The sequence below is a fragment of the Bos indicus x Bos taurus genome, chromosome X, assembly GCF_003369695.1.
Source record: "Bos indicus x Bos taurus breed Angus x Brahman F1 hybrid chromosome X, Bos_hybrid_MaternalHap_v2.0, whole genome shotgun sequence".
Lineage (NCBI taxonomy): Eukaryota > Metazoa > Chordata > Mammalia > Artiodactyla > Bovidae > Bos > Bos indicus x Bos taurus.
In genome coordinates, this window is record NC_040105.1 from 57,520,470 (window position 1) to 57,591,565 (window position 71,096).

The 71,096-nt window shown below is 45.7% G+C and overlaps 2 protein-coding genes and 1 pseudogene across 11 annotated transcripts; 2 read left to right on the forward strand and 1 right to left on the reverse strand.

Annotated features, from left to right (window-relative positions):
- Nucleotides 1-29,996: 29,996 nt before the first annotated feature.
- Nucleotides 29,997-39,957, reverse strand: FTSJ1 (FtsJ RNA methyltransferase homolog 1). 6 transcript variants are annotated; one of them, XM_027534204.1, is made up of 13 exons: nt 39,691-39,956; nt 37,741-37,885; nt 37,410-37,479; nt 37,220-37,310; nt 36,805-36,883; nt 35,360-35,412; nt 35,221-35,274; nt 35,032-35,134; nt 34,846-34,929; nt 34,065-34,168; nt 33,767-33,898; nt 33,522-33,563; nt 29,997-31,898 (listed from the first exon to the last, which is right to left on the reverse strand). In XM_027534204.1, the coding sequence occupies exons 2-12, from the start codon at nt 37,859-37,861 to the stop codon at nt 33,531-33,533; spliced, it is 924 nt and encodes a 307-aa protein (XP_027390005.1). In that variant the 5' UTR covers nt 37,862-37,885; nt 39,691-39,956; the 3' UTR covers nt 29,997-31,898; nt 33,522-33,530. The 6 variants fall into 6 exon arrangements, with proteins under 6 accessions (XP_027390005.1, XP_027390003.1, XP_027390004.1 ...); XM_027534202.1 differs by having other exon boundaries at nt 31,178-31,898; nt 33,767-33,964; nt 34,065-34,162; nt 39,691-39,957; XM_027534203.1 differs by having other exon boundaries at nt 31,178-31,898; nt 33,767-33,964; nt 37,728-37,885; nt 39,691-39,957.
- A 6,687-nt stretch (nt 39,958-46,644) lies between these two features.
- On the forward strand, nt 46,645-55,860 carry SLC38A5 (solute carrier family 38 member 5). Of its 5 annotated transcripts, none has more exons than XM_027534560.1 (16): nt 46,645-46,749; nt 48,180-48,233; nt 48,321-48,390; nt 48,744-48,862; nt 48,955-49,028; nt 49,652-49,744; nt 49,871-49,949; nt 51,748-51,830; nt 52,126-52,184; nt 52,286-52,423; nt 52,634-52,713; nt 53,369-53,469; nt 53,720-53,835; nt 54,634-54,778; nt 54,872-54,975; nt 55,448-55,860. In XM_027534560.1, the coding sequence occupies exons 2-16, from the start codon at nt 48,181-48,183 to the stop codon at nt 55,547-55,549; spliced, it is 1,416 nt and encodes a 471-aa protein (XP_027390361.1). In that variant the 5' UTR covers nt 46,645-46,749; nt 48,180; the 3' UTR covers nt 55,550-55,860. The 5 variants fall into 5 exon arrangements, with proteins under 5 accessions (XP_027390361.1, XP_027390362.1, XP_027390364.1 ...); XM_027534561.1 differs by having other exon boundaries at nt 48,747-48,862; XM_027534558.1 differs by lacking the exon at nt 46,645-46,749 and adding an exon at nt 47,731-47,833.
- Nucleotides 55,861-66,051: 10,191 nt separating this feature from the next.
- Nucleotides 66,052-67,448, forward strand: LOC113887864 (annotated as a pseudogene).
- Nucleotides 67,449-71,096: the final 3,648 nt, after the last annotated feature.

Below are 71,096 nucleotides of genomic sequence, written 5' to 3' on the forward strand. Positions count from 1 at the left end.
AACTCTAGGAGAGAGTGAAGGACATGGAAGCCTGGCATGCTGCAGTTCATGGGGTCATAAAGAGTTGGACACAACTTAGTGACTGAACAAACTGGAATTTTACTGGGAAAAGAGCTTTGTCTTCTTCTCCATGTATTTATTCATTTGTTTATTTGTTTCAGTATGGGACTCATAATTTACAGGTTAAAATTTTAAAATAGTTAAAAGTTATTATTGTTATGTAGTTATAAAAGTAGCTTGATGTAAAATTTGCATACCATAAAATTCACCTGAGTTAGTTGTACAATGCAAAGGTGAAGTGAACTGAAGTCGCTCAGTCGTGTCTGACTCTTTGCAACCCCATGGACTGTAGCCCACCAGGCTCCTCTGTCCGTGGAATTCTCCAGGCAAGAATACTGTATATGTATATAGAATATAGTATATTTATATAGGCTTAAGCAAAAATCACCCAAATCTAATTTTAGGACATGGCGATCACTCCAAAAGAAGTCTTATGACTGTTAGCATTCACTCCTGTCCCTGAGCCCTAGGCAACCACTAATCTCTTTCTGGATTTGCTTATTCTGGACATTTCATATAAACGAAGTCATACAATCACAAATCTTTTGTGTCTTGTTTCTTTCACTGAGCGTAATTTTTTAAACTGTGATAAAATACACATAACATAGAATTTAGCATCTTAACCATTTTAAGTGCCCAGTTCAGTGATTAAATATATTCGCATTGTACAGTCAACACCACTATCCATCTCCAGGACTTTTTTCATCTTTCCAAAGTTAAACTCGATACCTATTAAACACCAACTCCTTCTTCCTTCTTCCCCAAACCCCTGGCAACCACCATTTTACTTTCAGTTTCTAGGAATTTGGGCTGTCTGAGGAGGCCTTACAAATAGCTGAGAAAAGAAGAGAAGCAAAAAGCAAAGGAGAAAAGGAAAGATATAAGCATCTGAATGCAGAGTTCCAAAGAATAGCAAGAAGAGATAAGAAAGCCTTCCTCAGTGATCAGTGCAAAGAAATACAGGAAAACAACAGAATGGGAAAGACTAGAGATCTCTTCAAGAAAATTAGAGATACCAAGGGAACATTTCATGCAAAGATGAGCTCGATAAAGGACAGAAATGGTATGGACCTAACAGAAGCAGAAGATATTAAGAAGAAGTGGCAAGAATACACAGAAGAACTGTACAAAAAAGATCTTCATGACCCAGATAATCACGATGGTGTGATCACTCACCTAGAGCCAGACACCCTGGAATGTGAAGTCAAGTGGGCCTTAGGATGCATCACTATGAACAAAGCTAGTGGAGGTGATGGAATTCCAGTTGAGCTATTTCAAATCCTGAAAGATGATGCTGTGAAAGTGCTGTACTCAATATGCCAGCAAATTTGGATAACTCAGCAGTGGCCACAGGACTGGGAAAGGTCAGTTTTCATTCCAATCCCAAAGAAAGGCAATGCCAAAGAATGCTCAAACTACCACACAATTGCACTCATCTCACACACTAGTAAAGTAATGCTCAAAATTCTCCAAGCCAGGCTTCAGCAATACATGAACTGTGAAATTCCAGATGTTCAAGCTGGTTTTAGAAAAGGCAGAGGAACCAGAGATCAAATTGCCAACATCCTCTGGATCATTGAAAAAGCAAGAGAGTTCCAGAAAAATATCTATTTCTGCTTTATTGACTATGCCAAAGCTTTTGACTGTGTGGATCACAATAAACTGTGGAAAATTCTGAAATAGATGGGAATACCAGATCACCTGACCTGCCCTCTTGAGAAACCTATATGCACGTCAGGAAGCAACAGTTAGAACTGGACATGGAACAACAGACTGGTTCCAAATAGGAAAAGGAGTTCGTCAAGGCTGTATATTGTCACCCTGCTTATTTAACATATATGCAGAGTACATCATGAGAAACGCTGGGCTGGAAGAAGCACAAGCTGGAATCAAGATTGCCAGAAGAAATATCAATAACCTCAGATATGCAGATGACACCACCCTTATGGCAGAAAGTGAAGAGAAACTAAAGAGCCTTTTGATGAAAGTGAAAGAGGAGAGTGAAAAAGTTGGCTTAAAACTCAACATTCAGAAAAGGAAGATCATGGCATCTGGTCCCATCACTTCATGGGAAATAGATGGGGAAACAGTGGAAACAGTGTCAGACTTTATTTTTTGGGCTCCAAAATCACTGCAGATGGTGACTGCAGCCATGAAATTAAAAGACGCTTACTCCTTGGAAGGAAAGTTATGATCAACCTAGATAGCATAATACAAAGCAGAGACATTACTTTGCTGACAAAAGTCTGTCTAGTCAAGGCTATGGTTTTCCCAATGGTCATGTATGGATGTGAGAGTTGGACTGTGAAGAAAGCTGAGCACCAAAGAATTGATGCTTTTGAACTGTGGTATTGGAGAAGACTCTTGAGAGTCCCTTGGACTGCAAGGAGATCCAACCAGTCCATTCTAAGCGAGATCAGTCCTGGGTGTTCATTGGAAGGAATGATGCTAAAGCTGAAACTCCAATACTTTGGCTACCTCATGCGAAGAGTTGACTCATTGGAAAAGACCCTGATGCTGGGAGGGATTGGGGGCAGGAGGAAAAGGGGATGACAGAGGATGAGATGGCTGGATGGCATCACCGACTCGATGGACATGAGTCTGAGTGAACTCCGGGAGTTGGTGATGGACAGGGAGGGCTGGCGTGCTGCGATTCATGGGGTCGCAGAGTCAGACACGACTGAGCGACTGAACTGAACTGAACTGAAGTACTTATGTAAATGGAATCATGCAGTATTTGCCCTTTTGTGACTGGCTTATTTCACTTAGTATAATGTCCTCAAGACTCACCCATATTGTAGCATCTGTCAGAATCTCCTTCCTTATTCAGACTGAATAATATTCTGTTGTATGTATATGCTACATTTTGTTTATCCATTCATCCATCAGTGAATGCTTGAGTTGCTTCCATCTTTTGGCTACTATGAACACACACAGGTGTATAAATACCTCTCCGAGTCCCTGCTTTCAATTATTCTCATATTGTATGTCCAGACATGGAATTGCTGTATCATTTGTTAATTCTATTTTTGGTTTTCTGAAGAACTGCCATATTGTTTCCCACAGTAACTATCATTTCATATTCCCACCAACAGTGCACAGGAGTTCCAACAAGGTTATCCTCACCAACCCTTTTTTTTTTTTTGCTATTTTATTTATTTATTGTTATAGTAGTCACCCTAATGAGTATGAGGTAGTATCTCAATGTGGTTTTGCCTTGTAGTTCCCTAATGATTAGTGATGTTTATAATCTTTTCATGTGATTATTGACCCCATTTATATATATTCTTTGGTGAAATGTCTATTCAAGTCCTTTGCTCATTTTAAAATGGTTGTTTTTGAGTTGTAAGGGTTCTTTGTATGTTCTGGATATTAGCCCCTTATCAGAGATAGATGATTCATAAATATTCTTTCTCACTCCATGGATTGCCTTTTCATTCTGTTGATTGTGTTCTTCAATGCACAGGAGTTCTTAATTTTGACATAACCAACTTACCTATTTTTTGTTTTGTTGCCTGTGGTTTTGGTGTCATATCCAAGAAATCATTACCAAATCCATGAAGCTTTCTCCTCTGTTTCCTTGCAAGAATTTTATAGTTTTAGCCCATACATTTATATGTTTGATCCATTGTAAGTTAATTTTTGTATACAATATGATCCAACTTCATTCTTTCACATGTGGATATCCAGTTTTCCCAACATCATTTGTTTAAAAGAATTATCATTTTTTATTTTAATGCTCAGATTTTTCTAGTTTTGGCCAGTGGGGTTCTCTTCAAGCTGGCTCCTGTGTCCTTTTGACATGTCTCCATCATTTTTTGAGCACATCTGTTCTTTAGATCACATCAAGAGGTTTCAGGCTCATCTTGTACTTTCCCAGTCCTGGCTCTGGAGTCAGCCATTTCTCCCAAGAAGCTTCATTTCTTTTTAGTGGATAATGGCACTTACGACACCAAGATCTGGGTACTAAAAGTGCTCATTTCTTCTGTAATGTTGCTGACTCTAGGCACTCTCAGTGGACAGAATTAGGATATAAATATAGACACGTGTATGTTATGAATCCATATATACATATGTTTGTAAATCCATACACACATCTATCTTTCTCCTTATATATTCAAATCCTTGAAAACCTGACATCTACAATACCAATCCAACACACCAGAGTGTTCATCCGAGCCTTTCCCTTTTCTGTTTGTAACTCTCTTCTCTAATAGTAAGAACCCTGATTCTCATTAGCCACAAGAATTTTACTTATTTGCTCAGCCCTAAAATACACATTCAGTAGTTTCAGATTTACTAACCTGATTCACTGTGGAAGAGAAGTCTACCAACTAGAGGTCAGTATTTTCTTATAGTCCTTTTTTGTCTGTAGCCTGATGGATACCTGTTCAAGAGTTGCTTGAGTCTGGGACTTCCCTGGTGGTCCAGTGATTAGGACTCTGCACTGTCACTGCAGAGGGCATGGGAGATCCCCTGAAGAAGGAAATGGCAACTCACTCCAGTATTCTTGCCCAGACAATTCCATGGACAGAGGAGCCTGGTGGGCTACAGTCCACAGGGTCGCAAAGAGACAGACATGACTGAGTGACTAACATTTTTCACTTTCACTTTGGGGAACTAAGATGTTAAAAAAAATTACTTGGGTTTGTTCTTCCTGGTCCCCTTCAGTGAAGCTGTGTTTGAAATGTGATTAAGGTTCACTTGTTTCTGTCTGTTTTAGGATTTTCCCCTACCCTGGTTAACTTCATTTATTTTTTAAAGTATGTGAAATATTAACATGGTTTCAAAAGTCAGAACTATATCAACAAATGTGTTGTGACAACAAGAAGTGTCATTTCTCTGTCCCATTCCTTCCAGCTGGCTCCCACCCACCCCTCTAGGCAACCAGTTTCAATGCTTGATGAAACACTCGCCTCTGTGTATTTCTTTTTGGTAAAGGTAAGCAAGTCTACATGTGTTTTCTTATATCATCTTCTTATTACACAAAGGGTTGCATACTATAGATCCTTTTGGGTACTTTGCTTTTTTCCCACTTAACGGTATGTCCTAGAAATCACTCCTCATCCATCCATAACTTTCTTCCTCTATCTTTTTGCAGCTACCTAGGACTGCGTTGTGTGACTATACCACAGTTTGTTCAACCAGTCTATGTATAGGAAATCATACTGTTGCCTGCTGCTGCTAAGTCGCTTCAGTCGTGTCCGACTCTGTGCGACCCCACAGACGGCAGCCCACCAGGCTCCCCTGTCCCTGGGATTCTCCAGGCAAGAACACTGGAGTGGGTTGCCATTTCCTTCTCTAATGCATGAAAGTGAAAAGTGAAAGTGAAGTCGCTCAGTCGTGCCCGACTCTTAGTGACCCCATGGACTACAGCCTACCAGGCTACTCTGTCCGTGGTATTTTCCAGGCAAGAGTACTGGAGTGGGGTGCCATTGCCTTCTCCGTACTATTGCCAGGATTTTGCAATTATCAATCATGCTGCAGTGAATAGCCTTGTGCATATATATTTTCACATTGTTGGAAGTGTATCTTTAGGGCCAAATGCTGGAAGTGGGATTGCTAGGGTGAAAGAGAAACATGTGTGCATTTTTGTTAGATGTCATGTTCCCCTGCACTGGGGTTGTAAAAAGGTTGTTTAAAAAGCATGAAGAAGAAAAGCTGCTATTCACAAGAGAAACCAAATCATCTTTATTGCAGCCATTCAATAGTTCATATTGGTTTTAAGATCTGAGGGATTTAATTACCCAAAGACTGATTTTAACAGTCATTGAATTTCGCTGATATTGTCAGGGCCTCTGCAGGTGGGTGCACCCTCCCCAACACAACCTGATGCTGCTATAGAAGCTTCTTTCACTGGTGGCTCAGATGGTAAAGAATCTGCCTGTAATGCAGGAGACCCGGGTTTGCTCCCTGGGTCAGGAAGATCCCCTGAAGAAGGGAATGGTTACCCACTCCAGTATTATCAGGAGAATTCCGTGGTGGGATGAACCTGGTTGGCTAAGGTTCATGGAGTCGCAAAGAGTCGGACATGACTAAGTGACTAACATTTTCACTTTGGGCTTACCTTATGGCTCAGCTGGTAAAGAATTTGCCTGCAATGTGTTCGATCCCTGGGTTGGGAAGATTCCCTGGAGAAGGGAAAAGGCTACCCACTCCAGTATTCTGGTCTGGAGAATTCCAAGGACTGTATAGTCGATGGAGCTGCAAAGTCGGACACGACTGAGCTACTTTCACTTTCACTTCAATTTCATTTTCCAGAGGCAGCAACTGAGGTCACACATGACAAGTCACAGGTGTGGCCATCTTGAAAGGTGATTTAAAACCTGTCTGGGCTCTAGGTGATTTAAAAAAATTATTTGTTTATTGGTTACACCATGCAGCATGTGGAATCTTAGTTCTTTGACTAGGGATCGAACCTGTGCCCCCATACTTTGGAAGGTGGAGTCTCAACCACTGGACCTCCAGGGAAGACCCCTAGGCGATTTTAGAGATTATTTATTTCTTTGTAAGATCCAAGATCTTCTAGAAAATCTAATTAAAGCCCTCTCCTTAGGAACACATTGAGAAAGAGAAAAGCAGCCCCCCACACCCAGGAGCTGGCCTCACACTCACAACCAGAACCTGGTGTCCTCCTATTGAATGTGAACAGTTTTGTAGCATATCTGCCTTAGACAAGGCCACTCTGCAGCTGCCCTAGATCAGGACACAAACAAGACCATGTCATAATCACATCTGAACACAGTCAGAGCATGTGCATTGTCCAAGTCATAAAAATTACCAAGTGATTCCCTAACCTGGTTAATATGCTGTTCTTTACCAAATACAACTCATTTTAGTCTTCCCTCTTTCAAGATAAGATTTAATGATACCCAATCATAGAATAACTCCACCTCCAATCCAGAGCAAAACTCTGCTTCCTTAAACCCTCCTCCAAGTCACCTAACAGCAGCCCAAATCCTAGAAGAAATCTTCTCTAGCACCCTCTTACTTAGACACCCCACAGTGTGAGCTGTCTTTTGTTGCAAGGAGCAATCAACTTGTTCAAGCACAGGTGTGGGGTCCTTTGAATGAAGGGCTTTGACTGTACTTAGAGATTTCACAGCAAATTCAAGGACTCTTTGGAACCTCTAGTCCACGGACTCTTAATTAAATGGCCTTGTGGCTAGAGTATTGGTCACGTCATTAAATAGTTGGAGAACGTGAGGTCTAGACAGATGAACGGACTTCCTCAAGCACTCCTCTGAGCTGGTAGCTGGGTGGCAACTGGAAACCATGGTGGCTGGGCCCAGGAAGAGATATATGTCCAGCAGATATGGGACCTGCCCCCAAGGCCCATTCCAGCCCAGCCAGACCCCAAGAGGAGGTCAACAGCGCCGCCTGCCCCCAGCACAGGCCACAGAACTCGCAGCAGCACTCTCACATGATTGTGTCTGAAGGATGGCTTCTTGCCCTCCCTTATCCAGCTTTCTCTCTGCATATTGGAACAGTAAGATCCCAGGTTGAGGTGAGGGATAAAGGAACTCCCACCCCTGGAATTCCCTCGAGGAATTTCAGGCAGTGAGGTATCAGCCCAAAGGGTTTCATCCTCCCTGGTCCAGCTGCTCTGAGTTGCAGAGCCTGGTCCCTCACAGTCACCGGAAGCATACCTTATTCCCATCTGTTTCCCTTCTCATACCTCCCTGCCTTTGCCCATGCCATGCCCTCTGCCTGGAATGCTGTTCCTCTACTTGTCATCCTTGAGCTCTCCTGATTTCCCTTCAAGATCCAGCTTGCTATCACCTGTGAGGTGTCGGGGTAATCGTTCCCACCTCCTGCCTTTGGCACTCCCACACCCTGGGCAGACACTCCCTTCATAAGCCTTATCACACAGGAGTGCCTGTCTCCCCACTAGGCAGGGCCTGCACATCTGTTCTCTCTGGGGCCCCCAGTGCCTGGGCTGGGCTGCGCTGCGGTTCCGGGGGGTGTCCAGCAAGGACTGACTACAGGACTCTATCGAGCAGCCAACTAGTGTGGGTGAAGGAGAGAGGTGCTGCAGGCCTCTGTCTGCCCAGAGTGTGCTTGGGATAGGGCTGCCAAGAGGACCTTCTGGATTTATGGGGGTACTGAGGCTCCCTTTCCAGTCATATTGCCCTCTGCTTCCTGCTCCACTCCACCTGCCGGCTGCTGCCTCTGTTCCTTCCAGAGTCCATGTGGGCTTCTCCATAGCTCCTGGCACCCCAGGGCCTCCTAGCACACTGTCCCCTACCCCAGGTCCCCCTGGTGCCCCAAGATCTGAAAGCGCTGATCTCATGTCGAGCTGTTCAAGCTGTGGGCTTATGCTAATTAGGGCTTCCCTTGTGGCTCAGCTGGTAAAGAATCCGCCTGCAATGCAGGAGACCCTGGTTCGATTCCTGGGTTGGGAAGATCTGCTGGAGAAGGGATAGGCTACCCACTCTGGTATTCTTGGGCTTCCTTAGTGGCTCAGCTGGTAAAGAATCCGCCTGCAACGAGGGAGACCTGGGTTTGATCCCTGGGTTGGGAAGATTCCCTGGAGAAGGGAATGGCTACCCACTCCAATATTCTGGCCTGGAGAATTCCATGGACTGTATAGTCCATGGGGTTGCAAAGAGTTGGACATGACTGAGTGACTTTCACTTTCACTTTGTGCTAACTGAGCCTGACACCTGGAAGGCTGCAGCATGGGTGTCTGTCAAGCCATTGAGCCCTATCCCCTGCCAGGGATATCATTTCTATGGCACATCCTCGACTGTTCTCCCTGTGAAAGACAATGCCATCCCACAGAGTCAACAGAGACCAGTGCTCCTGACAAGGGGCCTAGGATGGTTTCTTAGATAAAGATTCAGCTACACTCAGGAAGTCTCAGAAGCTTATTCTCGCCAGGAAATTTTTATTTAGAACCCCAGCTAGCAGTGGCCTCCACCTCCTGGTTAGAGACACCCAGTGCTCCCCTCCCTCCTCTTCCCTTGGTGATGTGGCCAGGCATCCTTCAAGACCCTCAGCCCTGCAGAGCTGGGTACACTGCGGTGCACATGCCCAATGCCCTCAACCACACTGGGTCCCTCACACGTCCCCAGAGCATGTGGCATGAGTCAGAATTCATGATGGCATCTGCATACCAACCAGCCATCTATGCATCCATCCATCCATCTGTCCATCCATCTCAGAGACAGTTCCCACAAAGGCATCCTTTCTGAAATTTAGAGTCTTTTTTCCCTTTGAATTGGAGGCTGGACTTGACATGTATGTCTCCTTGGGACCTGAAACAATAGCGGGCTGGTCACCCAAAGGTCTCTAGCCACATCCTCTGGGTTCTGGCTCTTGCTCAAATGTCACCCCTGGCTTCCTAGGGCCAGGAATGAAAGGTTTCTGCTCCTCTTTCCAGAGTCACCTTCTGCCTCGGCCCTTCATCCACCTGACTCTTCTACCACAGTCATCTCTCTTACATCTCCCAGAATTCACCCATGCTGTTCCCACTTCCAGGAATGCCCTTCCTTCTTCTCTCTCTTGAGGCCTCCACAGCACTGATCACAGAGTCATGCATTAAGATATGCCCATGACTGTCTCTCCAGCTAGACTGGGGGCTGCTTAAAAGCAAGGGGGTGGACATGATTCATCTCTGTGCTCCCAGTGCATATGGTATGGACTGGATCCATAATAGTCTCCAGTTATGTGGGTGGGTGGATGGATAAGTGGGTGAATGAATGAGTGGGTAGGTGGGTCACCGATGGGTGGATGAATGGGCGTAAGGCTAGGTGAGTGGTTGGGTGACGGGTGAGTATATGGATGGATGGAAGAGTGGGTGATGACTGTCCTAGTGTTTTGACCTGCCCTATATGCTTTCTGGAGCCTCCCCTCTGACCCTCCCACACAGAACTTATCTGTAATCATCTGGAAGAGCAGACCTCCATCTTTAGAAGGTTTTTTCCTCAGCATTCCCTGATAGCTCAGTTGGTAAAGAGTCCACCTGCAATGCAGGAGACCCCGGTTCGATTCCTGGGTTGTGAAGATCTGCTGGAGAAGGGATAGGCTACCTACTCTAGTATTCTTGGGCTTCCTTAGGGGCTCAGCTGGTAAAGAATTTGCCTGCAATGCAGGAGACATGGGTTCGATCCCTGGGTTGGGAAGATCCCCTGGAGAAGGGAACAGCTACCCACTCCAGTATTCTGGCCTGGAAAATTCCATGGACTGTATGGTCCATGGGGTCACAAAGAGTTGGACATGACTCAGAATCTTTCACTTCCTCAGCATTAGAAATTAGTGCTTGATGAATACACATCAACCTGATAGCTTTGGAACAGAACTGAAGTGACAGGTTGACAGCTGGGCAGACAGAGCCCTCAGAGGAAGGGAACAGAAGTGCCTGGGAGGGCCATCTGCCTTGCATGGAGACCTAAGATAGGAAAGAAATTTCTTTTTCCTCTTGCACTGCCTTGGGGCTTCTAGAGCCACTGTGTACTTGGAAGTCTCCCCAGAGATCTCCCCTTCCTATTTCCACACTGCCCTAAATTCCACCACTGGATCAAGTCATTTCCAGTGAAGCTTTGCCTCTGCCATAAACATTCTCGCTGCTTCTTTTAATCGGAGAAAGAAAAGGCAACTCAGTCCAGTATTCTTATCTGGGAAATCCCATGGACAGAGGAGCCTGGTGGGCTATGGTCTATCACATCACAAGAGTGTCAGACAAGACTGAACAGCTAAAACAACAACCTTTTATTCTGTCACAAGAGGCAGAATTTCTGATGGCTGAGAGGGACGAGGTAAGTTTACTGTGTAAGCCTGAGGCCCTCCAAACAGTGAGCAGAGAGGGGACTAAGTCTGCCAGTGATTTTATTTAAGAATTCAGTCATGGCCAATTGTAGTAGGCAGGCATTCCTTTTGTCAACTCAGCAGCCTTCCCCTCTTCTATTAAACACTACCCTCCATTTTCTTTTTGACAAAACACCTCACTCCACCACATGTTTAGTTCTAATGGGGCTAATAACCCCCAACCCTGCCCAGAGCTCCAAAAGTGGACCTGTGACTAGCTTGGCTGTTCAGAGAAATCTGTCATCCTGATGACAGGGTCAGGAATGAGCATGTGACCCAAGCTAGGCAACATGACCTAAAGCTGTGACTACAGGGGAAAAGACTTCTCTTTCCCCCTTGGGGCTCCTAGCTATTCAGGTGGAGGTGAGGTAGTGACTTCGGGAGTGGCCGGCTGAGAGTAAAGCTGTCAAAGAAGAAGCAGAGCCTGCTCCTGGTGAGAGGAGGAGTCCTTAGATGTGGGGTACAGGCCCCACACTAGCTCTGCCCAGGCCAGGTATCTTCAGTTATCCAAGTAAGTCCCTTTTCCTTCAGCTGCTTTGACTTGGCTTTCTGTCACTTACAACCCACAGATCTCTGAAGAATACATCCACCTTCCTGCCCTCGCCTGCCCCAGTGAGATTCTCTGCTCATTTTCAAGATGGATGCTTGAGGTCAGAGCATGCCACAGCCAGGATTCAGGTCCAAGAACTGGCCACTGTGTCCATCCCCCCAGCCCCTACAAGTTCCCCAGGCAGGCCTCAGGAGTGACCTGGACCAAAATCTCCTCCACATGAGACTTGAGCACCTGGGCACCTGGGCTCTTGGCCAGTTCTGTCTCTTAGCCTGTTGGGCAACTTTTTTGTTGTGGAGGGATGTGCCTTACCCCCTCTGGTCTGTAGTGCTTTATCTCCAAAAGCAGGGCCTGGGGTGAGGGAGAGCTTCAGCTCCTGGCTGTTATGCTCTCAGAGACCATCTATTCTTCTCTAAAAGGTGGCTACAAAGGTCCTCAGCAATTCTCAGCTCCAAAGTGCCCATTGTGCAGATGGAGAAACCAAGGCTCTAAGAGGTAACTTCTCCCAGGGTACCCCACAATCACCTGATGGGAATACATCTTTCTTTGTGCTCCTTTCCCCTTTGTCCTCTGGGCCCTATGATCCCCTGGTGGCAGCCAGGGGAGTGCCAGAGACTGCAAGCCAGACATGTCTTCACAGGACAAGGATCTGACTCACCGATCCATCATGCAGGGAGCACTTGCTGGGTGTCTTAGCCCTGGATGGAGCAGCTGGGTCCTGCTAGGAAGGGGGCCCAAGCATCCTTTGTAAGATGTCTGCCATTGTAAGTTCTGCAAAGCAGACAGATTTAATGACTGGCAGCTGACATTTATTGAGTGCTTGCTCTGTGCTGGACTATTTAGAGAGCTTCTCATCCATTATCTTGGTTAATCTGCTCCAAACCACTGTAAGGCAGGAACCATATTACCTGGGTTTCATTGATAAGGCAGCTGAGGCTCAGTAGTTGAAATAATCTGCCTAAGAATAAAGCCATTCCTACTGGTGTCAACAGCCCAGCAGCCCAGAATGGCAATGGGGCATTCGAACATCTTCATGTCCTGAATGAGCCCACCTCGACGGCCACTGTCTGAGCTGGGAATGGGAAGCTTGCTGTGTCTTAGATCTGAATCAGAGCACAGCACTGAAGGTGGTATCAATGGGGGTGGGTCCTCTCACCCCAGAGGGTCATTCCACATCCTCAGGGTAGGGGAGTATCACTGCAACCTCCCCAGCCCCCGCTATTCCACACCCTGTGTGAACTACATCCCCTCCCTCCAGGACCAGGGCAGAACCCATGATGGCCTGGATTCAGCTCTGTCTCCACACTTCAGCCCTTGACGTTCATTTTACATGAGTCCCTTCCCCTCCCACCTCGGTGACCTCATCTATACTATGAGCTGGTAGATGCAGTTTAAGGGAAATTTCCATAATGGTAATACCATGACTCATACATAAAGAGTGAACACATGTCAAAGATTTTACTTAGGGCTTTTATTAACGAGAGAACGGGTAAGATGTTACAATCAGCTCAAAGCAGAATCTGCAGAATAGACATATATAGATAAATTTGCCAATCGATATGCTAGGATATTTGGAATCATCCTTTCTACAGGGCAGAAATCAGTTGTATTTTGAAAGGACAAAATTCACTTGCATGTTTAATAATGGGACTCTGCAGGTCTGTGTATGTTAACTCCTGTCTCTTTAGAGTTTCAAAATGGTGCTGTCAGGGACAAGGGTGCTGCCCCTATGGATCAGATAAGCCATAAAGGCCACCTAGACACACCATTGTTCCATGGAAACAACACCTAAGAATAGTTCTGCACCTTTAAAAGCCTTTCACATTTTTTCCTGAAAATGTATAGGGCTGAACTAGACATTGGCTGAGACTTTTTCCAGCTCAGAGGCATTCCTGGGTTGAGGCAAGCCCAGCCCCTGGGGTTATATCTGCTTTCTGACTCATCTATCCCTCCACTTGTTTGCTTTCAAGATCTGGATGCTGAGGGGTGCCACTAGCTCACATAGGGCATTTCTGGTCCCACTTTCCTCCTTGGCCAGGTGTCTCCGGTTAGGGCACAGCCTGCTCGGCTGAATGAAGGAAGGCGCGATTTCCCAGCTTCAGCTTTGTCCCAAGTAACAAGGGTGGAGAATAGCAAAACGGTCATGAATTCCGCTCGCCTGGCTCTGCCAAAACCTGGATTCCTAGAGAAAGCACCTTTCTTGGTTTCTCTTATAATCCCCAGCCAAGTGGAGGGGAAGGGAAGCAGCATGTCCATCCCCTACACAGATGCCATATGTGTGCCCCCAAAGAGACATGTGCACGAACACCAAGATCCAAGCTCGGGAGCATATCTGAACACTTGAGTATGTGCTGTGCCTGGGCCCCTAGGGGTACACGTACAGACATTCCCTGACTCAGGCCCACATCCACACATGAAACCATGCACACACATGTGCATGGGCCCCCAGAGTTGCACAGGCACAGATAATGACGCCCAGGACCATGGGCACACCTGTAGCCACACACACACACACACACACACACACACACATGCATGCATAATCATACAGGGCCTGTGGACCAATATGCCCCTGTGCATACACACATTCATGGGTGCCTGGAGGTCCATGTGCACAGACACCAGAGTCCAGGCTCCTGTGCACTTGTGTGTCCATCCACACATTCATGTGCATTCATGAGTCCCCCAGGGCACATGAGCACAGCCAGCCATGCCCAGATCAATGGAAATATCTGCATCCATGCCCACATACACGCCCAGCTCAGGCTCTCAGGGGTATGTGTGTCCTGACACCCAGGATCAGCCCCATGTATACACTTGGTCAATCACACTGGCAAATACCAAGCACCTGGGGTATATGAACACAGACACTAGACACACAAGCCTGGGCCAATGGGCTCCCCTGCACCTGTATACTTACAAACAGCCACGTGTGTGCACCCTGGGGTATACACATACACACAGACAAAGAAACACTCAGGCTTGTACCTGTGGCAGTAGGGGTTTGAAATCAGACTCTCAGGCATAAGCACATCCTCGCCCATGTACACATTTGCTTTTCACAAGCATCCTGGGCAGGGTACAGGCCCCTGTGTCCCTACTGGGCTCATGTGTACCCTAGCACCTCCATGAAAATGCACACTCGCACCCGTGAAATGTACATGCACACCTACACCTAAACCAGCAAATCCTGAGTGCACCACATACCACTTATGCGTACATGTGTGAGCACTGTAAATGTGCACTCCAAGGCATAGGCACACCTGGCACATTTACATATAACTTCATATATGCTGGAATGCACACGTGTGCACACACACCGCCATGAAGGCACGTGCACCCAATTACCCGCGGAAGCTTTCATTCACCACCTCCTGTCTGGCAGGTAATTACTTTCAGCTCCTGCGTCTGGCAGAACTTTCTCATGAGATGAGGGCTGTGACTGATGATCCACCTCAGCTTTCACCAGCTCCTGCCTTCTAGAGGGATTCAGACATTTGTCCCTAACCTCGGGCTGCCACCAAGCCTGAGATAACACCATTACAGCTACTCTCCCATACCACAGCACCAGTGGATCTAAACTGCATATGTATTCCCTGGGAGAACAGCCTGGAATGAACCAGGTGCGGGTGGGGCTTTAGAAGGAAACATACAGCAGTTCTAAAAGCTCCCCAAATAATTCTTACCCATCTTGCATTGTGTCTGTGGGTGTCTTGTGGATTCAGTTCAGTTCAGTCGCTCAGTTGTGTCTGATTCTTTGTGACCCCATGGACTGTCCATCACCAACTCCCGGAGCTCACTCAAACTCATGTCCATTGAGTCAGTGATGCCATCCAACCATCTCATCCTCTGTCATCCCCTCCCCCTCCTGCCTACAATCTTTCCCAGCATCAGGGTCTTTTCCAAGGAATCAGTTTTCTGCATCAAGTGGCCAAAGTACTGGAGTTTCAGCTTCAGTCCTTCCAATGAATATTCAGGACTGATTTCCTTTAGGATTGAATGGTTTGATCTCCTTGCAGCCCAAGCGACTATCAAGAGTTTTCTCCAACACCACAGTTCAAAAACATCAATTTCTCGGTACTCAGCTTTCTTTATAGTCCAACTCTCACATCCATGCATGACTACTGGAAAAACCATAGCTTTGACTAGACAGAGCTTTGTTGGCAAAGTAATGTCTCTGCTTTCGAATATGCTGTCTAGGTTGGTCATAACTTTCCTTCCAAGGAGCAAGCGTCTTTTAATTTCATGGCTGCTGTCACCATCTGCAGTGATTTTGGAGCCCCCCAAAAATAAAGTCTGACACTGTTTCCCCATCTATTTGCCATGAAGTGATGGGACCAGATGCCATGATCTTAGTTTTCTGAATGTTGAGCTTTGCCTCTTCACACCGAGAGATGAACTCCCCAGGTTGGCAGGTGCCCAATATGCTACTGGAGAAGAGTGGAGAAATAACTCCAGAAAGAATAAAGAGACAGAGCCAAAGCAAAAACAACGCCCAGTTGTGGATGTGACTGGTGATGGAAGTAAAGTCCAATGCTGTAAAGAACAATATTGCATAGGCACCTGGAATGTTAGGTCCATGAATCAAGGTAAGTTGGAAGTGGTCAAACAGGAGATGGTAAGAGTGAACATTGACATTTTAGGAATTAGTGAACTAAAATGGACTGGAATGGGCGAATTTAATTCAGATGACCATTATATCTACTACTGTGAGCAAGAATCCCTTAGAAGAAACGGAGTAGCCTTCATAGTCTTGCGGATACAGCCCCCAGAATCTGATCCATGGGAGTGCTGCAGATTTCAGCCTGCATTTCTCTGGGCTACCCCTCTCTTCTCTGAGCTTCAGAGTTCCCTTCAACTAGACAAGGAAGATGGGCCAAATTTTCCTTCTTTTATTTGAAATGCCTGCTGCCCTCCCCAATGACCAAAATGTGTCTCCTGGAGTCAAATCTGAAACTGAGAGGCAATATATTAGTTTGCTCAGTGTATTAGGGCTGCCATAACAAAATACCACAGAGAGGGTGGCTTAAACAATAGAAACTATTTCCTCAAAGTTCTAGAGGCTGGAAGTCCAAGATCAGGGTGCCATCTGAGTTGGTTTCTTGTGAGGCATCTCTTCCTGATTTGTAGATGGCCACCTCCTCACCGTATCCTCACATGGTCCTTCCTCTGTGCACATGCACATGGAAAGAACTCGCTGGTGTCTCTTCCTGTTCTTATAAGGCCCCCAGTCCTACTGGATTATGATCAACCCTTTTGACCTCATTTTAAAATGACTTTCTTAAAGGCCCCGTCTTCAGAAATAGTCACACGGGATGAAGGCTTCAACATATGAATTTGTGTGTCTGTTAGTTGCTCAGTTGTGTCCAACTCTTTGCGACCCCATGGACTGTAGACCATCAGGCTCCTCTCTCCATGGAGTTCTCCAGGTAAGAATACTGGAGTAGGTTGCCATTCCCTTCTCCAGGGGATCTTCCTGACCCAGGGATTGAACCCAGGTTTCCTGCACTGCAGGCAGATTCTTTACCAGCTGAGCCACCAGGGAAGCCCTAAGAATTTGTGGGATGACACAATTCAGGTCCTAACAGTCAACAAAGTGCTACGTTGAGGTGCAGCAGGATGGCTACAGCTCCTTCTTTTCCTCTGATGTGTTCCTGAGATGTGTCTGTGCATAAACCAGATGGAGAGGAGGAGTACCAACAGGCATGATCACAGCCCTTCTTGTAGACGTAGAATTCTTTATTGCTTGTGAAGTAGTGCACTTAAAAAAAGTCACATTTACTGAGGTATATTTATTTACATACAGTAAAATGTCTCCTTTGTACCATACCAGTTCTCTGAGACTTGATAAACAAAAGCTAATTGGTTAATTGCCACTAGTAGGAAAGAAATTCTCTCACTCAAAATAGTTCTTTATGTGGCCATGCTGAAGTCAGCCTCTCCCTCCACTCCGAACCACCACCTGGTGACCGCTGATCTGTCTGCTATTACCAGGCATTCCACTTTCTGTGTGCTCAGTCGTGTCTGACTCTTGGTGACCCTATGGACTGTAGCCCGCCGGGCTCTTCTGTCCATGGAATTTTCCAGGCAAGAATACTGGAGTAGGTTGCCATTTCCTCCTGCAGGGGATCTTCAGATCTCAGGGACTGAACCCACATGTCAGGCATTGCAGGCAGATTCTTTACCACTGAGCCACCAGGGAAGCCCTATAATTTTGCTTTTTACAGAATGCTATATAGGCAGAATTAGACATTATGTAGTCTTGTTATCCAGGCTTCTTTCACTCAGCCTAGTGCATTTGAGGGTCATCTATGTTGGATGCATCAGTAGTTTGCTATTCATTGCTGAGTAGTAAGTAAGGATGTATCAGCTTCTTTATTCGCCAGTGATTGAAAGACATTTGGGTTGTTTCCAGGTTGGAGTGATTGCAAATAAAGTTGTTATGGATATTTGCATATAGGTTTTTGTATAAATATTAGTTTTCATTTTTTTGTACAAACATAACTTTTCATTTTTTCTTAGATAAATACCTATGAGTGGGATTGCTGGGTTGTGTAGTAGGTGTATATTTCACTTTATAAGAAACTGCCAAACTGCTTTCCGAAGTGACTTAACCATTTAACATTCCCACTAGCACCAAGGGAGAGTTTCAGTCTCACTGACAGTATAGTCAGGCTTTCTAAGTTTTGCCTTTCTATTAAATGTGTATATCTCACTGTGGTTTTAATTTGCATTTCTCTAGTGATTAATGTGGAGAAGGCGATGGCACCCCACTCCAGTACTCTTGCCTGGAAAATACCATGGGAGGAGCCTGGTAGGCTGCAGTCCATGGGGTTGCGTAGAGTCAGACACGACTGAGCGACTTCACTTTCACTTTTCACTTTCCTGCATTGGAGAAGGAAATGGCAACCCACTCCAGTGTTCTTGCCTGGAGAATCCCAGGGACGGGGGAGCCTGATGGACTGCCGTCTATGGGGTCGCACAGAGTTGGACACGACTGAAGCAACTTAGCAGCAGCAGCAGCAGCTGTGATTAATGATGTTGAGTGTTTTTTCACATGTTTATTTGCCATCTGTATATCCTCTTTGGTGCAGTGTCTGTTCAAATCTTTTGCCCATTTTGAAACTGGGTTGTTGGTTTTCTTATTATTGAATTGTGGAAATTCTTTATATATTCTGCATACTGCTCCTTTGTCAGATGACTCATTTTGAAAATATTTTCTCCAAGTCTATGGCTCATCCTTTTACTTTAAAAAAAGAATTATAATTTATTGGAGTATTGTTGATTGACGATGTCATGTTAGTTTCAGGTGTACAGCAAAGTGGATCTGTTATACATATACATATATCCACTCTTAAAGAATATTTATTTGGCTGGACTGGATCATTGTTGTGGCACATGTCATCTCTGATCTTAAAATAATTTTATGTATTTATTTTTGGCTGTGCTGTATCTTCATTGCTGGGTGGTCTATCCTCTAGTTGTGGTGTGCTGGCTTCTTATTGTGGTGGCTTTTCTTACGGAGCATGTGCTCTAGGGTGTGCATGGGCTTCAGTAGTTGTGGCGCCTGGTCTCTAGAGCACAGGCTCAGTAGTTGTGGTGCATGGGCTTAGTTGCTCCATGGCATGTGGGATCTTCCCAGATCAGGGAACAAACCCATGTCTCCTGAACTGGCAGGCAGATTCTTTACCACTGAGCCACCAGGGAAGCCCGGGAGATCTCTGATCTTTATTGCAGCATGCAGATCTTTAGTTGCAGAATGTGAACTCTTGGTTTTGGCATGTGGCATCTAGTTCTCTGATGAGGGTCAAACCCAGGCCCCCTGCATTAAGACGTTGGAGACTTAGCTACTGGACCACCAGAGAAATCTCTATAGCCACTCTTTTTTAGATTCTTTTTCCATATGCTAAGTCACTTCAGTCGTGTCCGACTCTGTGTGACCCCATAGATGGCAGCCCACCAGACTCCCCCGTCCCTGGGATTCTCCAGGCAAGAACACTGGAGTGGGTTGCCATTTCCTTCTCCAATGCATGAAAGTGAAAAGTGAAAGTGAAGTCACTCAGTCGTGTCCGACCCTCAGTGACCCCATGGGCTGCAGCCTTCCAGGCTCCTCCATCCATGGGATTTTCCAGGCAAGAGTACTAGAGTGGGGTGTCATTGCCTTCTCCTCTTTTTCCATGTAGGCCATTACAAAATATTGAGTAGAGTTATCTGTGCTATACAGAGGTATAAATAAGTTATCTATTTTATATATGTGTGTGTTCAGTTGCTCATTCATGTTCAGCTCTTTGTGGCTCCGTGGACTGTAGCCCACAAGGCTCCTCTGTCCATGGAATTCCCCAGGCAAGAATACTGGAGTGAGCTGCCATTTCCTACTCCAGGGGATCTTCCCAATTCAGGAATCAAACATGTGTCTCTTGCATCTCCTGCATTGGCAGGTGGATTCTTTACCACTAGCATCACCTGGGAAGTGATTTTATATGTAGTATGTGCATATGTCATTCCCAATGTCCCAGTTTATCCCCCCACCCCATCTCCTCATAGCTCAGCTGGTAAAGAATCCACCTGCAATGCAGGAGACCCCGGTTAGATTCCTGGGTTGGAAAGATCTGCTGGAGAAGGGATAGGCTTCCTTGGTGGCTCGGATAGTAAAGAATCCACCTGCAATGTGGGAGACCTGGGTTTGATGCGTGGGTTGGGAAGATCCCCTGGAGAAGGGAAAGGCTACCCACTCCAGTGTTCTGGCCTGGAGAATTCCATGGACAGAGGAGCCTGGCAGCCTACAGTCCATGGCGTCTCAAAGAGTCGGACATGACTGAGCAACTTTCACTTCACTTATCTCCTGGTAATCATAAGTTTGTTTTCTATAGCCATGACTCTACTTCTGTTTTGTAAATAAGTTCATTTGTACCCTCTCTTCTTTTTTAGATTCTACATATAAATGATATCATATGGTATTTGTCCTTCTGTGTCTGACTTAATTCACTCAGTATGATAATATCTAGGTCTATCCACGTTGCTGCAAATGGCATTATTTTGTTCTTTCTAATTGCTAACTAATATTCCATTGTATATATGTACCACATCTTCTTTATCCATTTCTCTGTTGGTGGACATTTAGGTTGCTTCCATGTCCTGGATATCGTAAGCAGAGCTGCAATTAAAATTGGAGTGCATGTATCTTTCTGAATTATGATTTTCTCTGGGTATATGCCCAGGGGTGGGATTTCTGGGTCATATGGTAGTTCTATTTTTAGTTTTTAAAGGAACCTCCACACTGTTTTCCATAGTTGCTATATCAATTTACATTCCCCCAACAGTGTAGGAGAGTTTTCTTTTCTCCACACCCTAGCCAGCAATTATTGTTTGCAGATTTTTTTTAAAACTTAAAAAAATCCCACATTTATTTATTTATTTTTGGCTGCCCTGGGTCTTCGTGTGGGCTTTCTCTAGTTACGGCGAGCAGGGGCTGCTCTTTAGTTGCAGTCCATAGGCTTCTTCTCATTGGGGTGGCTTTCCTTCTTGCAGAGCATGGGCTCTAGGTCATGTGGCCTTCATAGTTGTGGTGCATGGGCTTAGCTACCCTGCTGCACATGGAATCTTCCTGGAACAGGGATCAAACCTGTGTCCCCTGCATTGGCAGGTGGATTCTTACCCATTAGACCACCAGGGAAGTCCTGTAGAGTTTTTGAGGATGGCCATTCTGACCGGTGTGAGGTGATACCTCATTGTAGTTTTGATTTGCATTTCTCTAATAATTAGTGATATTGAGCATCTTTTCATGTGTTTTTTGGCCATCTGTGTATCTTCTTTGGAGAAATGTCTATTTAGATCTTCTGCACATTTTTTTGATTGGGTTTTGTTTTTATATTTAGCTGCATGAGCTGTTTGTGTATTTTGGAGATTAATCCTTTGTTGGTTGCTTCATTTGCAAATATTTTCTCCCATTCTGAGGGTTGTCTTTTGTTTTGTTTATAGTTTCCTTTGCTGTGTAAAAGCTTTTAAGTTTAATTAGATCCCACTTGTTTATTTTTATTTTCATTACTCTAGGACATGGATCAAAAAAGATCTTGCTATGATTTATGTCAAAGATTGTTCTGTGTATGTTTTACTGCAAGAGTTTTATAATGTCTTGTCTTATATTTAGGTCTAACTCATTTTGAGGTTTTTTTTGTGTGTGTGTGTATGCTATTAGGGAGTGTTATAATTTCATTCTTTTACATGTAGCTGCCCAGTTTTCCCAGCACCACTTATTGAAGTCATGCTTTCACTTTTGCATTATTTTATACCTATTATTTTATTTATTTGTTGTTGTTGTTCAGTCACTAAATTGTGTCTGACTCTGTGACCCCATGGACAGCAGCATGCCAGGTTTCCCTGTCTTTCACTATCTCCTGGAGTTTGCTCAAACCCATGTCCATTGAGTCAGTGATGCTATCTAACCATCTCATCCTCTACTGCCCCCTTCTCCTCCTGCCCTCAATCTTTCCTAGCACAGGGTCTTTTCTGAGTCAGCTGTTCATATCAAGTGGCTAAAGTATTGGAGCTTCAGCTTCAGCATCAGTCCTTTCTTTCATTTATACTTTCAACAAATATTCATTAAATATGCCAGACACTGCTCTAGGTTACCAAAAACACAGGAAACCCAGCAAGCATAAACACCTGTCTTTAGCGACCTCCCATACTCAGTATTATTCAATAGGTAATGAAAAATACTATATTAACATGTTGGGTATGCTATTTGTTTCCTGCCCCAATCCATTCTCCTACCTTCCCTGTCTTGCCCTGTGTCCCTGTGACTTCATCAGCCATGCCCTGCCCCAACTGGCTTCTAGTTGGGTTGGCCAATGAGAGACCTTGATATAGGTGGCTGGAGAATGCAAGGACAGAGAAAGCTGGGTGTTCATTGGCTGGGGCTGAGTTCCAGCTCTTCCTTTCTGGGTTTCAGGAAGATTGTTCCCTTTCCTGCCCATTCAGGCCTAGGAATGGTGGCAGAACCCCTCTGATGCCAGTACCTGGATAAGCTGGCAACCTTATGGGCTTACTGAACCCTCTCTGCACCTCTGTAATGGTCCTCTCATTTAGGTCTCTTCAAAGTTCCGCCTGTGTGTGCTTTGTGTGTCCTCACCTGCACTGCAGGGCTCTGGCTGACTCAACAAGTAAATATGTAATGTACTAGGAAGTTCTATGAAGAAAAACCAAGAAGGATGCACGGATATAGGGGCACTATTTTGGATAGTCAGGGAAGGTTTCCTGAGGAGATGATCTTTAAGCAGAGATAAGAAAGCGAAGGGACAGCCATATAACTGTGAGCGATGCACATGTCTTGGGAAGAGAGTTCAAGCAGAGGCGAAACAGCAGGCATCAAAGTCCCTAAAGTGGGAATAATGCTTTGGGGTGTTTGAGGAACTATCAAGGAGGCTGATGTTGATGGAGAGAACAGGTGAGTAGAGACACTGGAGAGATTAGCAGGACAAGAATTATTATACTAATCTGCCAAAGGTGGAAACCCAGGGCCCAGGGAAAGGGGAGGGGCTGGCCTGAGGTCTCACCGTGAGGTCATTTTCCACTCAATCCCCATGGCTTCTCCTCAGTATATCCTGTGTTTCTGGTGCACAGGAGAAGGGCTGCCATATGCCCCAGAGAGAATGTATTGCCTCCTGGGGAGGCCTGTCAGGTGGCCATGGTCCTGGCCCCTGGGGCCCCCACCCTCCATGGCCCAGCCCGATCTCTGATCTGAACTAAGGACTTCAGCCTGTCCTCACAGTAGCCAGAGGATCCTGTTACAGCCCAAGGCAGCCCACAGCCCTCCTCTGCTCAGACCCCTGTTCCACTTCTTTCAGAGAAAAAGCCAAAGTCCTCCCCGTGGCCAAGGATGCCCTACAGGACCAGGCTCCATCACCTCTTGGACTTCACCTCCTGTCACTCACCCACTTGCTCACTCTACTCCAGCTCTACTGGTCTCCTTACGGTACCTCAAATATGCCAGGTATGCTCCTGCCTCAGGGCCTTTGCACAGGCTTTCCCCTTTTATCTAGATCACTATTCCTGTACGTGTAACCCTTCCTGGGGTCACACTGACTTGTGTATGGACCCTCCCAGGGTTGCATAGCCTGGAGTGTGGACAGTCTTGGGATCAAACAGATGAGGATATAGACATTCATGTGGTTGCTAGATTCGGGTGCCAGCAATCCTGGAGTCACACTGATTGGGATGTGGACCTCCTGGGGTCACATACTTGGATGTGAGGGCTCTAGGTGGTCACAGTGCCTGCAATGTGAACATGACTGAGGTCATGCAGGATGGGGCGTGACCACTCCTGAAGTTCCCAGGCTGGGATGTGTTCTCCTAGAGTCCTTCAAGATTGGTGTGTGGACACTTCTGGAATCACATGGACTATCATGGTACCCAGGTACTTCCTGGTTTCACCCAGGCTCAACTGTAGACACCCTCGAAGTCACCTTCTGGGATATGGACACTCCTGGGCTCACAGAGACTGGGACTAAGGACATGACTGAGGACACATTCACTGGGGGGCCACTGCAGTCAAATGCTTGTGGTGCGGCCACTACTGAAGTATCATATGCTCTGCTGGCAACACCTCTGTAGTCACGCTGTTTGCAGTGTGGTCTGTGCTGGGATCACACCAACTAAAGCAGGGCTGCCTCTCAGGACAGACAGACGGGGGTGGACACAGGTGTGGTAACACCAAATTTGGTGTGGGCATTCCTCTAATTGGGCTTCCCTGGTGGGTCATTCTGGTAAAGAATCTGCCTGCAATGCGGGAGACCTGGGTTCAATCCCTGGGTTGGGAAGATCCCTTGGAGGGCATGGCAACTCACTCCAGTATTTTTGCCCGGAGGATCCCCATGGTCAGAGGAGCCTGGCTACATGTCCATGGGCTACAGTCCATGGGGTCACAAAGAGTCAGAAACAACTGAGCGACTAAACACAGCACAAACACACATTCCTCTAATCACACTGAATGGGGGACCAGTGTCCCTGTGGTCACAGACACTGGAGCATGTAGACGCCTTTGTCACACAGATGGGGGGTTATCCCCCCCTGGGTCACCCAGACCGGAGAGGAGACCGGCCAGCAGTCACAGGCACGGGAGTTTCATACTCCTGTGGTCACACTGACAGGAACACATTCTATTGAGGCTACAGACAGACACTGGGGGGTTTGAACAACACTGGGGTCACATACACTTGAGACTGGTTGCTTCTGTCACAAAAACAGGTGTGGACACTCCTGGGCCGTGGAGGCTGCAGTGTGGTCACCTCTGTGATCACACAGTGTGAGATGCACACACTCATGGTGCCACTCAGACTGCACTGCAAAAACTTCCAAGATCACACACACTAAGCTTTTGCCACTTCTGGACTCTGACTGTGGGCTGAACACTGCTGGGGGTCACAAAGGCTTGGCTGTGGATGTTCCTGTAGTCAAACATTGGGATGTGGATGCAGCCAGGGTAAAACCCACTGGCTCCATCTGGGGTCACAGAGACAAGGGGAGGATGTGTTTGTGGTCACACATACTAGCATGTGGACACCCCTTTGTTCACACTGTTTGGGATGTGGACACACATGGCTTCATGCAGACTGGAGTTCAGCTACTCCTAGGGTGACATGGACAATGTAGTGAATGAGCTTGGGGCAAGAGAAATTGAGGTGGAGACACTCCTTGTTCCCACACTGGGTGGAAAGTTCTGGAATTGCAGGCTTGGGAGTGACACCCCAATGGTCACAGATCCTGGGGCACGGAGACTTCATTGATCTCACAGTCAAGGGTGTACCATCCTGGAGACATTCAGACTGGGTGGTGGCCACTCGTGGTCACACAGAAAGTTGATCATCTTGGGGTCATGCATATTATTATGTGTACACTTTTGGAGAAACACAGGCTGACTGTGGGTCCTCCTGCGGTTACATACCCTGTGGTGTAGATACTCCTGGCATTTCAGTCTGAGGAATGATCACTCCTAGGGAACACTGCTTTTTCATACTGCTCATGGGGTTTTCAACAGTTAGAACCTTACATGGAACAGCTGACTGGTTCAAAATTGGGAAAAGGGTAAGACAATGTTGTATATTGCCACCCTTTTTTATCTAATTTATATTCAGAGTATATGATGTGAAATGCCAGGCAGGATGAAGTTCAAGCTGGAATCAAGATTGCTGGGAGAAATATCAACAATCTCAGATATGAAGATGATACCACTTTAATGGCAGAAAGCAAAGAGGAACTAAAGAGCCTCTTGATGAAGTTGAAAGAGGAGTGAAAAAGCTGACTTAAAACTCAACATTCAAAAAAACTAAGACCATGGCACCTGGTCCCATCACTTCATGGCAAATAGAAGGGGAAAAAGTAGAAGCAGTGACAGATTTTATTTTCTTGGGCCCCAAAATCACTGCAGACCGTGACTGCCATCATGTAATTAAAAGACAGCTTGCTCCTTGGAAGAAAAGCTATGACAAACCTAGACAGTGTATTAAAAAGCAGGGACATCACTTTGCTGACAAAGGTCCTTCTAGTCAGAGCTATGGTTTTTGAAGTAGTCATGTATGGATGGTGAGAGTTGGACCATAAAGAAGGCTGAGTGCTGAAGAATTGATGCCTTTGAGCTCTGGTGCTGGAGAAGATTCCTGAGAGTCCCTTGGATAGCAAGGAGATCAAACCAGTCAATCCTAAAGGAAATCAGTCCTGAACATTCATTGAAGGACTGATGCTGAAGCTGAAGCAATATTTTGGCCACCTGATGTGAAGAGCTGACTCCTTGGAAAAGACCCTGATGCTGGGAAAGATTGAAGGCAGGAGAAGGGGACAACAGAGGATGAGATGGTTATAGATAGCATCACTGACTTGATGGATATGAATTTGAGCAAACTCTGGGACATAGTGAAGGACAGGGAGGCTCGGCGTGCTGCAGTCCATGGGGTCGCAGAGTCGGACACGACAGAGTGACTGAACAGCAGCAAGGGGATACTGACTGGGAGGTGAAAAGTCAACAGTGAGAGACCTGGGGTGTGAACGCTGCTGTAATGCAGACTAGGGGTGTGCTTCCCTCAGGACACACATTGGTGTTACCGAAAGGAGAGTGTGTGTGTGTGTGTGTGGGGGGGGGGGGTCTGGCTGCTCACTGCTCAATAGCCAGTGAACAGGACAGGTTGGTGGAAAGGAAACTATGTTTTATTTCAGATGTCAGCAACTGAGGTGGGGAGGAGGGTGGCAGACATCTGTGCAAAGGCAGACTTCCACCCCCTGACAATCAGGGGATGAAGATATAAAAGGGAGAGCTTTTATAGACAGAGTGGGGGGCAGTTACAAGCAGAAACAGTACAGTCATCTTCAACTGGTCATCAGTGTCCTGACTAGCATCACCTTGGTTGTTTCAGGTACAGTTCATCTATAGTTCCAGAGTGAAATTTTTCCCTTCTTTGCAGTCAATTCTCAGAACTGTGGCAGCTCATGTTCTGGGTACAGTCTGGTCATCATGTGGTTGACTTCTCCACCTGGGGTTTTGGTATCTATAAGACAGCTCACAGGATATGGTGAATATTATCTATAGCCCTTGAGAAAGAACTAAAGGTCCTTGACTATGCTTAATGACTACATTATTTAGTCTCCTTTGACTGTTTTTGTTTCAGTATTTCTCACTTCTCTGATTAAATTTTTTGACTGTAGTTTTCCACAGGCAAAAGGCAGGCAGAGGACTTGGTGGGGGGGGGGGGTGGCAAGGGACATATGGTCCTGCTCCATTTTATTGGGGTCTAGAGACTCTTGGCATCACACACAGGGGGTGACAAAGGCAGAAATACAGCCATTGATGAAGTCACCCAGATTGAAACATGGGCACCGCCGCTGACTGACATACTTGGGAGTGGACACCCCTGTTGTAAAACACTAGAGTTTTCACAGCTCTGTGGTCAGAAGTTTTAGGATATGCACACTTAGGGGGTCACAGACTATGTTTTGAATACTCCAGGTGACACACGGACTGAAGTGTATACCCTCCTGTGGTGACATGGACTACACTCTAGACACTTTGGGGGATGACAGTGATCGTGGTGTGGTAACCCCTGGGGTTACAGTAACAGGGGAATGGGCACCCATTGTTGTTACACAGTCTAGGCAGTTGACAAATCTGAGATCAAACTGAACAGAATGTGTACACTTTGGTGGTAATACAGGTTGTGTTGTGGAAAGCCTGGGATCACAAAGAGTGGAGAATAAACATTACTGTCATCACAGACTGGGGTGGAAACACTCTAGGAGTCACTCAGACTAATGTTAAGTACTCCACTGGGGACACACAGTCTGGGGTATATGTACCTCTGTGGACAAACTGACTTTAGTGGGGAAAATGCTGGGGTCACACAGAGGGGTGTGGACACTCCTGAAGTCACAAGACTAGGGCCAGACAGGTGGAGAGTGGGCACTCTGGAGAGGTCAGAGACCAGGCCTAGGCCAGATGGGCCCCTCCTAGGCTGTACCCTTGGGGGTGTGGACACTGCTGGCTTGCACAGACTGGGGATTAAGACACTGCTCCCATCAGAGAGACTTTTGGTGCATACTTAAGATGTAATATAGATGGGATGGACATAACTAGGGACACAGCCTGAGGTGAGTATGCTCACAGGTTCCCAAAGGCTGTTGTGTTTTTGATCCTCGAAATGGAGACAAGGACACTCCTGGGATTATACAAATGGGACTGTCTGTACTCCCTGGCTCTTGCTGATTGTATGTAGATGCTGCCTGAATATACATGGTGACGGGGGTGGATATTCTTATGTCACACCACCTTTTGTGTGGATACTTCTGTTTTACATTCCTGGAGTCACACAGACTTGGGTGTGGACATTCCTGTGGTCATACTGATATGAATGAGAAGACTCCTGCATTAACGAGCTGTGGTGTGGGCGCCCTGGGGTTGGAATTGGTATGGCCACTCCCAGGTTCACAAAGTCAGGTACAAACACCTGGGGTTACAGACTGAGATGTCAGTAGTCCTGAGCTCAGTGGATGGGAGTGTGCACAGAGAATGGTGATTTTCTAAAGATATGTGAGTGAGCTGCAGAAACCAGACCTGCCTACGTAGCTGTCAGCTCCTGTTTGCTAAAATGTAAATTCAGGACTGCACTCATGACAAACTTTCCGACATGCCTTTAAGAAAGGGTTTCTTAACATAAAAAAGAAAAATTTGTTCTGGGGAGTTCCCTGGCGGCCTAGTGGTTAGGATTCTGGGCTTTCACTGCTATGGTGCAGGTTCAATCCCTGACTGAGGAACTGAGATCCCCATAAACCATGCGACACAGCACCCCCTCCCCAAAAAAACTTTGTTCTAGGGAATCCTATGGCGTCTGATCTGATCAAGTCTGTGAACTCCTTCATAGAATGTTTTTAAAAGCATGCGTGTACATACACACACACACTCTCTCAATTATTATGGATACCAAGTAAAACAGTATGGTGGTTCCTTAAAAATTTAAACAAAACTTAACATATAATCCAGCTATCCCTGGATCCCAAATATATACTTTTGGGTCTGTATCCAAAAGAGATGAAGTCACTACTCAAAGAGATATCTGCACCCCCATGTCCCTGTAGTATTACTGACAACAGCAAAAATATGGAAACAACCTAGGTGTCTTGTCAACAGACAAATGGATAAAGAAGATTTGGCATATGCATATGACAGAGTATTATTCAGCCATAAAAAAAAAGGTGGTGGTGGTGGTGGTTTAGTCACTCAGTCGTGTTTGACTCTTGTGACCCCATGGACTGTAGCCCACCAGGCCCCTCTGTACATAGGATTTTCCAGGCAAGAATACTGGAGTAGATTACCATTTCCTTCTCCAGGGGATCTTCCCAACCCAGGAATTGAACCCAGGTCTCCTGCATTGCAGGCAGATTCTTTACTGACTGAGCTATGAGGGAAGTCCATTTGTGACTACATGGATGGACCTCAAGAGCATTATGCTAAATGAAGTCAGAAAACACAAATACTAAATATGGAATCTAAAAATGGGGGAAGGTGGTAAAAAGGTACAGCTTCCAGTTATAAGTTCTGGGATGTAATAGTGCATAGTGACTATACTTATCAATACTATTTTGTATATTTGAAAGTTGCTTAGAGAGCAAATCTTTTTTAAATTAATTTACATTTGGCTGTGCTGGGTCTTTGTTGCTGCATATGGGCTTCCTCTAGTTGTGGCGAGTGGGGGCTTCTCTGTAGTTACGGAGCACAGGCTTCAGCAGTTGTGCATGGGCTTAGATGCTCCACTGCATGTAGACTCTTCCTGGACCAGGGATCAAACCCGTGTCCCCTGCATTGGCAGGCAGACTCTCAATCACTGGACCTCCAGGTAAGTCCAAGAGCAAATCTTAAAAGCTCATATCACAAGGAAAAAACTAACTATGTGATGTGATAGATGTTAACTAAACTTGTGGTAGTCATTTTGCAATATATATTAAGTCATTATGTTACATACTTTCAAATTACACATATTATATCAATATGTCAATTACAGTTCCAATAAAAGAAAAAGTATCATATTAAAATGAAACAACATTGAGGTGCTACAATAAATGAACTTTAATTAGTACATCAAATTATAAGACCTTATTCACTACAAACAAGGTAAAAAGACAACCCTTAGAATGGGAGAAAATAATAGCAAATTAAACAACTGACAAAGAATTAATTTCCAAAATATACAAGCAGCTCATACAACTCAAAATCAGAAAAACAAACAGCCCAATCAAAAAGTGGGGAAAAGACCTAAACAGACATTTCCCCAAAGAAGACATACAGATGGCTAACAAACACATGAAAAGATCCTCAACATCACTCATTATTAGAGAAATGCAAATCAAAACTATAATGAGATACCACCTCACACCAATCAGAATGGCCATCATCAAAAAGTCTACAAACAATAAATGCTGGAGAGGATGTGGAGAAAAGGGAACCCTCTTGCATTGCTGGTGGGAACATAAACTGATATAGCCACTATGGAAGATGGTTTGGAGATTCCTTAAAAAGCTAGGAATAAAACCACCATATGACCCAGCAATCCTACTCGTAAGCATGTACCCTGAGGAAACCAAAACTGAAAAAGACACGTGTACCCCCGATGTTCATTGCAGCACTATTTATAATAGCTAGAACATGGAAGCAACCTGGAAGTCCACTGACTGACGAATGGATAAAGAAGTTGTGGTACATATATACAATGGAATACTACTCAGCCATAAAAAGGAACACATTTGAGTCAGTTCTAATGAGGTGGACGAACCTAGAGCTGATTATACACACTGAAGGAAGTCAGAAAGAGGAAATATAAATATTGTGTACTGATGCATATATATGGAATCTAGAATGATGGTACTGATGAATTAATTTTCAGGGCAGCAATGGAGAAACATATGTAGAGAACAGACCTAAGGAAATGGCTGGGGAGGAGGGGAGGGAGAGGGTGAGATGTATGGAAACTTACAATAATACCATATGTAAAATAGATAGCCAATGGGAAATCGCTGCATGACTCAAACAGGGGCTCTGTGACAATCTAGAAGGGTGGGATGAGAAGCGAGTTGGGAGGGAGGGGACCTGGGTGTTCCTATGGCTGATTCTTGTTGATTTGCGACAGAAAACCACAAAATTCTGTAAAGAAATTATCCTTCAATTAAAAAAATATATTATGTATGAAACGAGTTGCCAGTCCAGGTTCGATGCATGATACTGGATGCTTGGGGCTGGTGCACTGGGACGACCCAGAGGGATGGTATGGGGAGCGAGGAGGGAGGAGGGTTTAGGATGGGGAACACATGTATACCTGTGGCAGATTCATTTCAATATTTGGCAAAACTAATACAATTTTGTAAAGTTTAAAAATAAAATAAAAGTTAAAAAAAATAAAAAAATAAATTAAAAAAGATTTTATCCAAAGTAGTGACCAATATTTTAAGATGCCCATGACAACTGTAATAAGTTGTAACAACATAAACAAGTAACTTTGATACGTACTGGTGGGCAAGTTGCAGGCACTGCTTCTACTACTGTAAAAGTAACTTTACAATACTGATTTGCTGCCAGCATTCAGATTCTGGAGGAAAGCTAAAATTTCAGTTAGTAAAACTGAACTGATTTCCCTCCATTAAGTTCACAAATACCCCTGACTTCTACCCAGGGTTAAGAAGCCCTGCTTTCAGGGTGAGTTCTGGACATATTCAGGACACAGGGCTGGGAAGATTTAGAGAAAGCAAGACCCTACTCAAGAATCCCCCCTACAGTGCAGACGGGCACGCCGGGATGTTTCTTTCCTTGTTGTGTTTGTGGCGGTTGCTGGAGGTTCCTCCTCAGAGCCTGTCAGGATGGGTTGACGAGGTATTTGAAAACAAGTTCATCAACTCAAGTTCTGGTTTTCCTGACAGCAAACAGCTTCCGAGTCCTTATCAGATTGCCAGCTAACTAAAAGGTCAAAGTAAAAGAAGTTTTAAACCAAAATATGTTTCCCACTGTCTTCTACTATACTCATTGTTTTCTCAGCTACATTTTTGTGCAGTTTTTTCCTCTACTTTCATTGTGAACCATAACTCACAGAAAATGCATAAAACATATAATGTTCATTCTTTTGATATGTAGTTCTCCACTGTGAATAAACCAGGATTTAACGATCCATCCTACAGCTTATGGGTGTTTGGACTGTATTTAGTCTGGGGGGTACTATAAATGGGATGGTTAGGAACATTGAAGTACTCCTTTCTTGCTGGAACTAAATACACATGCAGCTTTAGCAGATAATTCCTAACAATTATCTAGCAGTTACACCATTATATGCTGCCCTTGGTATATACAAGGGTTCCAATGCTGCACGTCCTTTCAGATATTTAATATTGTTAATCTTTTTAGTTTTAGCTTGCATTTCTCTGAAGAGCAGCTTTTCATGTACTTACTGGGCATTCTCATATTTTCCTTATTGATTTATAGCAGCTTTTTAAATATCATGGATACTATACATGTACAGATTATAAATATCTTTTCCCACTGTGATCTGCCATTTCATTTTTTTAAGGTGTCTTTTTTACTTATTTTAATGGTAAACTTGGTCTGAATAAACTGCAAAGCCATTGTCAGACGGGGATGTCCTCTAAAGTGGTGTCCTGAGGATGAGAAGCCCTCCAGCACTGATAGGTTTAGCCCAGACTGTTCCAGGCAAACCGGCTCCTCACTGCTCCCCCACCATTCCACCTCAGGGCCTTTGCATTTGCCATTTCCTCTCCCTAGAATGTTCTTACCCTAGATTAATACATGGATTCTCTCCCTCATCTCCTTCAGGTCTCTGCTCAAACATCACCTCAGTGAGACCTTCCACAATAACTGTCTTAAAAACTGCAAACTGCCAGACCCTAGAATTCTTGATCTTTTGTGTGCTATGTGCTAAGTCTCTTCATTTGTGTTATCACTTGTTATGACCCTATGGACTGTAGCCCACCAGGCTCCTCTGTCCATGGGATTCTCCAGGCAAGAATACTGGAGTGGGTTGCCATGACTTTCTCCAGGGGATCTTCCTGACCCAGGATCAAACCTGTGTCTCTTATGTCTTCTGTATCGGCAAGTGGGTTCTTTACCTCTAGCACCATCTGGGAAGCCCTTATCTCTTTACCTTGCTTTAAAATTTTTTCATATCCCAGGTTACTTTTACATATTATATACATATGGGTGGACACAGAGCAAGATAAATAGTACATGTATGTGTGAGTGGAAACTCCTGCATTTAGATTGTGAACTATTACCTCTTTCCTATACTAGAAGCTCTGAGGGTCAGGGTATCTGCCTGTTTTGTTCCCTGCTTCATCTTCAAATCTAGAGCAATGCCCAGCACACAGCATGTGTTCAATAAATGTTTACTGAGTACCTCAATGTGTAAAATCATTAAGGCAGTTCCTGACACATAACATCAGGAGTTTTAGTAAAGGTCTGCTGACTGAAATCTTACCAGTTGATGTAAAAATTTAAAAAAGTAGAATTTTACTCAGTTTTTTCTTAAAGATGCTGTTTACTCAAATTCTTAGATTAAAAAGGCAAATTTACCTTCATGTGTTAAGATGAGCAAGTCACTCCACTGTCTTCCACCTACCCAAGAAAAAGAAGAGAGACTCAGATATTTGGTTAAGCTTTTCTGCTCACTATACTTGGTTTTACCCATTGATTTTTATAGCTATTGGGAGTTAGGAAACAGAAGTTTGTCCCAGATACCACATGATTTGGGGTAGAAAGAAGCACATGAAGAGGGGGTCACTGTGGGCACCGAGGGCTCTGGGTCCATGTTTTCAGACCTCAGACGTCTGCAGGGTGTAGCGCTGTGGAGTGGCCAGGGACTGGGGCAACAAGTCCACTGTGCTCATGGGGCAGTCCTGGGGGCAGATCTCCTTGGCCAGCTGCCCCTTCTTCTTCAATGCGCAGGCCTCCTGGTAGGGCGGTGAGATGGGGGGCTGCGTGGGTGGAGTGTACTTGTATTCTGAACCATCCTCTAGCTGCAGGGACACACATTGGGAGGGTCCTCACACACATTGTGAGGACCTGGGAACAGAGGACAGCACCCCCCATCCAACCCACTGTTGACAGGGCACTTACGTCCAGTGGGTAACTGCGGTCTGAATCATAGGCGCTCAGGTCCCCACAGGTCACAAATGGCACAATGATGCGGGTGGGGCCATCCAACTGGTTGAAATCTGGATCTGACAAGCAGGGACAGATGAGACAAGACAGGGCCAGGGTGTCTGGGGTCAGCTGTGACTCAGGCTGCACCCCAGATGGGTACGGAGGCCTCCCTCACATATCCACCAGCTACTCTCTATACTCTTGCACCAGAAATCCTTCATTTGGTTCAGATCACCTCCTCAGGGAAGCCCTCCATGATCACTCATTCTAAAACAGCCCTCCCCAACCTGCTTTTCTCCCACTGCACTTATGGCCACCTGCCATACACTGCCTGGACTTTGTCTCACTCAAGCATGCTTGACACAAAAGCAGCCCTGTGCTTTTTCCCTCTGGGGCCAGGTTGAAGGCCCTCACAGGACAAAATTCCCACACAGAGGCAGGGTTTCTACCTGGGGGTGTGACTGAGTCTTCCTAGGCTAGAAACTCCTTAGGCAGGTGGAGTGTCCCTTGGGGTAGGACTCAGAACTTTCACCAGGTCTAAGAGTCATCACTAGGGAACTAAGCTGAAGATCCTCCTAGATCAAAATACCCCTACAGGGGTGGAATTTTCAGAGGGTGGGGCTGAAGATCCCTTTGGGACAGCATTCCCTTAAGGGGCAGGGTTTCAGCTGGGCGTGGGGCTAACGGCCCTCCTGGGACATAAAATTTCACTGGCAGACAAACTCTCCCCAGGGATGGGGCCCAGGGCTCTCACCATAAGAGTGGTCCAGCAGGGGTTTGGTCAGGTCCGGCAGGAAGCCCTCAGGGGGGTCGTAACCCTTACAGACAGCAAAGGCCTCTATGGGGAGAAGGTAGAGTGAGGGGCAACTGCTGCCTCCACTCCATGTGAGATGGGCCTCTGAGATTCAAAACCCCTGCCTGGCCCCTCTACCCCACTGACCAATGCTGGAGTTCCGGCTGCTTCTGGGCTTGGCACAGAGCACGCTGGAGAAGAAGACACGCAGCTGGCTATAGATCAGCGTCACATCCCGGCCTCGGAAGATCTGCAGGGTGGGGAGGCAGAGATGGAGGCATGAGGATGAACTTTGGGGACTCCTCTCTACCCCCTACCAGGTTCCCTGAGACTTACCTTAGCCACAAAGCAGCCCCCTGGCTTCAAGACGTGTGTAGCAATATTCAGAGCCTATGGGCAGGACAGATGGCTAAGGCTGAGATACAGCCAGCCAGGAGGGGGCCAAACTGAGGTAGGGACAGCCAGGGTTACTCACAGCTAGGAGGAGCTGGGCCTGCATATACTCATCAACATCGTGGAGGCCGGTTACTGTGGCAAGAGGAACAGCGTTAGGGGGCCATACAGTCTAGCTATCTTCCTGTCCCAAAGAGGTTAGAGCGCTAAAAACATTTACCAAGCTCTCTTACTACTAAGGTTCTGCATGCAAATGACTACATCTGCCAACTGGATGCATATTCTGAGCTCCTAACCCTAAGACATTCATTTTCAATCTCAAAACAATCTTAGGCACGAGTATTATTTCTTCTATCTCCAGTCCAGATTCAGATCAGAACGAACATCTCAGATGCAACACATCCAAAAATAAACTCTTTACCTTCTTGCTGGAACTTGCTCCTCCCATCATTTCCCCCATCTCACCTGATCCTTCCAGTTGTTCAAGCCAAAACCTTCAAGGTAGTTACCTTTGATACACACACACCCCTCCCAATCTCTTCTCACATCCACATTTAAGCCATTAGTAAACTTTCTCAACTCTTTCAAAAGATCTCCTCTACTCATCTCCACCACCATCGCCACTCACCTGGATGACTACAGCAGCCTCCCCTCCCCAGGTCTCAGCCCTCACACTGCTCACAGCAGCCAGAGGGATCCTGTCAAGACACACATCAGGCATGGCCCTCCTCTGCTCACAACCACCCCATGGCTTTCTCCATGCTCTTGTCTTAGTGAAGGAGCCAAAGTCACCACTGTGGCCCAGAAAGATCCACCTGAGGATCTGATTCCCACCACCTCACTGACCTTACCTCCTACCACTCTCACGCTTACTCTGATCCAGCCACAGTGATCTTGCTCTTCACCCTCCTACCTCAAGTCCTTTGTATGTGCCAATCACTTTACCTGGATTGCTCTTTATCCAGATGTGCCCTAGCCCACTCCCTTGGCTGCTTTAGGTCTTTATGCTAAAGGCAGTGAGGCCTTCTCCACTTTACTTAAAATTCCTCCAGGTATTCCCTCCCTCTCTCTCATTTTCATTATTTCCCCATGGTGCCTATCACCTTTTGACATGCTTTATAATTCAATCATTTGTTTCTTTTCTGTCTGCTCCCACTAGAACACCAGCTCTATGAGGTCAGAGAATAGTAGAATTTTATTCATGTTATCCTCCCAACATGTCTAACAGTGCCTGACACACAACAGATGCTCAGTAAATGTGCTGAATGGATGGATAGATGGCTGACTTAAAAAAAAAAGAAGTGAGTGGAATGGAACAGTTGCAGAGAGATGACAAAAGGGTGGATAAAACCAAAACAGTAGAAGACAGAGGCAGAGAACAGGAAACAGAGGTAGGGAGAAGTTGCCAGATGTGGGAACAGCTGACAGTGCAGGGGAGAGGCAATAAAAGAAGCCAACAGAAGTGGGACATACAGAGAGGAACATGCAAAGGACCCCCCGCCTGGCCTCCCAATCCCTGCTGTTTACCATCAGGAGCCCCGTCACACACTACTAGGTCCGCGGGGCAGCCTTCAAAATGCTGGATGATCTCTTTGGCAGTGGACAGCTATGGAAGAAAGGGATGATGAGTGGCCCCACAGCATCCCCACCACAGCCCTCTAAGCCCACCACGGCCCTGGCCCACAGCATCAGGTCAGCCAAATTCTCAGGCTTTGCCTGAGACTGGGCTCCATCTCTGGGAATATTTTTTTGCTGTCTCTCTGTGATGACAACTCACTGGCTCTGTTCCTCTTCTGTTATCCTCTCTTGGTTTCTCTCAGCTACTCTACCTGTCTGTCTTTCTTGGTCTCTTTGTCTTTTTCTTTCTTCCACTTGCTGCAAACCCCAGATTGGGAGGGCCTTTGTCCAGAATACACACCAACACCCCCAGCCATGCTCTCACCTGGGTGATATCCCCCTGGATCTGTAACACACCTGGTAGTGGAGCCATAGCCTGAAGGTCCACAGCCACCACGTGGCCAGACCCTTGGCCCCTGTGGACAACATGGTCTGTGTCAGCTCAGTTTTTACTCCTGGTCCACCCTCCAACCTAGTCTGCCCTCCCAGCCTCCCATCTGGGACTCCACACTCACCCAATCTTCTGACTCAGCACCTGGCTCCAGCTGCCTGGGGCCGCACACAAGTCAACTGCCCGCGTCACACCTGAGCACACACAGGAAGGTGCACTGGTCAGCTTCAGCCACCTCTCCAACCTGGGACCCTGCAAAGTTTACCCCTTTCCCCCAGGAAGCACCCATATCTACCTGCTGCCCAGATCCTTTTGAGTACCTGCCATCTTCCTGACTGCCCCACAGACCCTCCAAGTCAGCCCACCTACCACACAGAGCTCTGTAGACCTAGCCCACTTGTCTATTTCCTTCGCCCGCCCCATCCCCCAGTGAACTGCCCACCAAAAATGGGGACCTTGGAAGAGTTGGAATTCCTCATCAAGTTGTAGCAGCTTGAAGGCACTGCGGGCACGCCAGCCATTCTCCTTGGCTAGGCGGTAGTAGACATCTCTCTTGTCCTTTGACGTCCGTCCCATCTTCCACACTGTTTGCCCAGGGACCTGCCAACAGTAAGCTGATGCTGCCCCATATCAGTAAGTAGGTGAGTGGGCCATTACCTATCTCTGCAGGGCTGTGAGAACCACATGAACTAAACCAGGCTCATCTGATCTATGTGACAGTTCTCTCAACAGGTGGCGAGGTTGGAGCCCAGTCACTAACCCACTGAGCTCACCGAGCCTAGGATCCCATTACTGAGGTCTCAGGCTCCACCGCTCACCCTACAGATTCCACCATTAAGCCAACAGACCCCTCAAAGTCCCACAAACCCAACACTTATCACATAGATGATGTTACTGACCCTGTCCACCTCCCACTGCTGTCACTTACACTCCACATATTAAACCCTGCAAGTCTCACGATCAACCCTTCTCTGCCCACCTTAACCCAAATAACATCTCACCACCACCCCCAGCTCTCCTCACTACCCCTAGTCATAAAGCCCTACTAGGCCCCATTAATCCCCTGCTTTAACTCTATTACCCTCACACTAGCTCACTGCATTCCCCGCCTCCTTAATCTCTCTCCCCTGAAATGATTAGGCCCCAATTATTCCTTTTGTTGTTGTTTAGTCGCTAAGTCATGTCCGACTCTTTTGTAACCCCATGGACTGTAGCCCGCCAGGCTCCAATGTGCATGGGGTTTTCCAGGCAAGAATACTGGAGCGGGTAACCAATCCCTTCTCCAGCGGATCTTCCTGACCCAGGGATCGAACCCACATCTCCTGCATTGCAGGCAGATTCTTTACTACTGAGCCACTTGGGAAGCCCGATAATTCTTTTATCATCCCCCATTAATACCTGGAGGATCATGGTCTATTAGTTCCCCATTAAACTCTCATTTACTATGATTTATCAACCCCCTTTAGCTCGGCCCTCCAATTGATCCTTCACAGATCACTAGACCCTGTTAACTCTTCTTACCACATTCACCTTAATCCTTGATTATCATACATCTCCCCATACACACCATTCTCCCCTCACTGCCCACCTGTTTCCCCACCCAATAATCAATTTATGATCACACCCAACAGCTTACTTATTACCCTCTCTTTGCTCACTCTGTTCTCATTACTTCTTCAATGATCATGCCATCATCACAAACTAAAATCCTTTGATCACAATACCCCTTGATCTTCCCATTCTCTCTTCTTTGATCACTACTTCATTAGTTCCTTGATCATGACCCTCACCTCTTATTCCCTCCACAGCCTCACCATTATCCTTTGAATCACTATGCTCCATCACTCTTTATCAACCCCTTGAATGTCATAACTCCATTCGTCCCCCAGCGATCACACTGCTACTTGTCTCCCATTATCTTCCAGTTTCCCATTCTACCATCCCCTCATTAATGAACACATCCCCACTGGCCCCCATGAACACATCGACTAAAGCACACCTATTAGCCCCCACTGATTTCCCAATAACACTCCCACCAGACCTCTACTACACCCACGCAGCTCACCAAACCTCCACACCTACCCATTAACAGCCCTCTGGCTACACCACTGGTCCCTCCTCATCATTACCTCAAAGCCCAAGTCCCCACTGGGACCAGGACCACAAGACCCCCTTCAAGGCAGCTCCGCCGGTATCTGGACCCCTGGGCCCCCGTCCCCCACCCCTAGCCCATCCCGCAGGAGCGGTCCTATTCTCCAAACAAACCTTGGGTCTGGAGCCTACCCAATGCCAGCTGCCCAAACCACACTGTTGCGAACTTCCCTCCTTCCCTCACTGGCAGGACAGTGCAGGCATGCCTCAACTGTTTGAGTCGGGACCCAAGTCCTCCGCGTCCCAGGGCCTACCTCCAACTTTGGGAGTGGGGAGAAAAGGAACCAAGGAGGCCGGTTCGTGAGCAGCACAAGCCTCGGCGAGAGCGCAAACCGGTGAGAAGTCGTAGGTTTTCAGTTTGGGTTCTTAGTTGCTCCAAAAGTCTGTCGCGCATGCCTAAGGGCCACCAGAGTGTGCCACGCCTGTCATCGTGGAATGCGGTGGCTCGCGCGAAGCCGGGACCGGACCTGAATTTACCACGTGAGTTCCGGCAACTCATGCCGACGTAGCGGGTCTGGCGAATTGCCGTTCCCAGCATGCAACGGGCTCTAGTAAAGCCGCCGAAGTCTCGCACGGAAAGGCTGAAATGTCGCGAGGCATGAGAACTGACTATGCTCTTTTGTTATAAGCCGAAAAATCGCCTTTTTCTCCACTCCTCCCTTCTTGGACAACTGTATGTCTTGAGCCTGTGAACTACATTTCCCAAGATACTACGAGCACGCTGGCACCTACTTATTTTTCGCGTACCGTGAAGTGCAGTTACCTTTGGGGTGGTGAACTTGAGAGGAAGGAGAGTGCGTTAGTTAAGTGCGCGGGCGCGCGAAAGCTACTGGTCTGCGATTTCTAATCTCACTTCCGCTAATTGATAGCTCATTCTGATTGTTACCTTCTCAGAACTTCGGTTTCTCTGTCTGTAGAAAGGGGATAATAAATAATACAGACTCCACCTAGAGTTACTGGGAAGATTAAATAGGTGCAGTTCAGCACACTAATTCTTTGTAATTCTGTGTTCTTCAAACACTTTTAACTCGGACCTAGAAAAAAAAGACTGCGTCTGGACTCAGTGCACAAGCAAATATAGTAATGGAAACATTATAGCGTTTACCATGTGCCAGGCACTCTCTGAGTGCTTTCAGTGATATTCTGGTAAATGGTTAACAAGCATTTATTTAGGTGGAGAGGGAAAGGAAGCTCTGCTTTCTAACATTTGCCAGTTTCCATGGTTTACATACTATTATCTTGTCAGATTTCAGCTTACCAAGGTGTAGTCACGGAACACGGAATCTGGAAGAGGTGCAGTAGTGCACCATGTCTATTATCTCCATTGTACAAATAAAACAGGGATAAATGATCTCTCAGGAGCATAGAAATAATGAAATGTAGTAAAATAAGTGATGAATTTTGAGTATCACCTTTCAGAATTTAATTTAGTTGTAAGTTTATATAATTTCATGTTTAATAATGGCTGTTTCCCCCGTTTACAGATGAGGAAAAGGAGGATATGTATATATGAATATAATAGAGATGTAAACACATGCCATTTACTATGTATATGGTGACATAGAAGTATATAGTGATGTCTAATTTTTACTGGTATATAAATTATATATTAGTAAACAATACAATAAATATACATATGCCATTATATGGAAATATAGAATATATTTTTGCATTTTGTATAGTATATGTACAATATATATATCATCTTATATAAATTTATATGCTGAGATATATATATATATATATATATATATATAAATCTGCTGTATTTATCTACTTACTAAAGTAACTGCACTTAAGTATAAATAAATAATGTTATGTTCAGTTCAGTTCAGTCGCTCAGTAGTGTCCGACTCTTCGCGACCCCATGAATCGAAGCACGCCAGGCCTCCCTGTCCATCACCAACTCCCGGAGTTCACTCAGACTCACGTCCATCGAGTCAGTGATGCCATCCAGCCATCTCATCCTCTGTCGTCCCCTTCTCCTCCTGCCCCCAATCCCTCCCAGCATCAGGGTCTTTTCCAATGAGTCAACTCTTCGCATGAGGTGGCCAAAGTACTGGAGTTTCAGCTTTAGCATCATTCCTTCCAAAGAAATCCCAGGGCTGATCTCCTTCAGAATGGACTGGTTGGATCTAATGTTATGTTAGGTGGTGATAAAAGCTATGAAGAATAATAAAGGATGAAAGGAATGGAGAGTAACAGGGGTTGAATTGCTATTTTAGTGTGGTCATCTAAGGCTTTCAGAGGAGGTGACATTTGAGCTGAGCCGGAATGAATATTTGGAGGAAGAGCATTCCAGGCAGAGGGAACGCCAAGTGCAAAGACCCTGAGGTGGGAATGAGCTTGGAGAGTATCCAAAGAACTGAACAACCAATTCATCATTCCTTAGAAATGTGAGCATTGCTAGGCAGGGATTTCTTTTGTTTTGTTTACTGTTGCCTCCCTGGCGCCTAGAATAGGGCTCGGCACACAGTTGGTATTCAATAGATGTTTGTTGAATTCACCCTTCTATTGCTTTGTTCCTTCACTTTTTCCCTAGTGGTGTGCTCTGCGTTTATGTGGGGCCCTGGGAGGAGGTGTAGACAGCCAGACACAGACCCTGGAGAGCCAGGGAGGAAGCCAGAGTTTGTCACTGGAGTTCAAGGGCATTGTGGGGGGCAGTGGGAACATGGCCCCCCTTCAGAGGTTAGCATGTGTGAGAAAGCAAGGGTTCAAGCCACCAGGCGCTGCTCAACAGAGAGGAGGAGGTGCCAGGCATTGGGGGCCCAGGTTCACCCTGTGGGACGCTTCCCACGTCCTGTTTTCTTGCCTCTCACAAAGAGGATGTTTAACTTTTTGCAAAGAAACTTGCTTCCTCCAGCAGGGCTGGGGGGATTGGGGGACAGGAGCCAAGCTCTGAACTCTCCAGGCTCTTCCCGGAGTGAGGTGTCCGCCTGCAACTCCCACCCAGCACCCCACTGAGTGTAAAGTTGTCCTCCCCTCAGCCTCCAGAAAGGTCAGAGAGGGGAGCTGCCAGGCTAGCCCTGTGCCAGAGGGCATCTTACCACGTGAGGGAAACGCGGGGCGGGGGGGGGGGGTGTCCAGGCTCAGCGGACCAGACACTGACTCAAGAAGTCTTGCTGTCCAGGGGCTGCTTTGAGGGACAGAAAAGTTGTCCATGGATAGCCTGCCTGAAAGGAGAGATTAGAATCCTAAATCCAGCTCAGTGGGGTACTGCTTTCACTGGATGAGAAGAGTTCATTAATTCCTTTCACAAAGATGTTATTGAGCAATTACTCTATGTCAAGCATTGTTCTTAGTGCTTTACCTGTACTAATTCCTTCAGTGTTCCCCATGGCCCTGAGTTAGGCAGTACTTAGCCCCGTGAGAAGGCAATGGCAACCCACTCCAGTACTCTTGCCTGGAAAATCCCATAGGAGGAGCCTGGTAGGCCACAGTCCATGGGGTCGCTTAGAGTCGGACACGACTGAGCAGCTTCACTTTCACTTTTCACTTTCATGCATTGGAGAAGGAAATGGCAACCCACTCCAGTGTTCTTGCCTGGAGAATCCCAGGGACGGTGGAGCCTGGTGGGCTGCTGTCCTTGGGGTCGCACAGAGTCGGACACGACTGAAGTGACTTAGCAGCAGCAGCAGCAGCCCCGTGGGAAGCTTGACAGTGAGATTTTGAGACTTGCTCCTGGCCACTCAGCTCCTAAGTGGCAGAGCTGTGAAAACTCAAGCTATTAACTGCTTTGCTCCATGGTTCCCTCCCCTGAAGGCTGCTGTGTAGTGATTTAATGAAAAGCCGGGGTTCTGCTTAGAAGAACTGACAAGAACTTAAACCAACTTTTAATAGATTCGATAGCAATCCCAAATGTCACATGAGGGTCTGCTTTACTGAACCAACGAAAGCCTTAAATGACCCCTAGAAAGGGCCCTAATTTGATGAACGAATACCGCGTTCTTATCCCTGGCACAGCCTCGAGGCCTCAGTAAAGCATAAAGACATCTGTTCCTTCTAAAGCAGCCTGCTTCTGCAGCCAGATTTCACTTTCCCTTTGTTTTTCCTCCTACCAGCATATGTAGAACACCTGCTATTTGCAGTGCCCTGAAACTTAGCTGAGCGATGGGGTGTAGAGCTGGATGAGGGCTTGCTCCTCCCCTAGAAGAGTTCACTAGGCAGAAATGAAAATAATAATGATGATGATATGACACTTTATAAGAAACATTTATCGACCTCCTGACATGTACCCGGGTGGCCCTGTGCTGGGCAATGTTTAAAGGCCTGGGTGGCCCTGGAAGGGGAGGACAATGATCAGAGTAGGAAGCTGCTGCTGGGTGGTAATGGGTGAGGGCATCTGTTTTTTGTCCTAGTTTCACCAGTTCTTTGGATGGGATACTTCAAACTTTTCTTGAAATCTAGACACCAGCCTAGCCAGTCCCCATCCCCCCGCCCCCTAGTCATTTGGGCCAAGGTCTCAGCTGACAGGTGTCTCTTTCCCTGGCTGGCCTGGGGCACAGGTGTGTAATGGCTCTTGGGGAGAAGAGGAGACTAGAGACACAGTAGGCCCGGACAGACGGGAGTAGTGTGTGTGTGCACATGCACGCATGCATGTGTGTGAATACCTGAGGGTATCTCAGCTGCCTATACATGGTCCCAGCCACAAACACATGTATGTGAGCTCCACATGTGTCTTAGTATGTTACTTGCCTGGTTGTGTCTTGTGTCCACGGTTGCCTATCCAACTTGTATTTCCTTTTTGGCAACTAACTGTTGGTCCCGTCTGCTTGTGCAGTCATCTCTATGGGGCTGTGTGTGTGTTCTCTGAGTGCTTCTGTGTCTCCTTTGTAATGCTCATGGGTGAGAAGTCTGTCTCTTCTCTGTGTGTCTGTCTCTGATGTCTGTGTGTCTTTCTTCTCTATCACCATGTTTGTGTCTCTACTTGTGAGTGGCTGTAGGTGTGTATGCCCTATGTGTGCTTAGTCAATCAGTCGTGTCCAACTCTTTGCAACCCCATGGACTGTAGCTCGTCAGGCTCCTCTGTCCATGAGGATTCTCCAGGCAAGAATACTGGATTGTGTGTCCTAAGGGTATTTCCTTTGGTGCAAGCAAATGCTCCTTTGTTTCTTCTTCAAAAAGTTTTAGGTGTATTTTCTGGATTTCCTCTTTGTAATGATAGTAAATGTACTTTCTGCATCCCTGTTTCTTCCGTTTGTGTGCCTATATGTGTGTTCTCCGTGCACATCTTCCCTGACTTAATTTGTGTAAATAGTTGTGTATACACAGCTGTGTCCACCTGTTTTCCTGAGTGCAGTTGTGCATGTATCTGTGACTACGGCTTCTCTGTCTCTACAATCGTGTCTGGCTGTGCGTACCTCTCTCTGTGACCACAGCTGTATGTGGTCACAGTTCATACACAAGTTCACATGCACAGAAGTATCACTATAGAGGCTGAACCTGAATGTTGGCCTCCAGGGTCGTCTGAACCTGCAATCATGTGTGTGGGAGATGCTGGGACTGTGTATAATGTTGTTGGTTGTGTGGAATTGTATTTGTCTGTGTGCTCTGGCTCTGTGTGTGGCTGTGAGTCTGTGTGTGATTTGCCCATTGGTTCTCTTTCAAGTGGCCACGAGTCTGTGGGTGACGATGATATCTGTGAGTCTGCAGTAGCAGTAAAGCAGTGAGAGCCTATTCCTGTATCTGTCTGTTATCTCCGTGTGCAGCACTGAGGCTGTGGATGACGATACTTATAAGACTAAGTCCCTCTGCACAGCTGTCCCATCGCCTTGGCTCTCCATGTGCAGTCTGTGTGTGTTCGAATCAGTCAGCCTGTATTCTCTGTATGTGGCTGTGAGTCTACACAGGAGTTTGTGTACCTCTGTGGGTGGTGGTGAGTCTGCCTCCATCTCTAAGCCCCTGGATGGGGCTGTGATCCCTGAGTGTTCGAGAGTCCCTCTCCTGCTAAGGGGAAGGAAACGCCCCATCCCTCACCCTCCTCCCACTGCCAGTGGGGTGGAAGCCTCCAGGCTAGCTTTGAAGCCCTAGCCAGCCCCTGGCCTTTCCGGGAATTCTGTGCTCCCTGTGGGGGGCGGGCAGGTGGGTGGAGGGGCCAGGACAGAGGCTTCTTGTCCACCTGGGCCTCAAGCAGCCCAGTCAAGTGGGGCCCGGACCCCATGTATACGCTCCTGACTTCCTGCAGGAGACACATGCTTCGCCTGAAACAGACATGCTTGTCACACGCCCGAATGGAGTCAACACACAGACCCCTATTTAAGAGAGACAGACAGTGGGGCTCCTCAGTTAGGGCATGGACAGGCTCCACCCAACGCCTAGGCTGGGGTCCAGGAATTCAGGGCGTGCCCAATTTACAGACAGCGTGTATCCACACTCTCCACCCAACTACAAATTCCCTCCTTGCCTCCCTCTGGGGACCCCCCCCAAGATCTAGGGTCCTTTCTCCATTGGGCTGTCTGTCTGAGGTCAGCCTATGGTGGCCTGGCTGTGTCTCTCCCTGCACCTGTCCCACTGCTGTCCTCACATCTGTCTGTTCTTCTGCCTGAATCTGACTTTCTCTGCCTGTTGCCACCTGCCCCCATCTGTGTCTCTCAGCCTCAGCCACTTGCTCTGTCCCTTTGGGCCAGTGTGTCTGTTCCTAATCTATGTTTGTGGATGTGTCTGGCTGTGTCCACCTGTCCATCTGCATTTGTCCAGGAGCTTGCATGCGCCTCTCCCTGCCCACCGTTTCTGAGTCTTTCTCCCCTTACTGCCCAGCTGCCTATCACTCCCTCACACTCCCCGTGTCTTTCTATCCCTTCCTGTTTTCTGTCCTTGTGCTGTTTCTTCTGCCTGCTCGTCTCTATTTGAGATCATTTCTCTTCCTATCTCTGTCTCTCCTCCTGCCATCCATTCCATTCTGCCGTGTGTCTGACCTGAGTCAGTTCCCTCTGTCTGTCTTTTCCTCTCTCTAGATGTAGGTCTGTTCCTTTGATCTTTCAGTCCATCTCCACCGCCTGCCCGGGAAACCTCTGTTTACTTCAACGAGGGTTCAGATGAAGGGAGGCAACCCCTCTCTTTCCCCCACCCAGAACAAGAAGAGGGAAACTGAATTAAACTTAAAACTCTACAGGGAAAAAAAAAAAAAAACAACAAACCGCGGGGCAGATGGAGCACTGGCAGTGCTGATTAGCCACCGACAAAACCCGAGGTGTTGATTGGTCAGAGGGCAGGCGAAGGCAGGGTCTGGCTGAGTGGGAGCCCTGCCGCCCGGTGGCGGGGTCCCAGAGCCCCAGTTCTGAGTTGCCGCTTCAAGAGCTGAGAGGAGCAGGGAGGTGAGGAGGGGGTGCTGGCCATCGAGGGGGCTCCTGAGATGCCAAGGCACGAACAGGGGTCCCGGGAGGGGGCTCAGGGGTTCCCTGAAGATTTTTTTAGTCCTAGTGAGGAATTAAATGGGACGGGGGTCCTTTTGGTACCCAGATCCCAGGAAATGAATCCAGGAGTGGGTGGGAGTCTTGAAATGGTGCTCACACTTGACGATGGGGCTCCTTGAGAGCCTTCCCTGACCCACGGAGGGGATTCAGGGCTTGGGTAGGGGGTTTCCTGGAGGCAGTTTTAGTGATGATGGGGACCTTGAATGGGGTTTTCTGAGATACGGCATTCCCAGGAAGTGAGTTCAGGGCTGGGGGTTTCTTTAGAGACACTCTGTCCAGAAAAGGGGGACTCCAAGCTTGCATGGGGATTGCAGAGACACCCCACCCCAGGAAGTACATCAGGCACTGGGAGTGGGCTTTTGATGACTGTCTGAGGGACCTCTTCTCCTCATGAGGGGAAATTAGGGCTCAGGCGAGGTTCCTGAGACACCGCAAGTCCAGAAACAATCTCAAGCCTGGAAGTGTCTCTAAAGTGACTTCTACTAAAATAGGGGTATATAAGACTTGACAAAGGTCCTGGAGAATACCTCTGTAGTCCCTAGGAGGGGAATTAAATGGGAATCCCGGGGTCACTTCTATCCCTGGAAAGGGGTTCAGTTTGGAGAATTGCCTTTGGCCTCTATCGAGGATATTCAGAGTTGTGGCAGAGAGCAATTTGCCGTGTCCTGTCCCCGGCGGGGCTGGGGTCGCCGAGCCTGCCCCCCACCCCATCCCCAGCCCCTTCAACAGGTTGCATCAGCTCTTGCTCAGGCTGGCGGCCCAGGCGGGGAGGAGGGGGGTAGGGGGCGTTAGGAGGGGTGGGGCAGTCGGGTCGACACGTGTCCCTGTAAGGAGTGAGAGGCCTAACCACACGGTGAGGGTGGAGGGAAGGGGGAGGTGCTCAGGGGACCGGGGAAGGAGAGAAACCGAGAGTAAGAGAGAGTGAGTCTGGGGTCTGAGAGGAGAGGCTGTCCCCACTCCAGATGGCCATCTCGTCTGCTGAGGGGTCAGTATCTCTCATTCTGTCTCTGTCCCTACCCCTTTATCTCTAGTTGCCTTCTTTTTTTTCCGTGTCTCAATGAGTAAACTGTTGGCGTCTCTCCCTCTCTGATTCCCTTCTGTCTCTCTCCCTTCTCTTTCTCCCTCGGCCTCTCCCTCTTGTCTCCAATCCTCTCCACTTTCCTTCCTGTCTCTCTCATCCCTCTGTCCCTGTTCCCCTCGCCTCATCTGTGTTTCTGTTTCTGTATCTGTCCATTGCCATCAGAGCCTCAGTCCCCTTCATCTAGGTCGCCCCACTTTGTAAGCCACCCTGCTCCATAACTGACCACCCCACCCCATTTCTCTGCCCACAGGATGGAACTGCAGGATCCAAAGATGAACGGAGCCCTCCCTGGGAATGCTGTGGAGTGAGTCGGGGGCCCAATGGGTCAAGGTCAGAGGTCCGAATTACCTTCTCATCACCTCCTTAATTTCTCTGCCTATTCTACCTGCAGGCAGGAGCATGAGGGCTTCCTGCCCAGCCATAGTCCTTCTCCTGGGAGGAAACCGGCCCAGTTCATGGATGTGAGTGACCCCACAGGACCCATCCCAGTTGTATCTTGCCCAGCTCAGCCTCTCCCCTACTGCTCCTTCTTCCCCGGCTCTTCCCTTCTGCTGTTTTGCCTCTGGTCTCTGCCCCACACTCCCCTGTTCCTCTCTACTTCCAGCTGCTCCCCTCTAGAATCTCCCTTCCTTGCTCTCCCTTTCCCAGCTTCTTCCCATATTCAAATTATTTTCCTTCTGATGGCCCTTCCTGGGTTTCTCCCTGCCCCCATCACTTCTTCCCTAGCCTTTCCCAAGGCCCCAGCACTGGTCTCCGTCCCTAGTCTCCTTACCTGGTCCCCTCCCCATGTTCCCTGGGCCTTGCCCCTTACCAGCAGTTCGAGGGGAAGACATCGTTTGGAATGTCAGTGTTCAACCTCAGCAACGCCATCATGGGCAGCGGCATCCTGGGGCTGGCCTATGCCATGGCCCACACGGGGATCCTCCTCTTCCTGTGAGTCCTAGGCAGTCTGGGGTGGGGGCTGGGTGTTGTGGGGCCAGCCGGGAGGCCTGGAGGCCAAGTCCGAGCAGTGCCATCTGCCATAGGGCTTTGTTGCTGTGCATCGCTCTTCTGTCTTCGTACTCCATCCATCTCCTGCTGACCTGTGCTGGTGTTGTAGGTGAGACCCAGAGCTCACCTAGACCTTGGCCTCCAGACCCAAGACCGGCCCCTCAGAACTTGGATCCAGAACCCCAGACACCACACTCAAGTCTCTGGGCTCCAGACCCCAGACTGTACCCTGGGTCTCATACTTTATCTGGGCTCCCAGATTCCCAAGCCCCAATCCTCAGCCCTCAGTCTGACCATCAAAGCCTGTTGCTCAGACCCTCCCTACTCCCAGACCACTCCACTCCACCCTCGGTCTCCAGCTTACTTAGCAAGGAAGCCAGCCCCACAACCCAAGACTACCCTCCCCCAGCTCCCAAGCTGCCACAGCCCCAGATCTCAGACTTCATTCCTACCATGGCTTCAGTGGAGTGAAGCCATGGTAGGACCCCCAGGACCCCCATTACCTACATCTGGCCCCCAACCTTCTCCCTGGCCACAGATCCTACCTGCCAGACTCCAATCCCAAGCCCAATCCTAACTGCCTAACCCTCACCTTCAGCTCCGAGCAATGAGACCCAATCAGCCCAAGCCCCAGCTCCCTAGCTCCCAGGCTCTGGCCCTGGGAGGTTCTCCCACCCCTGGCCTGGCCTCCTGGACCCACAACCTGTCCCTTTCTGGTCCCCTCCCCTCCAGGCATCCGAGCCTATGAACAGCTGGGACAGAGGGCGCTGGGGCCTGCGGGGAAAGTAGTGGTGGCGGCGGTCATCTGTCTGCACAATGTTGGGGGTGAGCACTCTGAGAGGTGGGGGTCAGCTTGGGGGAAGAGGGTGGGCTGAGGTGGGCTTCCCCAGGCTGGGGTGGGAGGGAGATGAGGGGAATGCTTCTGCTTACACCTGCCCCCACCTGCACCAGCCATGTCCAGTTACCTGTTCATCATCAAATCCGAACTTCCCCTGGTTATCGCCACTTTCCTGGACATGGACCCTGAGGGGTGAGTGTGCAACACCCCTTGGCTCTGACCCACAGGCCACTGATTCTGCCTGTGGGGTCTGGCTGCTAGCTTCAACTCTATGTCCGGCTGACTCCCAGGTCTTCTATTTTTGAGGCTGTTGGGCAGGCCAGTTTGGGCAGACTGCGATTCCTGTGTACTGTGATGCTAGCAGTATGTGTGATTGCTCTGGCTAGTGGAGTCCAGTAACACCACATGTTGATTTTTGTGACTGTTCTGGCTGACTCCATGTGTCCAGTGTACTCTCATGTTGACCCTGTGGCTACGCCTATCCAGTAGACCTAAATCCTGTCCATGGGTTTGATTCTGTGACTCTTGCACTGGCAGATTCTCTGGCCATCTGTATGCTAGCTGACTACAGCTGTGTCCTGTGTGCTGTGACTCCAGCCATGTGTGTTTGACATTTGCTTACTCCGACTTTCTCTGGCCGGTGCATTCTGTTTGATTCTGGGTCCATTAGGCCTGGCTGAATCTGTCTAGGTATAAGTGTATGGTCACTGACTCCAGCAGAGTACGTGCACGTGTTTGTGCAGTGTACCATGGCACCAGCTATGTATACATGTGCCTGCTCAGTCACTCAGTCGTGTTGGACTCTGTGACCTCGTGGACTGTAGCTTATTCGGGCTCTTCTGTTTGTGGAATTTTCCAGGCGAGAATACTGGAGTGGGTTGCTGTTTCCTACTCCAATGTATAAATGATTTGTGTTTAACTCTCTGTGTTTAACGTGGTTACCATTGTTCTGGCAAATTCTTTCTGGCTGTTTGTGTGTGAGCCTCAACTGTGACTATATATGTTTTCTGTATTATGGTTCCAACCATGTATGTTTGCCTGTTCTGAGTATATATCCAGCCAATTGTGTGTTTAATTCTGCATCTGTCTGATGGCTGAATCTTTTCAGTTGTTTGTTTATGATAGCTGATTCTGGGTATCCTCTTAGATCTTTGGTTTGATCCTGAAGCCATTCAGGTAGCTAACAGTCTATGTGACTAGATGTGTCTCATTATTATAATTAGCTCCCACTGCATATATGACCAGTGGTGCTTTGTTGGTTTGTAACTGTGTGTCTAGTAGGAAGAGAATATGTGAATGCCCAGAACATATTAAGCACTATTTAATAAAATTCTTTGAGGAAATGAACAATTGTTCAGCCAATTCTGTATTAACAGACTATCCTGCCTGGACACCTCCCTCCAATATCTGTACAGATCCCTCTCTTTCTTTGAGCTTGGTTCCAACAGCATGGGCAGCTGGCTAATTCTGTCTCAGTTTCCATCTTTGACTCTGGCCAAATCGGCTCAACTACTTTCAAGTGCTCAACAAACCTTGAGTTGTTCAAACAATCACACATATGTGTTTCTGACTTTTTGTCGAGTCTGCAGATCATCAAGAGATCATCAGACTGTTGTTCTACCTGTTAGACATACCAGGGTCATGATTCACTCTGTGTCTGGCACCTTGTGTTGGACACTGTGAATCTGGCTGTTGTGGGCTGTTGTTTGCCCATCTGACTGTATGTCCACTTGAGGTCTGATGACACAGTTTGTCCAGCTATGTGTGTGTTCCCAGCTATATCCCTCTGACAGTGTGTGGCTGATAGTCTGATAATCTGTCTGGCTGTTTCTGTCATTCCTGTTGTGCCATTTGTCCCTGTAACCACCTGTAGGGGTCAGCTCATCTCTCCTGACTGTGTGCAGAAACCTGTCTGGCTGTCTTCTATGAGTGTCTGCTTGACAGTTTTCTTTGGTAGGCAGTTAGTCATTATGTTTGCCTGTCTCCTTAGGGACTGGTTCTTGAAGGGAAACCTCCTTATCATCATTGTCAGTGTTTTAATCATCCTGCCACTGGCCCTCATGAGACACTTGGGTAAGAGGCTTCCTGCCTTGGTCATTTGGATGATGGAGTTAGAGAAGGGGAGCCAGATTCAAAGAATCTCAATTTTCAAGGGCTGTGGAATACCAGGGGAGAGCTTGTTTCATGTGGGTTTTAACAGATGAATAGGAGTTTGTCAAGTGTTGGGGGGCTGGTCCAGGTGGAAGTTTGTGCAAAGTGTGGCAAAATTGGGGTGAAGGGGCCTTGAATTTAAGGTCAGACTAGGGGGTTGATATTTGCTTGGGGGGGTTCCCTTGATTTCTGAGACTCTGTATATTGCCCCTTGCAGGCTACCTGGGGTATACCAGTGGTCTCTCTCTGACCTGTATGCTGTTTTTCCTCATTTCGGTGAGTCTGAGGGAGAAGGACATGCAAAAGTACAGAAAAGGTTTGGGGCATTGGGACATAGCCTTCCCCATGACCTCACTTCCCCACCCTCCCTCCTCCAGGTCATCTATAAGAAGTTCCAGCTTGGCTGCACTGTAGGCCACAATGGAACAGCAGTGGAGAGCAAGAGCTCCCCAAGCCTTCCCATCCATGGGCTCAACACAAGCTGTGAGGCCCAGATGTTCACAGCTGACTCACAGGTTGGTGTGCTGGCATATGTCTATGCCTTGCACTGTACGCAGGTCCTCTGGTTTTGTCCCACACTGCACTCTGCTCAGAGTGGAGCCAGGTATTGGACATCAGGGGCTTCCATGCGTCTGATGTGGAAGGCAATGGTGGAGCTGGGGGGGTGGGGAGGAGAAGATGGAGCCCTTATACTCTAATCTCTTGTACTTGGACCATTCCCCCAGATGTTCTACACAGTGCCCATTATGGCTTTTGCCTTTGTCTGCCACCCTGAAGTGCTGCCCATCTACACAGAACTCTGCCGGTGAGTGGGCAGGCAAGTGGGCATGGGTGATAGGGCAGCAGGTGGGGTGATAGTCATAATGCCTATCATGGTCCTGGTACTGTACAGCTCGATTGTGGCCAGATTGTGCCAAGGAAGGGGTTTGAGGTGGCCAGGAGGGCTTGGGGGATGCAACACAGTGACTGTTCACTAATTGGGGCTTAAGTATTCTACCCTTTTAACATCCAGTATAAGTGTGAATGGACAAATGGAGAGGCTGAGATCAGATGAAGGGGTGGCATATGTGGATGGGATGGGGGAGATGGGGAAGGTCAGATGGAGAGGGATATGGATGTGCAAAGGAAGGGCAGGGATGATATGATGATGGGAGGAATGTATGAATGATCAATCAGGGGGACAGTGTGGATAATCAGAATGGAGGGAGAGGCTGTGACAGTCAAATGAAAAAGAGAGACAGAGATGGTCAAAGAGATAGGCAGAGTTGGTTATATGGGGTTAGAGGGATGGATAGAGAAGGGAGGCGTGGCTAATACAGGGGAGGCAGAGATGGGCATCTCAGCGTGTACTAGCTGAACATCAGCTCTGGGAAGACTCTAGAGGATGGGGGCTGGTTTGGAGGGGCCTGGACCAAGTCCACGGGTCTGGACATGACAGTTCTATGACCTCTATACCTCAGGCCCTCCAAGCGCAGAATGCAGGCTGTGGCCAACGTGTCCATTGGGGCCATGTTCTGCATGTATGGGCTCACGGCGACCTTTGGATACCTCACCTTCTACAGTGAGTGCGGCTGGGGCCAGGGCTGGGTAGAGAGCTAGGGTGGGGACTGGGTAGATTACTAAGCAGGAGCCTCAGCACTTTCCCTGCATGCTTTCAGACCCCTCGGTTTCCAAAGGGACTATACACACCCTGCATGGAGATTTTGTCACTGTCTGTGTGTGCGTGTGTATGTGTGTGCACACATATATGTTTCTGGGACACTGGTCCTGGTGCTTCAATCACATCCCATCTCCTGTGTCCCATGTCCCAGGCAGCGTGGAGGCGGAGATGCTGCACATGTACAGCCAGCATGACCTGCTCATCCTCTGTGTGCGTCTAGCGGTGCTGCTCGCTGTGACTCTCACGGTGCCAGTTGTGCTGTTCCCTGTATGTTGGGGGCAAGAGTGGGCCTACAGGGTGGAGGGGCATGGATGGATGGGTAGAGCGTTAGGCAGGAATGTTTGGATGGAGGGTGGAGGTAGGAGTGGATGGATGGATGGATAGAGGAGGCTGGGATGGACAGACAGGGAAGATAGAGTTGTCAGATGGACAGAGAAGGCTAAAATAGATGGTCAGACACAAGGGGGACATGGATGGCAGAGTATAAAGAATCAGAAGAACAGGGTTGTCATTTCGAGGGAGAAGGCACAGATGTCTGACTAGACAGAAGAGGGAAGCAGGAATAGACAGAGGGTAGAGGCATAGGTAGATGGATATTCAAGATGAAGAAACAGGGATGGACAGATAAAGGATGGAGACAGAAGTAGTGAGGTGTAGGAGGGACAAGGCTCCCTGATGGAGAGGTTGGCTGAGCAGACAGAGGAGGGAGATGGAAGTCATCAGATGAGGAGAGAGGGGCAGGGACCTCAGGGTGGAAGGACATGTGGGTGGTCAGGAAGGATGAGGCAGACATAGTTGGATAGAGGAGGACAAGATTTCAGACAGTGAGTGGAAGCATAGATGGATGATCACCCAGAAGGGTCACAGACTGTCAAGCAGAAGGGATGCAGGATGCTCATGTAGAAGGTGGAGGCACAGATGGATGGTCAGACAGAATGGAGGTAGAGTCAGATGGAGGAGAAATCAGGGGTCTCAGACTATGGGTGGTGTTAGAGACAGATATATACATAGAAGGGGAGGCAGTGCTTGAGCCCTGACCCTCATCCTACTGTACTCTGGTCACAGATCCGCCGGGCTCTGCAGCAGCTACTTTTTCCAAGCAAGGCCTTCAGCTGGCCACGCCATGTGGCCATAGCACTGATCCTGCTTGTCTTGGTCAATGTTCTTGTCATCTGTGTGCCAACCATCCGGGATATCTTTGGGGTTATCGGTCTGTATCCCCAGCCCTAGTCCCAGACCCCACATAATATGGGCCTTGTACCCCAATCTTACATTGCTTCTTTCCTTCCTGCTTGTCCTTCAGGGTCTACCTCAGCCCCCAGCCTCATTTTCATCCTTCCCAGCATCTTCTACCTCCGCATTGTGCCCTCTGAGGTGGAGCCCCTCTACTCCTGGCCCAAGATCCAGGTGAGCATTCCAGGGGAGGGCTGGGGAAAGAGGGAGCATTCTGAAGAGGGAGCATTCAAAGATGGCTAAAGGTTGAAGGAACATTTTCAAGAGGGGGCTTGGAGCAGAGAGGGCAGATGGTCTAGAAGAATGAAGAAGATTGTCATAGGAAGAGGCTGAGCAGACAGAGCACAAGAAGAGTTTGAGAAGACAGCAAGCACTTAAGAAGGGGCTGGCGTGGAGGAAGCATTCTTCAGACAGATGGAAGGAGCACTATTAGGAGAAGTTTGGAACATTTTCAAGGAAGATGGGGGAGAGTACTCCCTGAAGAATTTTAGGAAGACGGAAGGAGGAGTCACAGGAAGGGGTTGGTTTTAAAGGAGAGAGAGCAGAAAAGGAGGATCAGGAATGAATGCAGCACTCCCTGGAGGGGATGGAGGAGCTTGGGTGTAGGTACACACCCAGCCCCATCTTTTCTCCCTCTCACCCACAGGCTCTGTGTTTTGGTGTCTTGGGGGTCCTCTTCATGGCGATCAGCCTAGGTTTCATGTTTGCCAACTGGGCCACAGGCCAGAGCCATGTATCTGGACACTGACCAAGCCCTGCTTCACCTGGGCCCCAGTGTGCATCCACCCGTGCACGTGGAGGGAGATGGACTGCTCTCCCGGTTCCCATCAACATAGCCACAGGCTGAAGAGTGGTTCACTCCCTTCTTCCTCAGGGGATGCCAAGCTCAGATCATGACTCTAACCCCAACCCCAACCCTACAGGAGGAGGAGGAGGAGGCTAGGCCCTTAGGGAACCCCTGCCCAGTCCAGTCTTTTCTGCCTCCTCCTTGTAGAAGCTGTTTGTCAGGATCACCGTTGAGCTAAAGGGGAAGAATAAAGATGCTAAATTGCAACTCTATCATCAGTATTTCATTTCTTTCCGGCACTTCTTAGGGGAGCCTTCCCAGGTTCACATTGGTAAATGACAGGAGGACTGTAGCGGCTCTTATCTGTTCACCCACTTCTCTGCCCTTCAGTAGCTGGCTACAAAACTCACATAGATCCCTTCACTGGCTCACTCAGGAAACATCTCCCAGAGCCTACTGGCAACCAGGTGCTGTTCTAGGGTGCTGGGGGTATAGCAGCAGATTGAGCAGACAATAATCCCTGAAGTTGAACAAAAAATCCCTGAAGTTACACAAGAAAGGGCAAAATATGACCTGCCAGCCAAATTCAGCCCACTGACTTTTTGTTTATCCCCAAGCTAATAATAATGGTTTACACATTTCTAAGTGATTGGAAAAAAAATCAAAAGAAGAATTTGTGACAGTTGAAAATTAACATGAAATTCAAACCTCAGTGTCTTCAAATAAAGCTTCATTGAAACTGTCACACTCCTGGTACAGGCCACCAAAACAAACAAACAAACAATACAGTCACGCTTGCTCATTTACACACTGATGATGGCTCTTTAGTGTTACAACAGCAGAGATGAGGAGTTACAAGGGAGACCACAGAGCTCACAAAGCCTAAGCTATTTATTATCTGGCCCTTTTCAGGAAAAAATTGCTAAATCTCTGATCTAGCTGAAGAGAGGAAAACAGATAAAGAGGAGCACTATGAGGAAAATGAGTGTAATGCTGGGATTGGTGGGGGGGGCGGGCAATCAGGGAGACCTTATAGAGGAAAGGAAAAGGAGCTGGGTCCTTGATTGACTAGAAGGAGCAAGTCAAGTTTCAGGTAGAGGAAGCAGCCAGTGCAGAGGCCCTGAGGTAGGAGCAAGCATGGCAGGTCCAAGGAGGAACCAGGGTGGCCATTTTGCTCTCCCATCAACCAATGACACCACAGTCTTGCCAGCAGACTGTTAGGAGACATAGACATTTACCTCACTAATAAGTGAAAAATTCACATGTGTTTCTTTCAGTTTAATTCAGTCACTCAATCACGTCTGACTCTTTGCGACTCCATGGACTGCAGCATATCAGGCTTCTCTGTCCATCACCAACATGCAGAACTTACTCAAACTCACGTGCATCAAGTGGGTGATTCCATCCAACCATCTTGTCCTCTGTCATCCCCTTCTCCTCCAGCCTTCAGTCTTTCCCAGCATCAGGGTCTTTTCCAGTGAGTCAGCTCTTTGCATCAGGTGGCCAAAGTACTGGAATTTGAGCTTCAGCATCAGTCCTTCCAATGAATATTCAGGACTGATTTCCTTTAGGATTGACTGATTGGATCTCCTTGGAGTCCAAGTGACACTCAAGAGTCTTCTCTAACACCACAGTTCAAAAGCATCAGTTCTTAGGCGCTCAGCTTTCTTTATGGTCCAACTCTCACATCCATACATGACTACTGGAAAAACCATAGCTTTGACTAGACAGACCTTTGTCAGCAAAGTAATGTCTCTGCTTTTTAATATGCTGTACAGGTTGGTCATAGCTTACCTTCCAAGGAGCAAGTGTCTTTTAATTTCATGGCTGCAATCACCATATGCAGTGATTTCGGAGCCCAAATAAACAAAGTCTGTCACTGTTTACATTGTTTCCCCATCTATTTGCCATGAAGTGATGGGACCAGATACCATGATCTTAGTTTTCTGAATGTTGAGTTTTAAGCCAGCTTTTTTATTCTCCTCTTTCACTTTCATCAAGAGGCTCTTTAGTTCTTCTTCACTTTCTGCCATAAGGGTGGTGTCATCTGCATATCTGAGGTTATTGATATTTCTCTCGGCAATCTTGATTACAGCTTGTGCTTCATCCAGCCAGGCATTTCGCATTCTGTACTCTGCATATAAGTTCAATAAGCAAGGTGACAATATACAGCCTTGATGTACTCCTTTCCCAATTGGGAACCAGTCTGTTGTTCCATGTCCGGTTCTAACTGTTGCTTCCTGACCTGCATACAGACTTCTCAAGAGGAAGGTCAGGTGGTCTGGTATTCCCATCTGTTAAGAATTTTCCACAGTTTGTTGTGATCCACACAGTCAAAGGCTTTAGCATAGTAAATAAAGCAGAAATAGATGTTTTTCTGGAACTCTCTTGCTTTTTCAATGATCCAGCAGATGTTGGCAATTTGATCTCTGGTTCCTCTGCCTTTTCTAAATCCAGCTTGAACATCTGGAAGTTCGCGGTTCATGTATTGTTGAAGCCTGACTTGGAGAATTTTGAGCATTACTTTGATAGCATGTGAGATGAGTGCAATTGTGCAGTAGGTTGATCATTCCTTGGCATTGCTTTTCTTTGGGATTGGAATGAAAACTGACCTTTTCCAGTCCTGTGGCCACTGCTGAGTTTTCCAAATTTGCTGGCGTATTGAGTGTAGCACTTTCACAGCATCTTTTAGGATGTGAAATAGCTCAACTGGGATTCCATCACCTCCACTAGCTTTGTTCGTAGTGATGCTTTCTAAAGCCCACTTGACTTCTCATTCCAGGGTGTCTGGCTCTAGGTGAGTGATCACACCATCATGGTTATGTGTGTCATGAAGATCTTTTTTGTATAGTTCTTCTGTGTATTCTTGCCACGTCTTCTTAATATCTTCTGCTTCTGTTAGGTCCATACCATTTTTGTCTTTTATTGTGCCCATCTTTGCATGAAATGTTCCCTTGGTATCTCTAATTTTCTTGAAGAGCTCTCTAATCTTTCCCATTCTATTGTTTTCCTTATTTTTTTGCATTGATCACTGAGGAAGGTTTTCTTATCCTTCCTTGCTATTCTTTGGAACTCTGCATTCAAATGAGTATATCTTTCCTTTTCTCCTTTGCCTTTTGCTTTATGAAAGATTTCACTTTATGTGTTTATTTATGAAAAAAGTTTTCAGATGTTTAAGAGACATTCATTTGTCTTCTCAGATAATTTTTCTACATCTAAAAGCCACTGCTGCTGCTGCTGCTAAGTCGCTTCAGTTGTGTCTGACTCTGTGCGACCCCATAGACGGCAGCCCACCAGGCCCCCCGCCCCTGCCCCCGTCCCTGGGATTCTCCAGGCAAGAACACTGGAGTGGGTTGCCATTTCCTTCTCCAATGCATGAAAGTGAAAAGTGAAAGTGAAAAGTGAAAGTGAAGTTGCTCAGTCATGTACGACTCTTCGTGACCCCAGGGACTGCAGCCTACCAGGCTCCTCCGTCCGTGGGATTTTCCAAGCAAGAGTACTGGAGTGGGGTGCCATTGCCTTCTCCACTATAAGCCACTACAGTTTTATAATCTTTTCTCTCCTCTCTATGTTTGGAAATGGGGCAGTTGACTAGAGTTGATTACTTCTGTATACTCCTTGTTTCACTGTTCCTTCCTTCCTGCCACTAAAGTTAAGCTCAACAAGCTTGCTTTTTAATAATAAACTAACTTTAAATCCCAGTGCCTGGCCCTAAAAAATGTTCATCTTCATGTTGAACCTTAAGATCATCCTCTCAATAAGCACTCTTGCAGAGTGAAACTTAAAAATTTTGATGAAGTCTAATTTATCTATTTTTTAGTGGGTTGCACTTTCAGTGTCATGTTTATGAACTCTTCAGCATGCCCAGTTTTAAATTTTTATGTTTTACATTTAAATCTATGACCCATTTGAATGACTTTTTGTGTTAGGTATGAGATTTAGGGGGCTTCCCAGGTAGGGCTAGTGGTAAAGAACCCACCTGACAGTGCAGGAGACATAAGAGACATGGGTTCAATCCCTGGGTCGGGAAGATCCCCTGGAGGAAGGCTTGGCAACCCACTCCAGTATTCTTGCCTGGAGAATCCTACAGACAGAGGAGCCTGGCAGGCTACAGTCCATGGGGTCGCACAAAGTCAGACATGACTGAAGCAACTTAGCACACACATGAGGTTTAGTTCAATGTTCTTTTGGGGGAGCCTATGGATATCCAGTTGCTTCAGCAAAATTTCTTAAGACAATACTTCTTCCACTGAATCACTTTTGTAATTTTGTAGAAAAATAAAAAATAAGTGTGAGACTATTTCTGGGTTTTCTATTTTGTTCTGTTTTGATCTACATGTTTATTTTCTACCCAACATTACATTTTTGACTTCAAATTTGGTTGAGTGATTCCTCCCATGTTGGAGGGAGGAACATTTTCCAAGTTGTTTTTAGCTATTCTAGTTCTTTTGCCTTTCCATATAAATTTTAGAATAATCTTGTCTATATCTATAATATTTCTTGAATTTTTATAAGAATTGCATCAATCTGAACATCAAAGTGTGGATATACTTTTGTATATACTTTTGTGGATATCAAGTGTTTGATATCTGTATATCAAACCTTTACTATGTTGAGTCTTCTCTGGATCTTTTCCTCAATGGTTTGTAGTGCTCAGTATATAAGTTTTATACATGTATTATTAAATTTATACCTAATTGTTTCGTTTTCTTTGCAGCAATTGTAAGTGGTATTATGTTTTTGGGGCTTCCCTTGTGGCACAGTGGTAAAGAATTCACCTGCAATACACGAGACTCGGGTTCAATCCCTGACTTGGGAAGATCCCCTGGAGAAGGGCATGGCTACCCACTCCAGTATTCTTGCCTGAGAAATACCATGGACAGAGGAGCCTGGTGGGCTACAGTTTATGGGGTCTCAAAGTGTTGGACACAACTTAGTGACTAAAGAACAAATTATGTTTTAAATTTAAGTCTTCATTGCTCACCATTCCCACTATTAATATCAATATTAGTCAATATTGAACTAGACATCATGCCCATTGCAACAAGAGGGGTAAGTATTTTAAAATGATGGTAATCATGTTATTTTTTCAGATGATGAGGTTATCTACTTAGGAGAACCAAGAAAATCAACAAAGTATTAGAATTAGAAAAAGAATTCAGTAAGTTGTCATGGACACAAAATAAATATCCAAAAATCAATTTGTATTCCTACCTCTCAGAAATAATCAGATAGAAATTACAATGGGGAAAAATATTCTGCTTACAACAACCACAAAATGGTAAAAAAAAAAAAAACTCACTAAGAATAAACTGAATCAGAAATATTCTTCTTTCTAAATTCCATATCATATAAGAAACAAATCTTTCTAAATTCCATATCATATAAGAAACAAATCACCAGTCCAGGTTTGATGCAGGATACAAGGATGCTTGGGTCTGGTACACTGGGATGACCCAGAGGGATGGTATGGGGAGGGAGGTGGGGGGGGGTTCAGGTTGGGGAACACGTGTACACCTGTGGCAGATTCATGCTGATGTATGGCAAAACCAATACAATATTGTAAAGTAAAAAAAAAAAATAATAATAAAAGGAAAAAAAAAGAAATATTCATGACTATAGTAACAGCACTATAAAACTGAACTCAAGGACAGAAAAGAAAATGGGAATAAATTTACAGAAATATTCTATTTCTGAATGAGAAGATTCTTTATTGTACAGATGTCATTTCTGATATCTATTTTATACACTTTCTATTTACTGCAAGTTTCTACTTAATGCAATTTTTAAACAAAATCCATGTGAGATTTTCTTTGGATTATGACTTACTTTTTGAATTATGTCAGACTGATTCTAAAGTTTGCCGGTGGAAAACCAGGTGGCAACAGAATAAATATATGAGAATAGCCAAGAATTATTTTTAGTTTTCCTGAATTATTTGAAATTTAGACAAGTTTGAAACACTTTTATTTATTATTTTATTTATTTATTTTTTTTTACTTTACAATATTGTGTTGGTTTTGCCATACATCAACATGAGAAAATACTCAGATATACAGGCCTGAATTCTTTTTTTAATTGGAATATAATTGACATATAGCATTATATCAGTTTCAGGTGTACAACATAATGATTTAATGTTTGTATATATTGTGAAATGATTACCACAATAAGTCAACATTCATCATCACACATAGTTACAATTTTTTTCTTGTGATGAAAACTTTTAAGATCAATTCTCTTAGCAACTCTCAAATATACAATATGTATTTTAGCTATAGTCACCATGCTGTATATTACACCATCAGGATTTATCTATTTTATAACTAAGATTTTTTTAAAAACTAAAGAATAGTAGAGTGTTCTTGCCTTAGCAAATGTTGTCCAGTTCAGTTCAGTCGCTCAGTCGTGTCCGACTCTTTGCGACCCTATGAATCACAGCACGCCAGGCCTCCCTGTCCATCACCAACTCCCAGAGTTCACTCAAACTCATGTCCATAGAGTTGGTGATGCCATCCAGCCATCTCATCCTCTGTCGTCCCCTACTTCTCCTGCCCCCAATCTCTCCCAGCATCAGAGCCTTTTCCAATGAGTCAACTCTCTGCATCAGGTGGCCAAAGTATTGAAGTTTCAGCTTCAGCATCAGTCCTTCCAATGAACACCTAGGACTGATCTCCTTTAGGATGGACTGGCAGGATCTCCTTGCAGTCCAAGGGACTCTCAAGAGTCTTCTCCAACACCACAGTTCAAAAGCATCAATTCTTCGGCGCTCAGCTTTCTTCACAGTTCAACTTTCACATCCATACATGACCACTGGAAAAACCATAGCCTTGACTAGACGGACCTTTGTTGGCAAAGTAATGTCTCTGCTTTTGAATATGCTATCTAGGTTGGTCATAACTTTCCTTCCAAGGAATAAGCGTCTTTTAATTTCATGGCTGCAATCACCATCTGCAGTGATTTTGGAGCCCCCAAAAATAAAGTGTAACACTGTTTCCACTGTTTCCCCATCTATTTCCCATGAAGTGATGGGACCAGATGCCATGATCTTCGTTTTCTGAATGTTGAGCTTTAAAAGCCAACCTTTTCACTCTCCTCTTTCACTTTCATCAAGAGGCTTTTTAATTCCTCTTCACTTTCTGCCATAAGGGTGGTGTCATCTGCATATCTGAGGTTATTGATATTTCTCCCGGCTATCTTGATTCCAGCTTGTGCTTCTTCCAAGGATCAAGACCATCCCCATGGAAAAGAAATGCAAAAAACCAAAATGGCTGTCTGAGGAGGCCTTACAAATAGCTGTGAAAAGAGGAGAAGCAAAAAGCAAAGGAGAAAAGGAAAGATATAAGCATCTGAATACAGAGTTCTGAAGAATAGCAAGGTGAGATAAGAAAGCCTTCCTCAGTGATCAATGCAAAGAAATACAGGAAAACAACAGAATGGGAAAGACTAGAGATCTCTTCAAGAAAATTAGAGATACCAAGGGAACATTTCATGCAAAGATGGGCTCCATAAAGGACAGAAATGGTATGGACCTAACAGAAGCAGAAGATATTAAGAAGACGTGGCAAGAATACACAGAAGAACTGTACAAAAGAGATCTTCATGACCCAGATAATCATGATGGTGTGATCACTCACCTAGAGCCAGACATCCTGGAATGTGAAGTCAAGTGGGCCTTAGAAAGCATCACTTCGAACAAAGCTAGTGGAGGTGATGGAATTCCAGTTGAGCTATTTCAAATCCTGAAAGATATGTTGTGAAAGTGCTGCACTCAATATGCCAGCAAATTTGGAAAACTCAGCAGTGGCCATGGGACTGGAAAAGGTCAGTTTTCATTCCAACCCCAAAGAAAGGCAATGCCAAAGAATGCTCTAACTGCTGCACAATTGCACTCATCTCACACGCTAGTAAAGTAATGCTCAAAATTCTCCAAGCCAGGCTTCAGCAATACATGAACCGTGAACTTCCTGATGTTCAAGCTGGTTTTAGAAAAGGCAGAGGAACCAGAGATCAAATTGCCAACATCTGCTGGATCATTGAAAAAGCAAGAGAGTTCCAGAAAAACATCTATTTCTGCTTTATTGACTATGCCAAAGCTTTTGACTGTGTGGATCACAATATACTGTGGAAAATTCTAAAAGAGATGGGAATACCAGACCACCTGACCTGCCTCTTGAGAAACCTATACACAGGTCAGGAAGCAACAGTTAGAACAAATGTTGAGATGTACTTTAAAATCAGTAAGGGGCCTGGAACAATGTGTTAGGCAGAATAAGTGCCCCATCTGCTAGGGTGTCCATATCCTTAGGCCCAGAACCTGGGAATTAAAATTGCAGGTGGAATTAAGTTTGCTAAACTTTAAAATAGATTATCCTGGATTATCTGGGTGGGTCCAAGGTAATCACAAGGGCCTTTACAAGTGGAAGGTGGAACCAGGAGTCAGAGAAAGAGATATGGTGACAGAACCAGGGTCAGAGAGATATTATGTGTTGGCTTTGTGGATGATGGAAAGGGGACCATGAGCCAAGGAATGAGGGCAACCTCTAGAAGCTGGAAAGGACAAGACAGTGGTTTTTCTTCTGGAGCCCCACGAAAAGAACACATCCCTGGGAATACCTTGATTTTAGCCCAGTGAGACTCATTTTGGATTTCTGATGAATAGAGGTATAAGAGAATAATTTTGTGTTAAGCCACTAAGTATGTGGTAATTTGTTATAACAGCAAGAGAAATCTAATATCCAGAGAAATAATTAGTGAAACAAGCTGATCAATATACAAAACTTTTGCATGCATTTCCAAACGTGGGCAAAAGATAGATTGTATATGTTTTTTAAAATTAGAGGTTTAAATATGAAAATTTAAAGTTGTAAAAAACTAGAAGAAAATTTTGGAAAATATTATGATAAATCTTCAGGTGACATAGCATTTCTTGTCATTACACCAATGCTAAGAGGAATAAATCTGACATATTTAAGATGTAAAATTAAAGTGCTACCTAAGTCAAATGACACCATAGACAACGATTTGAAAAGCAAATTTGAGGGGAAATGTTGAAACATATTTTGGGTGGTGGGTAGTGATTTAGTTGTTAAGTCATGTTCGACTCTTGGAACCAACTGAGCCACCAGGGAAGCCTGAAACATGTTGTAGGAGAGGGAAAAAAATCTTTTCCTTCTACCATTCTATGTTCTTGGCTGGGGCTCTGTAACAAGACAGATTAATAAGAGAAAAACAAGTGCAATTTTATTAATATGTGTAAATCATATACAGATGGGAGAAACTCAGAGATGAGTAACTCAAAGGGATGGTTAGAGCTTGGATTCACATGGGAACCTGGCCTAAAACAAAGGAAAGAGGAGTTTGGGGCTACTGGATGAGAGGAAAGGTATTGGAAAGTGACAAGGCAAGTATGGTAAACAAGGATAAGATTTGTTATGCAGATTTAAGTCAGTGCTTTCTCTGTGGATAAGAATTTCTAATGATTTAGTCATCCTTCTCTTCTTAGCTCAGAGAGAGGATGACATTCTTACAAATGGAGATTTCCTTTATAAATGTAAATTTCCCATACAAAAGAATAACTTCTACTCTCTCTCTAGAACTTCCCTAGTGTCTGTTGTTTCTCAAAATGATCAGCTTAAAGTAATCTATGCCAAAGAGGCATATTTTGGGGTGGCACATTCTATTCTCCTACAATATGCAACAAATTAAAAATAACTGTCCTTAATAGATAACAAAGCTTTAGAAAATCAATAAGAGAAGCTGGAGCAAACCAATGGAAAAAATGTGTTTGGGCAATGACATTACTTCACAGTATACCACAAAGAGATTAAGAAGTAGAAAGTATGAAAGGAAAAAGATAAAGCTAATGGAGAATAGATGCTGAAAGTTTCAACATTCATCTAATAGGAGTTCCAGACATAGAGAATAGAAAAGCTGGAAAGGAAGGCAGGCAATACATGAAGAAATAATGTTCTAGAATTTTCTGAGCTGAGAGGAGAAACTTCAAACTGAAAAGAAACATTAAGTTCTGAGCATGATTCAAACACACATACATGCATATGTGTGCACACACACATATGTGAAATAAAAATTTTAAGTTAAAAATAAAGTCCCAAAAGGGGAAAATTCTGAAAGTTTCCAGAGAGAAAACTGAGAGAATATGATGATGTTTTTCAAAGAGCTGATGAGAAATAACTTTGAACTTAGATTTCTAGATCCAGCCAAAATAATCCAGATGAGAACAAAAACATTTCAGAAAATTTATCAGACACCCTTTCTGAAAGGATGATTTGGGTATGTGATTCAGCAAGAAGGAAAATACATGAATTTAAGAGGAAGAAGGGGGTTCCAATGAAGCAATGGTGAGGGGGGAAACAGTAAAATTTACTGAAAAAAATCTAAAATAAGTTTGATTGTAAATTTAAAAAATTACAGTCTTGAAATACAATTCAGCTAATATCAACATGTAAGATGAGGGGAGGGACAGGAAAGAAGATAAAAGTTCTTGTGTTGTTTAAAGGGATGGGTATGGGAGAGTGTTGCAGACCTGTGCTTCAGAGGGGAAAGTTGTTTCCACCTGGAGCACTTGTAAATATTGGATTGGCCTCTGATGGACAGAATTGTCATGTTTTTAATGAAGCATGGCTTGTGCTGAACAAGACAAGCTGGGTCAAGCATTTGAAGATTCTTTTGAAGTACTGAGGCAGCATTCAACTGGAGACTTTCAGTACTCCTCAGATTACAAAAATTACCTGGCTTTTATCAACCACCGTTCTCATATCAGAGGAAATTCCAACAGCTATGGTTTGCAGCCTGCAGAGGAACCCATCTATAATTGGAGAACAGTAACAAACAGTGCTACGGACCTCTATTTTGAAGGAAATATTCATCAATCTCTGCAGAACATCCCCAAAAACCAGCTGGTACAACCTGCTCTTCTCCAGCAAAAGGGAGGAAAAGGCAGGAAGAAGCTCTGACTGTTTGAATACCTTCATGAATCCCTATGTAATCCAGAGATGGCATCTTGTATTCAGTGGATAGATCAAACCAAAGGCATCTTTCAGTTTGTATCAAAAAACAAAGAAAAACTTGCCCAACTCTGGGGAAAAAGAAAAGGCAACCAGAAGACCATGACTTATCAGAAAATGGCCAGAGCACTGAGGAATTATGGAAGAACTGGGGAAATCATCAAAATCCGGAGAAAGCTAACTTACCAGTTCAGTGAGGCCGTTCTCCAAAGACTGTCTGCACCTTATTTCTTGGAAAAAGAGATCTTCTATTCACAGTATGTTCAACCTGATCAAGGATATCTCAGTTTAAATAACTGGAATGCAAATTATAATTATACATATGCCAATTACCATGAGCTAAGTCACCCTGATTGCTAAATACACTCTTACATTTCATAATTTTCTGACATCAGAAGTCTCTACAAGTTTTAGGATTTTTCTCTAAAAGCAAATACTGAAAAAAACACTTCATGATTGTTATCTTCTATGACATAGCATATAATCTATACTAACTTGGGGAGAAATTTTGCCAGTGAACAGCTCTTTAGAATGATTGTCCCATTTGAAAGTATAGACTAAATGTCCTTCCTCTTACTAGTAACTATGCAATTATTTCTTTCTAGATTAATAAAGCCAGTGGAGACCGTTTGATTTGCATATTGATTAAACATTATTTTCTTGTCACTCAGACCAAAAAAAAAAAAAATCACTTTAGCATATATCCAATAACTTTAGCAACAGAACAAAAACTGATTGCCTGTGATAGTGTTCCTGCTAAATTATATTCAGGGCTTTAAAAATTTCAGTGGCTAAAACTAGAACTACTATATGATCCAGCAATTCCACTCCTGGGTATATATCCAAAGAAAATGAAAACACTAATTCAAAAAGATACAAAAATTTTTTTTGGCTGCACTGTGTGGCTTGTCAGATATCAGTTTCCCAACCAGGCCTTTGCAGTGACAATGCCAGATCCTAACCACTAGACTACCAGGGAACTCCCATAGTGACATTATTTACAATAGCCAAGATATGGAAGCAACCTTCTAGCCAACAGGTGAATAAAGGAGATGTGGTATACACACACATAGAATATTACTTTGCCACAAAAGTGAAATCTTGCCATTTGCAACATGGATGGACCTAGAGGATATTAAGCTTACTGCAATAAGTCAGACAGAGAAAGACAAATAATATATGTTACCATTTATATGTAGAATCTAAAAATTGAAACAAATGAAAATAATGAAATAGAAACAGACTTAAAGATATAGAGAACAAACTAGTTACCAGTAGGGGGAGGGCTGGGGGGAGGGGAGCAAGATAGGCATAGAGGATTAAGAGGTACAGACTACTAAATATAAAACAAAAAAGATACAAGAATGTAATGTACAACACAGGGAATGTAGCCAACATTTTATAATAGCTTTGAATAGAGTATAACCTAGAAAAATATTGAATCACTATGTAGTACATCTGAAACTAATATAATATTGTAAATCGACTATATTTCTATAAAATAAATAAAGATTTAAAAAATAAAAAAAAATAAAATAAAGGGATGGGTATGAAAACATTTACCTCAGATTGGGACTTGAACCCACGTGGCTGGGACTCAAACCCAGTCAAAACCCTGTTTGGGACTCGAACCCAGCCAAAATCCATAGTACCTGATTTCAGGACCTAATGTAGCTCAGGTTCTTGATGTCTCACTGCAGAAAGAATTCAGGGAGAGACAAGGTGATAGATAGGAAGTGGATTTATTCAGATACAGAGAGAAGCACACTCCACAGGCAGCGTGTAGGCCATCACAGAGGGTGAGTGTGGCCCCGAAATTTGGAGAGGTTAGTTTTTATAGGCTGGGTAATTTCACATGTGAAAGAGTGGGAGGATTATTCTAAATATTTTTGGGAGGGGGGAGAAATTTCCAGGATTTGGGCCATAGTCCACTCCCTGGTTTTTTAACAGTGCCTTGGAACCGTCGACATTCTAGGAATCAGCGAACTAAAATGGACTGGAATGGGTGAATTTAACTCAGACGACAATTATATCTACTACTGTGAGCAGGAATCCCTTAGAAGAAATGGAGTAGCCATCATAGTTAACAAGAGTCCAAAATGCAGTACTTGGATGCAATCTCAAAAAAGACAGAACGATCTCTGTTTATTTCCAAGGCAAAGCATTCAATATCACAGTAATCCAAGTCTGTGCCCTGACCAGTAATGCTGAAGAAGCTGAAGTTGAATGATTCTATGAAGACCTACAACACCTTCAGGAACTAACACCCCCAAAATATATCTTTTTCTTTATAAGGGACTGGAATGCAAAAGTAGGAAGTCAAGAAACACCTGGAGTGACAGGCAAATTTGGCCTTGGAGTATAGAATGAAGCAGGGCAAAGGCTAATAGAGTTTTGCCAAGAGAATGCACTGGTCATAGTAAACACAGTCTTCCAACAACACAAGAGAAGACTCTACACATGGACATCACCAGATGGCCAACACTGAAATCAGACTGATTATATTCTTTGCAGCCAAAGATGGAGAAGTTCTATACAGTCAGCAAAAACAAAACCGAGAGCTGACTGTGGTTCAAATCAAGAACTCCTTATTGCCAAATTCAGACTTAAATTGAAGAAAGTAGGGAAAACCACTAGACCATTCAGGTATGACCTAAATCAAATCCCTAACAATTTTACAGTGGAAGTGAGAAATAGATTCAAGGAACTAGATCTGATAGACAGAGTGCCTGAAAAACTATGGATGGAGGTTCATGACATTGTACAGGAGCCAGGGAGCAAGACCATTCCCAAGAAAAAGAAATGCAAAAAAGCAAAATGGCTGTCTGAGGAGGCCTTACAAGTAGCTGTGAAAAGAGAAGAAGCAAAAAGCAAACGAGAAAAGGAAAGATATAAGCATCTGAATGCAGCGTTCCAAAGAATAGCAAGGAGAGATAAGAAAGCCTTCCTCAGTAATCAGTGCAAAGAAATACAGGAAAACAACAGAATGGGAAAGACTAGAGATCTCTTCAAGAAAATTAGAGATACCAAGGGAACATTTCATGCAAAGATGGGCTCCATAAAGAACAGAAATGGTATGGACCTAACAGAAGCGGAGGTGGCAAGAATACACAGAAGAACTATACAAAAGAGATCTTCACGACCCAGATAATCATGATGGTGTGATCACTCACCTAGAGCCAGGCATCCTGGAATGTGAAGTCAAGTGGGCCTTAGGATGCATCACTTCGAACAAAGCTAGTGGAGGTGATGGAATTCCAGTTGAGCTATTTCAAATCCTGAAAGATGATGCTGTGAAAGTGCTGCACTCAATATGCCAGCAAATTTGGAAAACTCAGCAGTGGCCACGGGACTGGAAAAGGTCAGTTTTCATTCTAATCCCAAAGAAAGGCAATGCCAAGGAATGATCAACCTACTTCACAATTGCATTCATCTCACACACTAGCAAAGTAATGCTCAAAATTCTCCAAGCCAGGCTTCAGCAATACATGAACCATGAAATTCTAGATGTTCAAGCTGGTTTTAGAAAAGGCAGAGGAAGCAGAGATCAAATTGCCAACATCCGCTGGATCATTGAAAAAGCAAGAGAATGCCAGAAGAACATCTACTGCTTTTTTTACTATGCCAAAGCCTTTGACTGTGTGGATCACAATAAACTGTGGAAAATTCTTACAGATGGGAATACCAGACCACCTGACCTTCCTCTTAAGAAGTCTGTATGCAGGTCAGGAAGCAACAGTTAGAACTGGACATGGAACAACAGACTGGTTCCAAATAGGAAAAGGAATACGTCAAGGCTGTATATTGTCACCCTGCTTATTTAACTTATATGCAGAGTACATCATGAGAAACGCTGGGCTGGATGAAGAACAAGCTGGAATCAAGATTGCCAGGAGAAATATCAATAACCTCAGATATGCAGATGACATCACCCTTATGGCAGAAAGTGAAGAAGAACTAAAGAGCCTTTTGATGAAAGTGAAAGAGAAGAGTGAAAATGTTGGCTTAAAGCTCAACATTCAGAAAACTAAGATCATGGCATCTGGTCCCATCACTTCATGGCAAATAGATGGGGAAACAGTGGAAACAGTAGCTGACTTTATCTTTTGGGGGGCTCCAAAATCACTGCAGATGGTGACTGCAGCCATGAAATTAAAAGACGCTTACTCCTTGGAAGGAAAGCTATGACCAACCTAGACAACATATTAGACAGCAGAGACATTACTTTGCCAACAAAGGTCCATGTAGTCAAGGCTATGGTTTTTTCAGTAGTCATGTATGGATGTGAGAGTTGGAGTATCAACAAAGCTGAGCTCTGAAGAATTGATGCTTTTGAACTGTGGTGCTGGAGAAGACTCTTAAGAGCCCCTTGGACTGCAAGGAGATCAAGCTAAAGGAAATCAGTCCAAATGTTCATTGGAAGGACTGATGCTGAAGCTGAAACTCCAATATTTTGGCCACCTGATTCGAAGAACTAACTC

Coding starts and splice junctions, on each gene's coding strand:
- SLC38A5 (XM_027534558.1), top strand. CDS start 47,811: ATGGCCATCTCGTCTGCTGAGGG. Junction 51,831..52,125: donor GGCCCTCATGAGACACTTGG/GTAAGAGGCTTC, acceptor TGCCCCTTGCAG/GCTACCTGGGGTATACCAGT. Junction 53,470..53,719: donor TGGATACCTCACCTTCTACA/GTGAGTGCGGCT, acceptor CCCATGTCCCAG/GCAGCGTGGAGGCGGAGATG.
- FTSJ1 (XM_027534200.1), bottom strand. CDS start 37,861: ATGGGACGGACGTCAAAGGACAAGAGAGATGTCTACTACCGCCTAGCC. Junction 36,884..37,219: donor TCCAGGGGGATATCACCCAG/GTGAGAGCATGG, acceptor TTTCTTCCATAG/CTGTCCACTGCCAAAGAGAT. Junction 35,135..35,220: donor GGGGCTGCTTTGTGGCTAAG/GTAAGTCTCAGG, acceptor CCCACCCTGCAG/ATCTTCCGAGGCCGGGATGT.